Source organism: Sciurus vulgaris (genome assembly GCF_902686455.1).
Source record: "Sciurus vulgaris genome assembly, chromosome: 5".
NCBI lineage: Eukaryota > Metazoa > Chordata > Mammalia > Rodentia > Sciuridae > Sciurus > Sciurus vulgaris.
The window spans coordinates 85,925,194-85,997,282 of record NC_136465.1 but is presented as its reverse complement, the minus strand read 5'-3'; the positions used below and the strand labels follow the sequence as shown (position 1 = coordinate 85,997,282).

General features: G+C 34.6%; 1 long non-coding RNA gene across 1 annotated transcript; it reads left to right on the top strand.

Annotated features, from left to right (window-relative positions):
- The first annotated feature begins 22,017 nt into the window (after positions 1 to 22,017).
- Positions 22,018 to 61,365, top strand: LOC306662031. Its single transcript, XR_013764042.1, has 4 exons — positions 22,018 to 22,300; positions 31,130 to 31,201; positions 49,847 to 49,895; positions 61,026 to 61,365. It is a non-coding gene; the product is annotated as an uncharacterized lncRNA (long non-coding RNA).
- Positions 61,366 to 72,089: the final 10,724 nt, after the last annotated feature.

Below are 72,089 nucleotides of genomic sequence, written 5' to 3'. Positions count from 1 at the left end.
GTGTGTGTCTAGGAATTTATCCATTTATTCTAGATTATCAATTTGTTGGCATGTACACATTCACAACAGTCTCATGCTTATTTATATTTTTGTTGTATCATTTATTATGTCTTTTTTCATTTGTAATTTTATTTATGAATCTTCTTTTTTCTTAGTATAGTTAAAGGTTTGTTGATCTTGTTTCTTTATGAAGATACAACTCATTTCATTGATCTTTTATATTACTTTCTATTCCCTATTTCATCTATTTTGTTTCCTTTCTTCCACTAATTTTGTGTTAAATTTGTTCATTTTTTTCTAGCTTCTTGAATTGCAATAATTGTTAATGTCCTTTCTGATGTAGAGATTTTGCTATGGTGTGAATATCCTCATGAAAAATCATGTTGGAATTTATTCCCTGTTGTGAGATATTAAGAGGATAGGAACTTAACCCTATTTGGAAGTGGGACCTTTGGAGGGTAATTAAGGGCAAATGCAGCCATAAGTGTGGAGCCCTAGTACAGACTGTAGATTTAAAAGAAGAGGAAGAGAGATCTGAGCAAGGATATCCATCTCATCATATGATGCTTTTTACAGCCTTGGGACTCTGCACATAGTCATCTCCCAGAAAGAAGGACCTCACCAGATGTAGCCACATGATCTTAAACTTCCCATTCTTCACTACCATGAGTTGAATAAACCTTTATAGTTTATAAGCCACTCAGTCTGTGGTATTTAGTCACAGTAGTAGAAACTGAACTAAGAAACATTTACTATGAAATTCCTTTTTGAAAATGTTATACTAATCTCCCAAAAGCATTTCAATAGATCTAATTTTTGTCCTAAACCAATACCATTCAAAATCTATCTCTCCTGCTCAGTTCTCTGGCACCACAAACTCCTCTGAAGAACATCACATGACCTAAATCTGAGCAGCCATTAATTTCTCTCCTTGTTAGTAAACTTTGTGATTTTTTTAAAAAATAGCTTTTGTAGTTAAATTATATTCTTCATAGAATCTACAACATACTAAAAATAAGTAGATTAACAATATTTCTCCTTGTCAGTAGTGAGACACACAGAAGGAGTAATATGGTATTTATGGAAATAATTTAGTGGTCGGAAAAAAATAACAACTTATGGTCCATCCATAAATGTTTTCTTTTTCCCATAAAAATTATTTTCCCATATGGACACTGATTATATACAAATAGTAGGCAAGATGGAGGTAGGAGAGAGAGAGAGAGAGGAAAAAAAAAAAAAACTCTGCTAACTTTTACTATAGTTACCCAAAGTGCCAGTGCTCAACAATGTCATAAAGTCTTACTACAAATGTAATGTCAGTAGAAATAGAGTATTTTTAACAAAACATTGTAGACAAGTAACATGTGGGATCCAGCAGTAAGAATATTTTATGCCAAACACTTCATTTAAAAGGGTCAGGAGGCACTGATTTAATGCATTTATTCTCAGACTCCAACAATAACTATCTTAAGTAGTATTATGGTAATTTTTATCAACATCTCATACATACTGTACAAAGATTGCATATCACTTCTATAATTCTAATGCAAAAATAATGTTTGGCATTTTTATCCTTAATCATTTCTCTATCACTGTTCTCAGTTTTAATATATTTCTATTTTACTCAAGGGCTTAAATAATTTTTAAGTACTATATAAAATGAGTTTTTATATAATTTTTTCTCATTGCACTATATTTGAATTAGGATGAGATCTAATACTGTCACATCTTCAAACATAATCCTGTGCGCTTATGAAAATTTGACTTTTTTTCATAATCATAAAATCCCACCATGCTTCAGGTCTGCAGCATGCATTCTATTATTTTATGGTAATATACGAGTTTTTGTCAGAAAGACACAAAATATTTTTTTCTTTATTCATTCTTTACAGTAAACAGTATATTTATTGATTGTTCATTTTTATCAAAAGATTGATAAGCATATTTCTCACTCATTGGATACAAAATCTTAACACATAAAATCTGCAGTTTAATATAAGTACTAGGAATAGGTTCTATTATACATGTGAAGAGTTGTAAATGTCTGTAGCATTTGTTAAATTTTATAGCTGATCTTGTCCAAAGTGGTCCCTCTGGTTGAAAATTTTGTGTCTAGATAATACCACTATTCATATCTAATTTCACACAGACATGCATATTAGTTTTGTGTAAAGATAGAACACATCCCTTTTTTCCCTCATTAAAAAATGACATAAATAATTTTTCAACTACATTAACTGCTTTTTGGTAGATGGAGGTGTTGATATAAATGTGAATTATAAATTTGACAATAACTTAGGTAACTAAGAATTTATCACAAATAAAATAGAAGCCTGCAGATTATAGCCACAAATTAACTGTTTATATATATCTCTCAGTTGAGGAAAATATTACACTAATATCACATTTTTTTAAAATACTAACTATACATATCTCCAAAAAATGTGGGAACCAAGAGAACAGGTATTTTATACCTATGTTCCACAAGGCATCCATGAATAATAGGTGACCACATTCACTTTCTAAAATTTTCCTAAAACATTTGACTGATTTTTTTATATTGCTCATCTACATATAGGAGTTTCATAGAAAAGGAAGTTAATCTTGAAGATATTAAGGTATTAATCTACTTCTTCTTTAATAATTAAAAATTGCCATTTGTTAACATACACACAGAATGCCAAGAAATTATAAATTGAAGTTAGTAATTTCTCAGTAATGCTGAAAAGAATGGAAATACTGAAAATTTTACATCATTTTATGACACTTTCCTTTAAATTAAACTCTGAGGAGGTGAGGATTATGAAATCTAACACTTAATTATCTGCATTCAATCTGCTCAGTTGTTTTCCAATGATCTTTTTAAAAGTTTTTGTAGGACTTCCACTTCTGAATATGATAGAGTAGCTAATAGCAGAACATGACCACCAAGTTCATAAAGAATAGATGCTGAATAAATCCACACACAAAAATATTTGAAGAACTATTGAATCAACAGCACTCCATGTCAGAGAATTGGAAAAGAGAAGCCACATTTGATATAAACTGAGAGTTTGAGTCACTCAATCCTGAGAGTATTTGCCATTATCATATTTCAAACATAAGCCTAAGAACCCAGACCTTGCCTGGGAAAAAGGCCAACACTTGAAGTTAGAAAGTCTGATAGAATAGGATGAAGATGAAGACATCTCACAGGGGGTTGCAGAACAGAACATCATGAATTTTGGTTGTCCCCTTAAAACTTTTACTAAATGCAGATGATTTTTTGGATGTAATCCAAAATGCAGAATCAGAATGATGAAAATGCCTAGGAAAGATGCCACGGTGAACAAAACAGGCCCCCAAAAGGAAAAATGGAAGAATCAGCTCCAGGTATGGCAAACTTTGCTCCTTCTCAATTCTGTAACTGGAATAAAGACCATTCCTTTTTTCATGCTTCTTCTCCTGCCATATGATGCTATATGTTCTATTATTATACAATCATAAAGTCCTGATTAGAGGCCAACAAAATGAAATCACCAGATCTTAGATTTTTAGCTTCCAAAAAATAAATAAATCTCATAACTTATTAAAGAACCCAGCATTATGTATTGTCTATATTACTTTTGTATTACAAAATAAAACAGATTAAAATAATTTTATTTTCAGATTTTAAATTCTATTTTTTATTAGGTGTCAAGTCTTTGATGAATACTTTCATCTTATCTATGTTGTTCATCATCTTTGTTGTTTTCTTGTAAATACCACTTACACTCATTTAAGGGAGTTTGCCTCCTTATTGTAAAATCTGGTTCAGCTATGTTTTCTTTTTCTTGTTTTTTGTTGTTTGCTTTGATTTTATGGCCTAACCTCATGAATTGTTAATACATTTTTTTGTATTTAAAAAATTTACATAAAAAGATGAACACTCCTATGAACATTTACCTCCCATTTGTCCCTGCCTCTTAAATGCCCCACCATATTTCAATACTATTAAATTGGGAAACAAGCTTCCAGTACATAAATTTTGGGGGGACTAACCACATTCATACCATAGCAATAATTTAAAAACAATAAATGGACTTGAACACAGACCAGTCAGAGAAGCCAGGATCAGTGAACCAAAGACAGGGCAGTAGAGATCATTTGCAAAGAAATGCAAAGGAAAAGGGAGAATATAGAAAAGCATGTAATAGCCATGTGGGGCAGAATTAAAATATATCACATGGTGAAAACTGGAGCACAAGAAGGAGAAAACAAGGAAACTGGAAAACAACCAATATTTGAAGTGATAACTTTTTTCCCCCAAATTTAAGAAAGTCATTAACGCATAGATTAGGTTCTGAATATTCTAATAATTATGAAAACAATATCTCAACATAATTTGGTCAAACTTCTAAAACCAAAGATAAAGAGAAAATCTTTAATTTGTCAATGGAAAATAAAACACTGTAATTTTAATGAGCAATAAAGAGATAGACAGCCAATGATCAAGAAAGCATGATGAAAGCTAGGAGACAGTGGAACAATAAACCTACTATACAATCTATCTGTGGTAAACAAAATGCATCTGCCAAATTAAAATTCTGCACTCAATAGGAAGGAAATCTTTCAAAGGTAAAGACAAAGAAGTTTCTATACCACAAAAACAGACTTTATCAATAGAAAACATGATAAAATGAACTGTTGATTTAAATATCACAAAGTATGATAAAAATAATGAAGGAAAATACCATTGATAGGTTACAGATGGATCATGTAACTAATCAAAACTCTCAGACTAAAATAAAAATAACATTTTGGAGGCATTCATCAAGAATTAATAATATTTCATATATATAAGCATCTACATGTGTGTATGTGTGTAAAGTGTTTTGTGTCTGTACCACTGTGATTTTTTTCAATGTCTAAAAGATAATATTTTTACACTACAAAAACTTTATAATCACAATTTTACTTTTGATATTTATAAAGCTTAGAATGTCTCCTTCCTCTACTTATGGAATTCAAAATGGCAAGCTCAAAGACTGTTTTCCATTAAGTTTTATATAAGTCAAAATTAATTTTCCTTTTGTTTATAAAACTGCATCAGTAATGGCTTCAACTACAAACTCTTTCTTGATAACTACCAAAGCTCTTGAACTAGACTCATTTCCAATTGCCCTTTGCAGACTTCTAGTTAATGTTTGGAACACTGGACTTTCTACCTGAATGAACAGTAGATATCTTAAACCTATACACTCCCAACAAAATACTATTTCCCACCAAACTTGCTGTTATTGTTGGAATGTCTCCCAAATTTCATGTATAAGAAACTTAATTTCCAGTGCAACAGTGATAGAAGGTAGGGTCTTTTGGGAGATGTTTAGATCATGAAGGCTCTGTTCTCAGGAATAGATTAATGGTATTGTAAAAGGGTTTGACAGAGAGGTTTCATCTCCCTTACCCTTCTACCCTCCATCATATAGGAGCACAGCAGAAGGCCCTCACCAGACACAAGATGTTAGAACTTTGATCTTAGATGTCCCAGCCTCCAGAGCTATGAGAAATAAACTTCTGCTCTTTAAAAATTACTCATTCTCAGGTAATCTGTTATCAAGTACAAATAAACTAAGAGACTTGTTATAATTATCTGGGATTCAGACAGTGAAGTCATCCACTCACAAGAATTAGAGATTTTAGTCATAGTTGGTTTGTCACTTTTCTCACATTCATTCAGGTACAGGATGTTGTCAATATTATTACTAGCATATCCCTCAAAATACTTCACCTTTTTTTCCATTGCAACTGTCTTAGATTATTTAGACTTTATTTAGTTATTTTCTTACAGTATTTGTAAGTTTTTTATGGAAATTGTTTGGTACCACTAATTTGATTTTAAGTTCCTGGAGGACAATAACCATATGCTTTTCATATCCCTCACTCAGCTCATGATGAATATTTAATCAATTTTTTAAGTCAAATGAGTAAATAAATGAATTATACCTTTTAAATGTAGAATAATGTCTATGTTTATGGATCATGTCTAAATTGAACTTTCATTTTGAGGTAAGGGTGTTAAAATACTCATACCTATTCCTTGTAGATATTATTGGTCTGTCTTAAACTGTTGCTGCATCCTAAAACATCTTTTACCTCTATAATTTGTGTGTAAATATTGCATACAAATTTGTGATGAGAAATTGACTTAATTTTACAAGCTGTATTTTCCTCAGAAATGGCTCAAATGACATTATATCTTTAACTCTATTTTATACACATAAATTCTTAGACTTGTGACTTAAGCCATTTCTTTTTAACAAAATTTTATGAAAGAATAACCTAACCAAGACATGAGGGCTATAATAAGTTGCTGATTCAGTTTCAAGAGAAGTAATTCCTGTTATTATTATTATGTTTAAATAAATAAGACCATTGACTTCAACATAGTCACTTAGAAGAGAGATTCAAGATCAACTGAAAATACATATCTTTCCTGTTTTCCATTTTATAAATGACCCTGAATTCCCAAAAGAAAGGCAAACATTCCAACTCTTTGTTTCCTTGCACCTCTAGTTTTAAGAGAATATTGCCAGCTTAGGTGCATAACATGCAGTGGGTAATTCAATTAGCTTTAATAGAAGAAAGTGACAGCACACAGTCCACTCTATTGATGTGTATACTCTGTAGGAAATCAGAAAGGAGGCTTAATCTTCTGAAGTTTGTTTTTAAAACCTACTGTGTTTATAGCTTGGATAAGAGACTTGTCATTTTATTAATGATTGGTGACCACTTGTCACTGCACATGAAAAAAAAACAACAACAACAAGTGGCACATTAGGGGTAAACAGTCATGAGACAAAGCAAGTGTAAATACTTTTGTTTTTGAGAGATAATTAAAGCTCTTGAGATGGTAATTTCAAATAGCGAGCATGACAAGGTGAACGTTATATTGACAGAAAATATTCATATTGATAAAAATATATGTAAAATCTGCCTGTCACTTTTTGAAGGTCACATGTACTTATGAACTGTCTACAAATGTATGCTAAAATCATCTCCTTATCTTATTATAAGCAACATATGGTTAATTCTCTTAATATAATAAAAACTATTTTCAATGTGAGTGCATTCTCTGTTGAATATTTTAGATCAAGAAAAAACTTGTGGATTATTTTATCTTTGGTTTCAACAAGACATCACAAAAGTGCTAATACCTGAAATACATAAAAGAGAATGAGCTAAAATAATTTAAACACTTCTTCAAGCTTTTGCTGTAAAATTTACTCTTATTAAATAACGAACTTTGAAATTTTAATAAGTTTTTGGAATGCTATACTTTAGGGAAACAAAAGAAGAGTAAGAACTGTTTCAATATCTAGCTAGAATGAGCCCTTATGGCAGGTTATAGTACCATTTAGTATGATTTAAAAGGCATGATCTTGGCTAACATTGAACAAAAACATAAACTTTATTTGGAGATCTGCTTTCATTTTGTTGCTCTTTTCTAAAATTTTCCTTAGTGAATATTTCTTCTGTATCATACTGTGGCACACATATGACTTCCTATCTATTGCTATTCAGATATTAATTTGAAATCAAGGTATCAACTTACATAGAATAAGGCAAAACACTGTAATGACAAAAATCGAGATTAACATTACTAGAAAGAATGGTGACAATTTGGGTAATTTGCCTGATCATTGTTATAAACAGGAGAAAAGCATCAGATAAAATCAAAAGGGTCACAGACTGGCATAATAGGAAAGAAAATCAACTTTCTTACTACATTATCTTAATGATTTATTGTTTCTGCTGCTTTTAGCAAATGACACATTCCACTGTATTAACCTGATATCCTAACTTTACCTGTGCTGACAAGCAATGCCAGATCGTTTATATCCTGTTGATTTTCAGACACTGCCAATTCAACAAAACACAATTACATATGGAGTGTGTGTGTGTGTGTGTCTGTGTTTCTGTCTGTCTCTATGTGTGTGTCTGAAGAGAGATGAGGAATAGTTAGAAGACTAAACAAATATAAAATTAGAGAAACTATTAATTTCTACATTTATTGATCTGTTTCCGTTTCTCTTCTGTCTCTCTCTCCACCTTACACACACCTTCTCACATGTGCACAGGGAAAGGAACAAATATTGAAGGCCAGAGGTCCTATTCCATTGCAATTGCAAAATGACCTGCAGTACTTCTTAAACATACATATCCTCAGGGCTCACTCTACAAAAAAAAAAAATTAATCAATATATGTGGGATCATGCCTAGTTACCTTTGATTATCTAGGGTTCTTTTATTTTAACTTCCACTTTTTTTTTTTTTTTTTTTTTTCCTCAGAAATGGTGGTGTACGTGTTCAGAGTACAAACTACTATATGATTACTTTCTGGAAAGCAAAGAAGCCTTCACTTTATAAAAGGTTGACTATAAAGTTCCTTTAAAGGTCATATCATCAGGTGAATTCTAATTGATTCAATTGGGGGAAAAAATCTTGATTTACCGAGAATTAAAAAAAAAAAAAAAATTAGGTAAAGATACAAATTACACCTTTATACCTTTTTTGTATAAGATAGTTTCATATTTTGACTCCAGTCTTTTTTTTTTTTTGTACTGCAAATTGAACCCAGGGGCACTTTATCACTGAGCTACATCCCCAGCTCTTTTTATTTTTTCATTCTGAGTGTCTTGCTAAGCTACTGAGGCTGGTTTTGAACTTGTAGTTTTCCTGTCTCAGCCTCCCAAGTTGCTGAGATAACTAACATGTGCCACCATACTTAGCTTAACTCCATTTTTGACTCTGTTCTGATGAAATATAAATTTTAATTTGTCAGACCATGTTTCTTCTGTGCTCAGAACTTTGCAATGGCTGTAAATTGAACAAGAGTAAAAAGTCAAGTTTATTGGCCCAATTATCTCTGACTTTGCTACCAAAACCCACCACACTCATTATACTCTACCACACTTGCCCCTGGTCATAGAACTCATCAGACACACTCCTGCCTCAAGTTCTGTGTCCTAATTTTTTCATTGCCAGCTTTACCCCAAACATCTAATTAACTGGAACCTCTCTCTTTTAAGTTTGCTCAACTTTGTTTTCTCAGACAATTATCCACCATTCCATTTCACATCTCAGCCTGCCCTCTCAATTCTAACACTCTCTAAACCTCACACTCTGCTTTATTCTATTAGTCCACCCAATTTCTCTTTTCCTACGTAACTTACCTATTTAGAAACTTAAGGTTCACTGTTTATCTCTCTATTCTAAAGTATAAGTCCCACAAAGAAAGTGATTTTTGCCAGGAATATTTGACAGTGTGTGTCAAAGGCCTGTAGCAGTGTGTGGCAAAGAAAATAAATTAATTGTTGATTTAAAACATTTATTTAAATAAACTTTATTTCTATATCTTAAAATGTAAACATTTACTTTTACAAATATAAAATAAATAAATTACAGAAGCTTACAACAAATACTTTCTACGGAACACTGTTACCTATTAGCTCTTCATTACATCTCATCTATAGAATTAGCATAAAGCTGAGTTGACTCCATCATGCCACATGGGCTCTTACAACCTTGGACTTCCCAATCTTTGTGATACCTTTCCTAAAACTTTCAATAAGCAGTTGGCATATGTCTGTCTTTTTAAGTCACAAGATCAGAAAAATGACAGTTGATCATGAATCATATTCAAAATGAGAAGAACATGAAAAAGAATACTTCCAGGAACAATAAAATTTCTTTTCTTGGAGGACACTAAAATTTACCAATGTTGGATTAAGGAAATGACAAGAATGTGATTTTGCCATTGTCTTTCTATACTCATCAAAAAATGAATAACATACAATAAAATGCAACTCAAAATTTGTTTATAAAATTAAGGGGGGAATACAGTCATGGAATAAAAAATTAAATGTAATAATAACTTGATTGCCATACGTCCCAGAGTGATTAAAGAAAAAAACACAAACAGTAGTGTATAATACCTCAGACCTCCAGAAACTCCATTTATCTTTATCCCTTCTTAGCACAAACCCTGCCATCTACAGAATGGGGAGGTATGTATGGCTACAAAGAAATAACTCAGGAACTGACTGCATCCATGCTTTAACTGAGTGTAATATCTGGAGTAATGATAAGGAGAATGATATACATATAATCTGGTTATAATCCAAATGCAGAAGCATCAGAAGAGAGGAAGGTAAGATCACGCATAAGGGGAGAGAATGGAATGGAAATGTGGGAAACAGACTAAGAATAGACCTCTGGCTACTATCTCTTTAAAAACTGGCGACCACTTCATTGCTTTCATCTACAGAAATAATGCAAAGAAAAGCTGCTGTTAAAATTTAAAATTTGAGGGCTGGGGAGATAGCTCAGTTGGTGGGTGCTTGCCTCACAAGCACAAGGCTCTGGGTTCAATCCCCAGCACCGCAAAAAAAATAAATAAATAAATAAAAATTTGCATTAAATTACACACAATACAAAAGAAATATACAAAGTTCAGTCAATTCTTGTGAACCTGAAGTCTCAGGTTTTTTACAGTCTCTTTTTGGCAAGAAATTAGCTCCTTTTTAAAATTTTGCTAACCCTACACAGGTGTTGCAAAAGACAAAATTCAGCAAATGTATGTGGGAAGGAGAGAAATTTTAAAAGCAAAAGAAGCATACTTAATAGAAGATAAATGTTAAAGCAGTACAACATGGAAATTATTGTATTGCTCCTCTTAGAGGTGAAAACCATTTACCACTGACCACGTAATTTTTGATGCATAATCATACTTTCCCTTGTTCTTTTAAATTCAAAAATAATTATCCACTGTGTTTGTTATAGTAATAAAGATAATAATAATTTCCTCTTATAGAGTATTTTTCCTCCTAAGAGTTTAAGCACTTCAGAGCAAACTATTCCACTCATCTTCATAAGAGCCCTGAAAAATAGGTATATAGAGACAAATGGCCATAAAAAGATGAATAAAGGAAAATGTTTTAACCTGGAGAGTTGAATTCTTATTCATCTTGATTGTCTGAGCTAGAGAAATGGAGTTGCATCAGGAATATAGGCTTGAACTTCTTCCAAGATTCCAAATATTTTTCCCTTGATCTCTGAGGTAAATGGTGACCATTTTTATTGCCTGAATTTCATCCTGACTTAAAGTGAGATATATTACCAAATTTTCTGCCTACTGGTGTTTTACCAAATGAATAAAAATACATTTTTTTCCGAAGGATTTGGCACAGCTAGTTGTGGTACCCATTCTTAAAAAACACAGGTTTACTTAAGACATGCATTTCCCAATATTGTAAGTTTCATGTGTTAATTATGGTCAGGAATTAAATGGTATTTTTAGGCTAATGATTTTTAGGAACACTGCATTTAAACATTGCTAATTATATTAATTATATTATTTATTTATATTATATATATCATATAATATAATTAATATAATTATATTATTTATATATATTTATTAATTATAATAAAATATTTCATGGGCAATATCATGCCAACTCTTAGAAACAGCAAATAAAAAAAGGGTCCATCCTTGTCTTTCTAAAAGAAAAATTGAGGATTAATCCTCTTGACCCTCAAATGTGAGTTTGAACACTCCACTTTGATGTGGAAATAAACTAAATTTTAAAGTTTCAAACAGATTAGTTATAAATTAAAAACATTGAGGAATATGTTCAAATATAAGAAAAATCCAAGATATATTTGAATCTGCTAAATCCTCTTATTTTATCTTGTGAGATACAATAAATCCTATTGTGTTCTCCCTATAAATGAAAAGTAATTCAGTCATCTAGCTAATTTATACTTGAGAATGTTGAAAATGGTCATTTAAGAATGTGTCATTTATTGCCAATAAAGTTAAATTTTATCTCTTTATTTCACTACTTAAGCCAGTATATTATTTAGGCTGTAACATTTTATATCATCATCATCATAATCCATTATGATGCAAATTATTTTAAGAATATCGGGATTAAGTATTTATTCCACATATATGTTTAGTTATTCTGACTTCATAAAACATAAATGTAAAAATTAAGGTTATTTCCACATTGGCAAAATGCAATGTACATTTTGTAAAATGCAATACACTGTTTTGCATATTTGACACTGTTATAGCTCTTTTACAAAATGGCATTCATTATACCCACTCTGCCAACTCTATCAATTCTATTTGATGGTTAAAACAAACCCAAGGCATCTCATGATGATATGGAAATGGGTATGACCATATTCTAAACTGCCTCAAACAAACAAATTAGCTAGCTAAAGCAACTGGAAAGTATACTAACAGAAAAGGGTTACGTTAATGTGTGTGTGTGTGTGCAGTTGACTGACCCTATATTGACTACCTTTACATTTTAATAGCTTACTTGCTTTTGTCTCTTCCTTATTTTTTATTTATTTATTTATTTTTTATTTTTCACTATATTTTAGGTATTGACAACATATTTCTAATTCCACATGGTAACATCAGGAAAATAGGTAGATGCATTCATGACAGATAAATAGATCAACAGATGGATGAATGGATGGATATTCATACAGAGTAGGGAGTGGTGGGCAGGAGATAGACGTTGGGGAGAGGAAAACAGCATGAAATTGAACCTAAGGAAACACAGTGAAAAATGTGCTATTATCTTTATTTCATAAATTAGGAAACTGAAACTTAGAAGTATCAAGCACCTTGCCCAACATCACAGAGCTAAGATACAACAGACTAAAGTAAAGACTGCATGCAGATCTGGAAAGCAAATGAAGACTAATCAACAGATTCATGCTTGGATTGTGGCTCATACTGAATATAAAGAGAAATGACTAAGCATGCTCGTGTTAGAGACCAACTGCATATTACCCACATACTTCTAAGTCACATAAAAATAAAGCAATATCAGAAAATGAGAATTTCTAAATGAATTTAATGAATACAACAAACAATGTAACTTTCAAAACTTTTCAACAGTGTATTTTTGTGAACAAATTTTTTAAAAATTATATTTTCTGTTTCATGTGGGTGTAAAGTTGCTTATTTGCCATCCAATCAAATTAACTGGAAAGATATCATGTTTTTCAGCAGTTCTTGCTTTCAGCACCTGGAAATTCCATTTTAGGCTTTTATAATCCCTTTCTTCACCAGTGAGTCTAATTAATTGATACCTTCTCTCTTATTGTTAATTTAAACAAACCGAGATCACATGGATCATACAGTCCCTTGAGGCTGTAAGCCCCTCAACTGTCATATGAGCTCTGTTTCCTTTTCATCCTAAGACAGTGAATATTAAGGCTTGTAAGTGGGGAGCTTCAAGTTAGTATAGGGGGCAAAATCCTAGATTTCTGAACGAGACCAATCACTAAATGAGGTATAATAGTTATTCCTGTTCTTCCTCATGCAGTAAGAAATCTATCCAACTAAGGGTGTCAGCATATGTAGATTTTACAAACAATGAAAATGGATGAAAATTGGTTTCAAGTCAGAAAAAGTGCAAAGAAAACAATTTGTCTGGTGATACTGTAGCTTTTATGCTCCTAAGAATTTGTTTCTAAGTTGAACTATTCTAAAATTATAAATGCAATGCTTCTATTTCCAAACCTTCGAGTAATTTGTTTTATTTGTTTTAGATACTAAAATTATTAATTACATTCAATTTCAAAATAATGAGATAACCTGGATTTTATATTCTATGGACACAAAGAAGTTCAGTCATGATAGGAAAATGCTAGACTTAGTTATCCTATATGTAGTCACTCTTTCTGAGTGAAAAACACATTCCAAAATTACCAACCATTCACAAAGTTATTTATCTGCAAAGATCAAATTCAGCATCTGTCTGGAGTGGTGAATTCTATAATCTAACCATTATGATAAATAGATATTATTTAATCATAAATGATTTCTGCATTATTAAACAAACAGTATAACAATATAAAAATTTGTCTTAAATGACAACAACAACAAAAAAGACTCTAGTTTCACACCAAAGAGAAAATTGTAGTCTTGACTTTAAAAATTCTGATGCCAAAGACTCAGTTCCATGAAGGTTTGATTTTAAATTATGTGAAAGAAGCACAAATATAAAAAACTGAATTTACTCCAGCTAAGTCAAAGTTCTCGTTCAACTCTAGGCTTCATGAAGTTTGTTCTGTGTTTATGGACAAAGCTTCTGGTAAGTGAGATGCCCAGTAAATGGTAAATATGATGTTCTTTGTAGAAAGCCTTACTATCGTTGACCAACTATATAAAGAGTTTATGTGCTCATCACATTGTGGCACTGATGAAAATCAACATTTCAAAGAGCCAGAGTCATTGTCCTCTAAAGTTGCACTGTTCGGACCATCATCATTCAAGCAAGAGAAATGAAGCAGATTAAGGGGTTCAGCAATTTTCAACATCAGAGTCTATTCCAAAGATGGTGTCTGCTCTAACAAAGATTTGGATAGCGTTTTAGCCAGTGCATTGATTATACTCGAAAGAGCCACAATGCTGCCCTGGGCTGTGGCTACAAGATAAGAATTCCGGGTAATAAGAACAGTTCTAGGACAGGCACAAATGAGATTACAGGATGCAGGCCCAGGTTGTGCCAAATCTCAGGCTGACGTTTTTGTCTTCAGCTGTCACAGATGGGATGGCTTAAAACATGCATACCACATCATCTTTTAAAAAAAGAAAATTGTGAGGAAAAATAAAACGGGTTTTCAAGGACAAAATGTTTTAAAATGACAGGGAATTTGGACTTAGAGAAAAAGACCAGAGCACTAAACCTATTACAAAACTGGCACATTACAGTCCAGAATTTTGGCAGGACATATTTATAACAGATTTTGTGCAGAGGATCCAATCCAAAAACTACTCCTCCCCTAATTATGAACTGAATTTGCCCCTCTTTGAAAAAAAAAAAAAAAAGAGGAAGAAATAAAAATAACTTTATTTTTGGATTATATGGAAATTTGAAAGGAATCAGCCCAGCAGGATAGATTACCAACTGAAAAATTTGGAAGGAATGTAAGGTCTGGGATTTCAGGCTCCAAGCTGGTGGACTCTGAATTTGTCACAGAGGTCGATTCTGTCTCCAAAGGGGAGCCAGCCATCCTGTACAGGAGTCCCCCTGTTGGTTGGTTAGTCAGAATATTTGCCCTGCCTGCTGTGGCAGCTGCTCATTTAAACTTCTAAACGTAAAAATTTACTGAAAGAAAAGCAAGAAATATTTGAGAGAGGGGTCAGGGAAGAGGGAGGATGCAGGAAAGATACTGTGAGGAGGAAATGTAGGGGTGGGATTTTTCTTTCACTTATTTGCTAAGATTGAAAAAAATCAAAAGAGAGTAGGGAAAAATGGAGGGACCACACCGTGACTATCTTCCACCTGAAGACATTAAATCATTGCTATACCCATGTGTTCCACACTGTGCCTTTTGTTAGCATAATTCTACCCTTAAATCATCACAGTGCAAGCCAAACTATCATCCTTTTCCTAACCCCTCTTCCCACATGATTTCCAAATGATTCAGAGGCCACAGAATTTATTATTGGGCCAAAAAGATAAATTATTTTATTTCTCTAATTGATGAAAAAAGGATCTTGAAAAATTTCTGACTCTTCCCAACAGTCAATCAATGCTGGAAATAAGCTGAAAATGAAAAGAATTCTAAGATAAGCCTAGCTATCTATTTAAAGGATGACTGTGACCACAAGGTAATTTATTGTACTTTACATCATATACTGTTACTTTTGGTCAGTTTGAAGCTGAGTTAGATGCACAATGAAGACCTGGAAGGAAAAAAAAAAAAAAAAAAAAACACAAAAACAAAAATACTTGGAAAGTACTCCAGGGTATATGCTTACTGATGTCCTCTGAAGCTAGCGCTACTGTTTTAGTTTTTAGCAGTAACATGCAATTGTAATGAGAATAATTCTATCATGAGAAATTTAAACAGTGCTGTGCTGAGGTGGAATATTAGCAAATGGGAGTAGAGTCTGACTCAGATTTGTTGTAATCTTTACAGCAAGGATACACTGGGGTTCTAAAAGGTTAATGAACCACTTGTGGTAGACCTTTCCTTCACATTTTAACTCTGTTTTATTCCTGATAGAACCATTAACTTCTACACTAACCTTTCTACTTGTTACTATTACACACATTCTACCCACTAAAGCTTTCTATTGATTTTTGCCAGTAAGGTTTTATAAAATGTAGCTTTAAATACATGGTTTCTGCATTTGTGTTAGCATCAGCCAGGATATGTGAAGACAAAGATTAATTCTCCAGTTTTAATTATTTTTTATTCTGTCATTCAAGTATTCTTTTTGTCATGACTATTTTTCATGAGAAACCTTCTCCAAAGCTCTTACATTGTGCTTTTAAAATTGTACAGCAAATGCATTTTGTTTTTTATTTCATAGTTTTCTATAATGCTTAACCTAAATATGCTAGGAGGTATAAAACTTTATTTTTCTATTTTCAGTATAAGTTTCTCAATAAATTTAATTATTGATTGTGTTTATGTATGTAAATGTTTTGGAATGATACTAACAACAGATAAAAACAATGTAGATAAATAGACATAAATATTTCTGCTACATGAATTCTCATTTAGAAAGCTATATAATTTACTAAAATAAGTGCATAAAATTTTTAAATAAAATATTTAAATAAAAATATGAAAGACTAAGTTTGGGTTTGTGGAAATTATGTCAAAAATACAAATTTAGTGTATCTTAAGAAGATTACACAGAAGAGTAGCCCTGCCATTTTAGTATGAGTTGCCTTCATTGTTTGGGGAAATTTTTCATTGATTTCATTATTTTTCTAACTTTAAATATCATTTTTGAAAAATAATATGCTTTCCTAAAAATTCTTCCAATCTCTTATTTATTCAATTAGAAGATAATAGCTTCTAATTTAAAGAACTAGTAACATCAGAGTTGCAGGTAAGAAGAAAAATAAATATTAATCCACATTTTCCTACTTCTGTATCAAACAATAAACTTTTTGCAAGCATTTTATTAATTCAAAGTAAGGAAAATAAAATGTCTCCTACAATTAAGTATCCCATGGTCACAATACAGGACAGAGAACTACTTGATAAATAGGTGGCAGCATAGCAGCTATAAAAAAAATTAAAGTTTTATTTAACAATTGGGAATATTTCATATTATTTTTGGAAGCTAAGGAGAATTGGGTAAGAAAACCAAACTCTTAAATAAATAGAATTTTATTGGAATGAAATATTTTGGTTATTGGGAATAATCTGTTTTTTAAAATTTTGTTTAGTTTCAATATTTACTATTGAAAATCATTTTGAAATATTAACAGAATACTTTCATGACTGAAAAACAGCAACAGTAGGACCATTCAGCATATACATTTTAAAAGAACTGAGGATACTTTAGTTCTCAAACTAATAATTCTGTACAATTCTCTTTTTACAAATTTTTAAATGAACAGTTGGGATATAAAATAGAATATAGCATGTATATTTCTTCTACTAAATATAGTAGCATACTTGGTTGTTGTTTTTCCTTCTTAAATTCTACTAACTATGATATAATTGTCTTATATAGAATATGCATGTATTTAATACATAAGTATGCATAAAAATTTTAAAATACTAAAGTAGGTGTAAACATAAATAAGTAGAAGTGAATTATATATCAGTCTTCTTGGTTATACTATAAAGTTCATCACAGACAGCCTCCAAATTAACCCAGTTCCTGCAATATTTTCTTAAACTCCCCTTATACCTTGATATGTATACTTTTCTATTATAACAAATACTTCCATGTGAACCTTCTCAAAGCACCTCAAATATAACACATTTCTCAAATACGTCCCCAAATTGTGTTTTTCACGTCTGATAAGAACACCATTAAACACTGTAAGGCCTTAAATTCCAGCTATTTTAAAGTCTTTTTTTGTACTAATTATTAACCCAGTACTATGATCCTAATTCCAATGTGTTTCTCTCTTCTTCCCCATACTGTATTTCCTGCAGGCCCTTTGTAATCTCTTGCAACAGTCAGCTATCCTGATCTGCTGCTGACAGTATTCACAAATTCCATGTTCAGTTCTGAGCAAGCCTTCGCAAAGTTCTTCCGCAAGTCTGCATTACGGAGGGAAAAGAGACGAAACATCCTCCTATCATTTCTCTTTAAACACTGTAAACTTAGCCAACTAAACTGCTACTGAATATTATTTACAAATACCTTTCTGCCTAAATGCCCTCATGACTTAAATACCCCGGTGGCCTCCCTTTACTTTTACAACGCAGGACCAGAAGACTCTCCAAGTGCACTACCATCACATGAGCCGGGAGCCTCTCAGAGTGCCCAGTGGGTTTTTAGGGATGTGTCCTCCTGCCAATTGGCCTTAGCACATGCTCTCTTCTCTCAGTCCACTCCCCACTCCCCACACAGCCATGTTGGTTACTATCTACTCCTTTTTAGCATCAGTTTAATCATCAGTTTCTCCTTTGTTGGCTTCCCCAAAAGTGTTTATCCAAATATCTGTTATTCTTACTATATCATATACTATTTCTTCATAACATTTACTCTAGATGTAATTCTTTATTTACATGATATAGTGATATAGTTAAAGTCTTTTTTCCCATTGTATAGTAAAAGCTCAAAAGACAGCCAGGGTCACGCATGGGTGGTTTATCATTACATCTAATGTAAATGAAATATTAATTACATAAATTTTTAGAATTTATATTAATTTAAAGTCAATGCTAATACTAGGGCTGGTGACCAGTGCTATTTAATTTATAATGATAATGTGCCCAATAATTTGCACTATTTTATTAACCTTAACTTTGGGGTAAGTCAATTTGTAAGTGTTTAATGTTTTTGTTTTGTTCATAGTTTCTTTTCCATGTCCCTCTGTTTTAGACTCTATGTCCATATATGTGATCCAATACAGTGTTTATCCTCAGAAATTTACTCCAATATTTGGTGTCTTAGATTAAACCCTATAGTCCTAAAAATTGAGGAGGAGGTGAAGTAGAAGGGATAAGAAAAACAACATGAAGAATGATATCGCTAAGTGGAGGATGACACATAATGGGGGGGAGGGAAGGGTTAGTGTTAGGGTTAGAGTTAGGGTTAGGGAGGGGGGCAAGTATGGAGGAAGAAAGTACTGTATAGAGGGTAAAGAGGGGTGGGAGGGGTGGGGGGAAGGGGAAAAAATAACAGAATGAATCAAACAACATTATTGTATGTGGATTTATGATTACACAAATGGTATGCCTTTGCGCCATGTACAAACAGAGAGGCAACATGTATCCCATTTGTTTACAATAAAAAAAAAAAAAGAATAGATGACTATGCTACCCAGTAAATTAAAAAATATATATCAGAATTTTATGTCTATAAATTGATAGTATGAAAGAGAAAAAGGGAAAAAGACAAAGAGGGAGAAAGAGGAAGGGGGAGACATGGGAAACAGGGATCGGGAAGGGGGAGATCAAAGGAAAAGAGGAAGAAACTACATATATCCTAGTAAGATAATAATTTAGAATCTGTGCACATCACAATAAACAACCCATTTGAAATGAGTAAAGACACCCAATAAGAAAAATAAGTATTATTCTAGTACTGTTTTTATGTTTATTTACACATACAATTAGAATCTTGGTAGAACATTGAGTATCTCCAACCTAAATTATGAGTCTAAAGGTGATAAATATTCTAAATCCATCTAAAATTTCACATCCTTACTAAAAACTTCAGTATTTTATTCTTAGATCCCCAATATTAGGACAGTTGCTTGATGATTAAAACTGTTAAATCAATCATAAAAATTAATGGAAATGACTATCCAGGCATTGTTCTTTTGGGGCAGCAAATGTATTTTAACAGTGCTATTAGTGTGTGTTAAATAATAACAATGTATGTGCATGCACATGTGCTATTGTTTGAACATGGTGTTTGTGTTCCCCAAATTTAAGTGTTGAAATTTAGTCCCCACTGTGAGTTATTAAGAAGGTGGAAAGTTAATCTAACTATGGTGTTTAGACCTGTAATTAGGCAGTAATTAGGATTAGATAGTCATTAAAGTAGAAACCCCAATATTCAGTAACAGTGGTTTCATACGACAGTGAGAAAGACCAGACAGGCACAAATGCATGTGTGCAATTCCTATTTCTTGCCATGTGACCCTTTGCAACCCCTAGACTCCACCATCAAGATGGCCATCACCATAAGGAAAAGCTGATATAAATAGTGAAGTATTATTCAGACTTAAAGAAGAGTTAAAGAAGATCTAGATTTGCCACAAAATCTAGATCTTGTATTTCCAGAACTATGAGTCAAAACAAACCACTTTTCCTTATGAAGTAGACTATCTCAGGTATCTTGTCAAAATAATGAAAACTGGACTAACAGTGTGTAATTTCTTAATTTGGAAGAAATGATTATCAAAAGCCTAGAAAAATGCACATCTATCTTTCCATTAGCCATACTATGAAGAAAACCCAATTTTTGAATCAAAATCTGAAATATCTATTGCCACCAAATTATGCTGAACTAACAGATGAAATATATATTTGGTTTTTTGGAATTTGTTCTATTTTAATACATTTCAGTTTTAAGACACTAACACCATGCAGATGTTAACTTAAGCTCCTTAAAAAAAGAAAATTTCACAATGGGACACTGGATTCTAAGTTATCAGTAATTGTTTTACTCCTAGGTTATCAAATAATATAATATAGATGGACATTGATAATTATTAGAGATCATTTCTTTGAAATTGTGAACCAGCAGAAAATTTCAAAGCTTTGGGATTTAGAAGGATAACTTTGATAAGCGCACTTATGTCAGGTCACCAGTCAGAAACTCTGATTCACCTGAGATGAAAAAAAGTTTAAGAAAGAAACAAAGAAAGAGGCCAATTGATAAGCTGTACTTTGTTGAATTCAGAAAGTAAGGTAGGTGATAGCAAGCAGAAACTCTAGCAAAGGAAGCATTAATATCACTTGGACTGAATGCTTGTGCCCTCTAAAATTCATACACTGAAGTCCTAATTCCTAATGTGATGGTGTTAGTAGTTGGGCCTTGGGGAGGTAATAACATTTAGATAAATCCATGAGGGTTCAGTCCTTGTGATGGGATTAAAACCCTTGTAAAACAAAGAAACTCAGAGTATCCTTGGCTTGTCATGTAAAGATATGGAGAGGTGACCATCTGCAAGCCAGAAAAATCCACACCTGGTTCATGGACTTTCCAACTTCCGGAACTGTGAGAAATAAATGAGTATTGTTTAAGCTACTCAGCCCATGGCATTTTATTATAGCAGCCAAAGCCAACTGAGAAAAATATCAAAGCAGATTTCTGTGTGTCTTTAATTTTTTTAAAGTACATGAATTATCTGGAATATCCATTGCATTTGATCCATCCTCCTGGTATGTGAGAAAATGAATAACAACCCTAGAAAAGATCATAAGGAAATTAATGACTTTTGGAGAAAGTCAAGATTTAGGCAAGACAAGGAGGTACAGGAAAATTTCAAAGGAGTATTTGAATCCTGTGACATCTTTTAATGCATGATGTTATCAGGAACCTGTGTGGGCAGAAGAAGAGAGAAGGAAAAATAAAATAAAGGCAAAGATAGATGTCCAGAGCTGTGAGTGGCTTTTTGTGCATCAGATCTGTTTGTAGGTTTGAGTTTACTGAACATATCTCAAGTGCTATCTGAAAAGTGGCTCAACTATAAAGATGTTTGGACACCATTGCCCAACCCCCTTCATTCATTATTTATTTGTGGCACTGGGTATCAAAACCAGGATGTCCATACACTAGGCAATTGCTCTAAAACTGACCACTTCCCCATTCCTAGCATCTCTAGGAATTTAAAAGAGAATCCACAAACATCATGGTGTTGTAATGGTTAATTTGAACTATCAATGATTATAATAAGAGATGCCGAAGATTAACAGGCTTCTGGGTGTGTCAATGAGAGCATGTCTAGGAAAGATTGGAATGTGGGAGAGTGAACTGAAGTGGAGATCTTCCAAAAGTATGGACAGTACTGCCCAACAGGATGGAATAAAAGAAGAAAAAGGAAGCAGATGCAGGTGCAAGCTCGGCTCTTCTTGAATGGGTTCTTGATGACTGCTTCGAACATTTGAGGATGTCTTCACTCTTCCAAAGTGGACTCTGCCAGTGAGTCCAGGTAGTTTCCAGAAACCTTGGTCTTGGACTAGGGTAGCACTATTGATCCTTCTTGTTCTGGGGCTTCCGCCTCTTGGGCTATGCAGCTGCTGGTTCTTCCAGCTCTCTATCCTGCAGATGGCCATTGTGGACTATCCAACATCTGATCGTGTAAGCCAATCCAATAAATCCCCTTCTTATAATCATACTTTCTGTTGATTCTGTTCCTCTAGAGAACCTTAGACTAATACAGGTGCAAAGGGTGTGGCTGTGAGGGTCAGAATAGAGCCATTAGACTTGAGTATATCTTAATTGCTTGAGGGAATCGATGGGCATTTCTCCTAAGAACAGTGTTTAATCTCTGTGCACTGGTTCTCTGCTTGTTTAGGGGCCCATATTGTCACTGCTCTCTTCCTGATACAGTCAGACACCTGATGTCATGCAGTAGTCACACATGCTTTCTAATGCTATTTGGGCAGGCAACTGTTCTATCACCAGTATTGCTGCTAAGCTTTCAGTTCCTCTTTCTTGGTAATATGTGAATCGGTGCCTTCACCTTGAAGGTCTATTTTTCTTATAGGACCAGATCACTTGAACTCAGTCCTCCAAATGATCATAGGGTCTGTACATGTGACTCAATCATTAGTACTATAAAATAACGAAGATAACTAAATGGATCATACCATTTTACTAAAAATTTAATCTGTACTTAATAAAAAATGTTTATCTGTCCTTGGAAGTAGAAAAAAAATGTGTATGCTCTTATATAATCTTTTATCTCTGACTCCATGTCAAGTAATTAAGAAAAAAAAAAAAAAGAAAGATGAGCCACTAACAGTGTGTCCCTTCAAAAGACTTTGATGTCTAGTTGAGGTAACCGAATTTTAATATGGGATGACATATTGTGCGACAGTGTTAGTACAAGATACAGGAAGAGCACATAGGACTAGACATATTCTAGTCTTGAAGGAGTCTTGAGGGCGCTTATTAAAATACTGTGTTGTTACAGTTTGTATCATAAATGTCCCCCAAAGACCAACATGATAAAGGCTTGGCCTCTAGATTGTAGTGCCACTGGGAGGTGGTAGTTAGTGGAACTTAGGTCACTGGGGGTGTGCCCTAGGAGATATTCAGATCGCGGACCATTCCTTTCTCTTTTCACTGCCTGGCTGCCATCAAGTGAACAGGCCTTCTGCACCACTTGCTCCCACCATAATGCCATAGGCTCCAAGCACCTAGTAACATCTACATCACTTAGTATTATGGGTTCACAGGTGAGAAGATGGCATTCCTAGAACAGCAAAAGTGGAAAGCAGGCACTTGATATGAGAAGGTCATGAGCAGCTTCCAAGTGCGATCTATTAGTAGTGGCTAGAAAAAATTTTTAAAGTCATAGATATTACAATTTTTCTCAAGCAGAAATGAATGAGAAAGGACTAATGAGCTTCCTCCCACTCCCCAACATATTCTGCTATTGCTTAAACATAGATGTAATCTTAGGGAAGTTGTAAGAAGCCTATCTATAGTGGAAATTAAATTTCCACTGTTTTGGTAAAATAGTGTTTCACTATAATTAAGTTAATGTTTTAAACAAATAAAAGGTTGACTTCTTTTTTCCAAAGATAAGAGTATATGTTCATGTTGTATAGAGTCAGTAGTTGTATAGTAGAACATAGCATTTGCAACTATTATGCCCAGAGAGCTGAAATTAGAAATACAGGAGGACTGGGTATTAGTATTTAAATCTGTATCGTATAGACATTTTAAAAGCAGCTTGAAGTTTTCACAGTAGCTTTCCCAAAAATATTGACTAACAGGCCATCCATTATCTTAACTACATGAAGTTCCGACCAAATGTGTTTTCTGAACTCACCTTCCCCTAAAGATGATTTGTCAAGGCATTTTTCCTTAGTGTTTACCTTAATTAAGTTGAGAACTTAATGAATCCATGAAAATAGAACCAACCATCCCACATGGCTAGGACCAACAGAAAATAAGTAAAGGTCCAATGGAAATCAGTTAGATTTCCCTTTCCTAAGTTTTCATGACAACCTGTCTTTTTTGTTTTGTTTTCTTTTTTTATTTGCAGTAATGGGGATTGAACTCATGGCCTCCTACTTGCTAAGTAAGTACACTACCACTGAGCTAATCCAAACCCACCTCCCCTTTTATCTTTTATTATGAAATAGGGTCTCCCTAAATTGTTCAGGCTGGCTTCGAACCTGTGATTATCCTGCTTCAGCCTCCCATGTAGCTGGGATTATAGGCATCCTCTGGCAAGCACAGCATGACAAACTATGTCTGTAACCCAAATCTGAGAATATTGACTATCGGCTCCTGCTTGTCATTTATTTAGTAACACAAAATATACTAAAGATGGTAGGAATGATTAAGATGGTTAACTACCTATACTGATATTTCTGCACAACTTAATTATATTTTTACTAGATATTTTTGGTAGATCAAAGAAATTTGAAAATATTTAGCAAAATTGTTTGATAAAAATGCCCAGAGCATAGGTTATAATACCCTCATACAATGATTTTGTTTTCTGCTGAGAATAACAGTATCTAAGTCCTTAATGATGATCCAAGAGAAGAATAATCTAGAACTGTAATCCAATGATAATGCCCAGATATTCAGATATTATTTAAATAGAATTTGAAGAGGGAGAAATGGGAAATATGAATCAATAAAAATCTAGTTAAGAGCATTTCATGGATAAAGACTATCCAAATTATAATCCAAAAAACTGATTAAGAACCAGCTACATTTCAGATGTTATATGAACTGCTGGTAATATGTATATTATATATATATAAATTCCTCCTAGAATATTGACTTGAGAAAAACACTGTCCCTCCCCAAACAAAAATAAGTACTAAAACACAGCTAGTATAAGCTAAATTATAAAAATATAATGTAAAATGTCATTAAATCTCCATTTTCATCAAACTGACTATAACAGGAGATAGGAAGATTAATTTTATGAATTTAGAGAATAAGAGGAATGAATTATAGCACATTTGAGACTATTAGGCTAATTCAACAATTTTATCATTGTCCCTATCAATAAAAAATAAGAAAAAGAAATGCAGCAAAATATAGGCTAAATAGAATTTTCTGAATATACTCTTCAAAGTTTTCCCATGAGGTGCTTGCAGTTTTGTAAGTACTTTTAGTATACTTAAGGCATATTACCTTTTCATGAGGAATCATCTATATGCCAGTAATTGTCGCTGAGATGTCTACTTTACAATTCTTGTCATCTTGAATATATTTTAAATGAAATATCTTGAAGAAATATTTTATTGTCATTTTATGAAACTATTCTGCATAGGTCCATTTGGGAAAATGATCAAATTTAGTAAATGTTTAGCATTGTATTTACCCCCAAATCCCATGACTAAGAACTATACTCTTTTCTAGATAGAACTATGCTTATTGGTGGTTCTCATTTATATAATCCATTTTTCTCCTCATTTTACCCAGCTGGAATGTCAAAAATACTTCAGTAATGTTTCCCTTGATAACAGTGTCTTTCTGTAAGATGCCACAATGAAAGGATTGGATTTTTTTTTTTTTTTTTTTTTTTTTTTTTTTTGGGGCAATGTTGGCATTAGATAAATATATACTTGGGGAAAATTAAAGCAAGCTACTTTTTTTGTATCATTTTCCTTCAGCCTTTGACCATCTGGGAGCAGGGTTCTGCAGAATTGGTTTTGATACCATACATCAAAATCCGCTTTGGCTAGAATAGAACAGTGTCAAGGCATAGGATCCTAATATTTACCTATTGAATGACAAGGAAAATAACTGAAATTTCTTTAACAATTAATCCAAAGTACTAATTAGTGTCTTTTTCATGAGTCTGAAGCATGAATAAAAAGAAAATTCATTGGTAAGAGAAAACAATTAAATGTAAAATGGAAATGACCATAAGTTAAAGAATGTAACAGGAAGCAGATATGAAAAGGATAACTTATAGATGACTGAATTCAGACTTCAAATTACCTGCTTTTTAAAAGATCAGTGATAAGTATAAATTTTTTACTTAAGATGAAAATAACTAGTGAGCAAGTACATGATATAGGAATATCTGGACTAATAGGAAATTACACAAAATAGAACTAGTGTTTTAGGATCCACACATTCAATATAAACCCAGTGTAATGTAGCTGTTAAAAAATTTTCATGTAAGAGGCTGAAATGATAACTCAAGAAGGAAGTGAGAACAGAATTAGTATACTTCCTGTCCAGAGAGGTCATGCACTATAGACAATAAGTGGCTTTCAACTGAACTTGCCCTACCATATGTAGTTGGATGGAATGAGCCCCAAAGACATAACTGTTACCTCCACTTGATGTCATCCATTAGTGGTACTCCTCTCCTCTATGACTGTAGTATTGGGTCAGGTAGAAATCTGGATCAAATATACCATGACCTAGTCCTCAAATCCTTAAACCCAACATTTATGCTATGTATAATGACCTTAATCTAATGAAGTCCAGGTCAAAAAAATGTCTAAAACTAAACAACTTTAAGAAGCTGGAGGAAAAGAGGACAAGAGAGAAGGAGAGGGTGAGGGGAGGAGAGAGGGAGAGAGAGAATAAAGGGAAAAGCAAGAAAATAAAGAAATTTCTGGAAGCGCTATAGGTAAGATAGTGAAAAAGGATCAAAGAATTAGCTCTAAGTTCATTGACTCTAATAGGGCATATAGGACCTAGGAATTAGTAAGTCAGAATGTAAGATGTAATGTATAGAAGTTAGATCCCTGTCTCTCAGCCTGCACAAAACTCAACTCAAAGTGGATCAAGAACCTAGGCATTAGACCAGCAATCCTATACCTACTAGAATAAAGTAGACCCAATCTTCACCATGTTAGCTTAGGAAATGAATTCCTCAATAAGACTCCTAAAGCATAAGAAGTAAAATCAAGCACCAATAAATGGGATGGTATCAAACTAAAAATCAAAGGAAACAATCAAGAACATGAAGAGAGAGCCTATAGAATGGGAGAAAATCTTTGTCACCTGCATCTCAGATGGAGTATAAATCTCCAGGATATATAAAGACCCCATAAAACACCACCAAAAAATAAATAAATAAATAAATAACCCAATCAATAAATGGCAAAGGAACTGAACAGATACTTCACAGAAGAAGAAATATGAATGGACAACAAATATTTGAAAAATGCTCAACATCACTAGCAATTAGAGAAATGCAAATTTAAAATTACATTGAGATTTCATCTCACTACAGTCAGAATGGAAATTATCAAGAATACAAGTAACATAAATGTTGGCAAGGATGTGGGGGAAAAGAATACACTCGTATATTGCTGGTGGGACTGCAAATTGGTGCAGCCACTCTAAAAAGCATTATTCAGAAAACTTGAAATAGAACGACCATTTGAGCCAGTTATCCCATTCCTTGGCATATACCCAAAGGACTTAAAATCAACATACTATTTTACATATATATATATAACATGCCACATCAATATTTATAGCAGCTCAATTCACAATAGTCAAGGTTGGTACTCTTCAATAAATGAATGGATAAAGACAATATGGCACATAAAACAATGCAATATTACTCAGTCATAAACAAGAATGCAATTGTGGCATTTGCTGATAAATGGATGAAACTGGAGACTCTCATGCTAAGTGAAAAAAGCTAATCCCCCCAAAACAAAGGTCAAATGTTCTCTTTGATATGCAGATGCTGACTCACAACAGACAGTGGAGAGGGAGGAGTGGAAGCTCACAGATTGGACAGGGGGGAGTGGGGGAAACAGTGGGGGTAGGAATGAGAAAGATAGTAGAATGAATCTTGGACATAACTTTCCTTGTTCAAATATGAATATACAACCACTGTAACTCCACATCATGTACAACCACAAGAATGAGAAGTCATACTCCATGTATGATTAACATGTCAAAATACATTCTACTATCATGTATAACTAAAAAGAACACATTTTAAAAATTTTAAGAAAGATGTAATACATAAGAGAATTTACTAAAAATACAGGGGAAGTTTGGAGATTTAGAACAGCAAACTAAAAGAAGAGGCTTTGAAGGTTCTAGAAGATGACAATATATGATAAATTAGTTATGATTGCTTTAGAAAATAAAATTTCATCCATTGGTTAGAAGACAGAGAAAGGATTCCCATTAAAACTACTCATCAATGAAGCAATTTCTCTCATGTTGTAAAGAATTTTTCACTCTCAGAATTGTTCAAGCAGAACCAGGAAGGCCACCTCTCATTGACCTTATAGAGAATCTTTATTTTTTCTCAAACCACAAGCTGTAGGTTCTATGAAGCTCTTTTAAAAAATCAGTGATGTGAAAAAAATACCAAATGAATATAAGAATGCATTTCTTCACTTTTAAGTTCCTAGAACTCTAGAATTTGTATAGATCTCTTTGTGAAGGGCCAAGCATAGCACAATGATTACTTTGTAATTATTTTTCTAACAACATTCATTACTGTGACTTTTTTAAAAAAATGCTGTGCTTTATTAGTTTACTCTTACAAAGATAAAAAATTATATGATATGACTATTTTAATTTAGTGCTTAACACAATATTCATTGTACTTATAAAGGTTCCAATGAAAATACTTTTTCTAGTTAGTACACAGCATGTTCCATAAGTTAGATATTTTTAAAATTCTAAAATGTTGCTCTTCTCCACCAGCAACAAGGGAAGGGAGCACTCCCCAACAAGGTCAGACCAGAATAGGTAGGGCCAACTGACCACCCGCTCCCAGCCCTCGGGGGGAGGACAATCAGACGTGTCAGGGAGACCAGTCACAGCAGGTACTCATTTATTGAGGAAGTCACACAGCTTTTATGTAGGGTGGGGGCTAGGCAGGAACCAATCAGCTTAAAGGTCAGCAAGGCACGGAGTATTCACGCAGGTGAGAGTCCCATAGGACAATATGGCAAGCACGAGCTGATCACGTTCACGGAACTGTTGTTAATCAATCCTTGATGGTGGTCCGATTTATCGTCATTAACCTTTGAAACCGCCTTTGAGGCCTTGATCTTGCTCACTTGCCAGGGAGTAAGGAGTCAGCCTGAGTTAGTTAACGTGTCATTAGTCCCAACACATCCCCCTTTTATGTTTTATATTAAGGGTGTGTCTGTCTTAGGTTGCCCCTTCAGGGTCTTACCCATCATGGAATGTCACCCTAGCAGTTTTGGGTCCGCCTTACTAGAAGGTGTGCCTGTCTTAGGTTGTCCTCTTCTGAGGATCTTACCTGTCATTGACTACCACCTTAGCACTTCAGATGGGACCCTCAGGAGGAGCAGGGCTTAAGGGAGAGAAAGGTAATAATACAGACTTTTCCCGGCAGGAAGAAGGGGGCCATGGCTGATGTTCTAAAGTCCCAAGAAGTGAGCGCACCCTACATCTTTTATAGGTTAAAGTCTCTTTTGTTCTCCAGTTCTCCCCCCTTAAATCTCCTTCCTGCCTACGTGACTAGGCCTGGTTTAGCATAAAGTGAGAAGCCATGGGCAGGAGGAGGGCCCAGGGGCATTAATTAGCAGCTCCATGCTTGCAGTCCTTGATAAAGGCAGGTAAATTTGGTAATCAATGGGCTCCGGAGATCCTTGACATTCCATTCTTCCAGGGGCAGTCTCCAATTTCCAGAGGCAGATGGCTTCATGGCTTCATTTCCTCAATTTGACCCGATCCCCTATTTCTACACTAACTACCTGTCCTTAATTCTGGCTTCATTCCCCCCTTTTGCTTTAGGAACTCCTAACTGCTGTAACGAAAAGGGGGCTGTTTCAAAGCTGGAAGGGGGCAGCGAGGGGCAAGCGGTTTGGAGTTCCTTTTTAAAAATCGGGTCAATCGAGGGGTCCAAGGTAGAAGTCTGGTTGGGGAAGAGTGTGTTGTAAAGTCATCTGGGGGTGGGTGCTTCTATGAGAGAACAAAAAGACATGAATACTGAAATGAGATTAGTACAGAGTAAATGTTGCAGCATCTGGAACATGCCAATGAATATCATAAAGATGACAGAAGTCAATAATTCCTCACCAGGGGGTGGAAGAACTGAGAAGTTGTTCCCATAACAAGGCCTAGCAAAGGCTGAAGAGAACAAGGCCTTTATTTGGGAACTTTAACATTGTCCAGGTTATCAGGAATGTAAACCCAACATTTAGTAGAGATCTCTATACTTCTGTCACTTAGGGCTAGATAATCATATTAGCAAACATAGATTAAGTCTACCTGTGTCTGTAGACCTTAAACTGACTAAAAACTTCTGACTCTGACAATTTCTCTTGATGGTTATCAGGCACATTTGCCCAAGAATCTTTCATTTGTAGCTTCCAGTCTTTATTCTAGTGGGTTAACACAAGTGTATATCTTAAGTTATATTTATTATTTCTTTTAAATGCCCAAGAATGGCTATATTTTGGTTTTAACTGTTTTGCTGGGTGTCTATGATCAAGCTGGTCAAACTGACCTGTTCCTGTCTTGTTAAAGAGTCAGCTGAGTTCCCTCAGGGGTCACTTGTAGAGAACTTTAGAGCAGTTTCTTAGCTCCACCAGTGCCATGGGCTAGGCAGGGTCTCCTCGATAAGGTGGCTTCTTTGGAAGCATCAGGGGTGTCTCCCTTTTCCATGACCCTCCTCTGCAGCAGGTGCACTGACTTTTCATCCTCTAGTGGTCTCATTAATATCCTTGATCAGGAGGTTGTGTGGCCCAGAGTTGCAAAGCTCCTTAGAGAAGTCCTCTTATTCCCTGGGTTCAGGCTGACTTTGAGGGCAAGATACTGTTTTTTCTTGGCCTCTATATTTAATCTCAATCTCTAGGTTTGATCTTAACCATCAAGCAAGTCAGTCTCACCAGTCACAAAGTAAGAGTACTGGGCTTTAACTTCAAAGTCTATGACTTTACAGTTATTTACCCCCTTTTATCTAATTGGGGTTTACATGATCTGTATTAGTACTGGAAGTTACCACTATCTGTTCTATAGGTGATGGCTTATTATCACAAGTTACCTAGGTTGTGTGTCCTGGAAGTAGCTACTTCTGCAAAACATTAACAGGTAACAGTTTTACAAAATGAAATTAGCAAGAGTAAAACTATATATTCAGCTTGTATAATAGTTATCTTAAATTTAGGCTGATCTATACATTATATCCCCTGTTTGAGATCACAGTAATTTAACAACAAAAAACAATTTTTTGACTATAACTTTAAATAAGCTGAAGTCTGACTTACTTTGGAGCCATTCTAATATGCAGTAAGGTGAGAGGCAGAGCCTAATCTCAGGTAAGGAGTGGCTCTTTACAAATCTTAAGTGTTCTAATTCTGATGTTGATCTTTGCTTCTTTCTTAAATGTCATTTTAAGAAGTTTACATATATCGATTCCTGAGTCTATATGAACACTAGTTAACACAATTTAACATTATATCTAAAACATGAATTAAAGAAAGGCTGAGAGAGCTTTTAACTTTCCTTTTGTGTGACAAAGTGGCAAAATGCTTTTATGTTTCACAATATTAACCTTTAAACAAATCAGGCTCTAATGTTTAGAAATACATTTACATTTAAAATTCTTTATCTCAGTGTAAAAAGTAACAAATTTTACATATACCCTATTGATAACAGGTCCTATAATAGAACATCAAATGATAGAAATAAATCCCCAATAAAATTTACTCTTTATAAATTTAAAATTATCATTACAGACAATTTGTAGAATAGCAGTTTGATAAATTTCCTGTTTTAAAAACTTGTATACCTGGAAAATATGAACACATTTAATATACAAAGAGTGACCATTTCACAATTTCCTTGACACTTATCTTACCAAATTTAGTTTTTAAAGAAAAATTTAGACTCTGTAACATAGTGCAATACTTTAACAGTTGTTTAACTGTAATTGTATACCCCAATTTTTGAGACTAATTGTTCTAAAGAATAAAACTTAATAGACACAAAGTTAAGAGTAAATTAGTGTTTCTAAGAAATCCTTGTCATTTTACCATATAGATTAAACTTTGGTTTATATTAGAACATTAGTATTTCACCTTAGGAAAAACCTTAAATAGCTTTAACTATTTCACATACGTACAACCAACTTAGTTACATGCAAACTTGTTGAAATTTGCCCTTTACTTTTGTAGACTTTCTTAGCACTTACTTAGACCCTCATGTATTTCATCACACAAGCACTTTCTTACCCAGAAACATTTCCTTTTCCCTTTTACTAAATATATTTCCATACCCCGAACCTTTTGTTTTCTCTTTCCTATCTGTTGACCCTTTTTTGTTCACATTCTGAAACAACGCTTATGAATTTTCTGATTAGATGTTACCCTATTTTAATAAGATTAAATATTTTGTTATTTATAGTACTCTAATTGAAACACAGTTGAAACTTTTGGGACCCTTTGTATATAGAATTGTATTTGTTAGGACATAACTCTTAGTAAACTTGTTTTTAGTTTAGTGAGGACACAAAGTAATTGTAAACCCTTTCTATTTACCAACCTATGAAAACAATAATGTTTAAGTATTTTACCCAATGGAATTTAAGGAGTTAAAAGTACTTGATGTTATTTAACAATTAGCATTTTAACTTTGTAAATTAATCAGATGTCTCTACAAACATTTGAGTAATCCCATACATGTCAACTCTAATTCACTTATTTTGTAAAAACCAAGTTATCAGACAAGTGTCCTGAACAGTATTTGCCATCTCTTTCCTGTTGAAGAAAAGTCCTAGAAACAAAATTGATATTAGACATTTTATTAACATCAATATTTTATTAGTTTGACCACCTAGAGATTTGCAAATTATTTTTGAAGGCATTTTACTTTTATTACTTTACCCAATTTAAATTGAACCTTTTAAAATCACATGAATTAAAAGTATCTGGATCCATTTTTAAATTTTAATTTTAGATGCACTCAGTTTTGATACAGACAAAACATGATATCAGACAGCACGACATATAAATAACACAAAATCAAAGGCCTTGTAACTTTATAGGTGAATCTCCATTGCAATGTAACAGGTGTTCAAAAACTCTAGTTGAATAAAAAAATAGAACTGATCAAAAAAGTCATGAGCTCAAAAAAAAATGTAGAATTCAAAAAAAAACAAGAGTCCTGGAAAAATAATATGGCTGTTAATTACTTAAGTAAAGCATCATAAAATTTACTTTTGCTGGAGTTCAGGTAAGTCTCTTTTTACTCTCCCTTTTTTTAATTTATTTTTCCCCTTTGGGTTTGAGACTGGTCTCCTACTGAGTCTTCAGGTTTCCTCTATTTACATTTCAATGTAAACCTTGACGGAGCTGACAGGTTTTAGCAGAAACTGGAAGCCTAGGGCATTTTAACCCTTATTCCTGGTTAGTAATCAACTCAGGTTTGGATGCAGAAAATTGTTAAACATTATCTCCCACTACTTGTGGGGACTGGGGCTACTATATCATACTCCTTACTAGGATATGCCACTGATGGTTGGGCTGGTTACTCCCTCCACACCAGCATATGTGGGACCTCATGGCAGGAGGACTAGGTGGGCTGGACTGGGGAATGGAGGCAGAAATAGCTGAGTTGAAGTTGGAGGAGGAGGAGGGATTAATAGGGGGAGAAGAAGGAAGCGTTGGAATTTGCAGGAAGAGCATAGAAGCGCAAGAAAGAAGAGACTTGAAGATAAGGAATCCTTTTCCATCTGCCCACTCATTTACGGAAGCTGTGTGCCAATATCTTTGGTAGCCACAATCCACCTTCCCATGGAGCGATCTTTCATCCCTGCACAGGCCAATTTGTGATAGGTAGTCATTCCTTTCCAAACTAACATTTTAGCATTTACCGGGAAGGCCATACAGGGACGGGGGAGGTTAGAGTCAGTGAGTTCTTGCCCAGTATCATAAAATGGCCTCCGGGAAGATTTCCTACCAACCGGAGGCAGCGGCTCTTTGTGGGGAAACTTGGATCCCCCTTTGGGAGGTCCTGGAGAGAAGCAGGCCTTAATGGCGGATAATGTAGGGCAGACTCCCAATGGGGGACCCTCCCCTAAATTGATTTCCCTCTTCCTAAAAAGTTGTTCTACATGATCCCATGTGGACCAGTCAAAAAGATTAGCGGCAGGAAGCCAAGGGGCCACCAGAGTAAAGGTGTCCCAGGCTTTTTCCACCTGTGTATGAGACCACTCAAAGCCCCTACTCTTCAGCATGAGTCTAAGAGCTGAGAGCGCAGGGTCACCATGTGTGGTGTGTGTTTGCCCATCTTTTCAGCGATGCCTTACCCCGAAACTCACTTGGCCTGATCTGCCGGTACTTTCGGTTTCGAAGCTGCCTCTTCGCTTTGGCTGTGGATCAGCCTTGAGGGGCCTGACGTTGGGCGCCAGATGTCGGGTCTTAAGCCCCCCTGCCCTCCTCCACCAGCGGCAAGGGAAGGGGACACTCCCCAACAAGGTCAGACCGGGATAGGTAGGGCTGACTGACCGCCTGCTCCCAGCCCTCCGAGTATCAGGGAGACCAGTCACAGCAGGAACTCATTTATTGAGGAAGTCACACAGCTTTTATGTAGGGTGGGGGCTAGGCGGGAACCAATCAGCTTAAAGGTCAGCAAGGCACGGAGGACTCACACAGGTGAGAGTCCCATAGGACTATATGGCAAGCACGAGCTGATCACTTTCACAGAACTGTTGTTAACCAATCCCTGACGGTGGTCCGATTTATCGTCATTAACCTTTGAAACTGCCTTTGAGGCCTTGATCTTGCTCACTCACCAGGGAGTAAGGAGTCAGCCTGAGTTAGTTAACATGTCATTAGTCCCAACACTAAAATATAAGAATTTTAAAAGAGAAGCACGTCTATATGTATGACTCATTATTATCAATGTGTTTTGTAGAGGTAGAAAAAGATAAAATTACTTTAAAATGGTTTCAGTGTTTATTTACTTTGAATTTAGGAATAGAATAGTAAATCAGGTTGTACCTTTTTAATACTTTCATTAACAAATATTTAGATTTTTCTACTTACATGCTATACTCACTGTATTAGAATTGAAATACTTTCAGCAGTTTAATCTCTACCTATACTTGCAATCACTTTCTTTAACATTCCTTACATGATTTTGAATATGACTTACATGATTATGAAATTTATTTTGCATTTTTTTTACCCATGGAGTACACCATGATTTAACTTTGGGGAAAAAAGTATCACCATTACACAATATCATGGTTAGGAAAGGAATTTCTGGCTTTATTTTCCTAAGTACGATGGGAAGTTATTTGCTGTTTTAGAGCAAAACACACATGTACATTCTTACAGACTTCTATTATGTTGGGAAACTCACAGGGTGATTACAAAATAACCTTAAATTGGTAAATGAGTCAAGTGGGTGGCATTATCAGTTAGTGCATATTGTCAAATTGCAACGTGTTGGACTTTTACAATTGCACTTTAATTCTGCTTAAAGGAATTTTTTTTCTCCCAATTTGTAAACCCATGGTCTCCTTGAAAAATAAAACTGCACTTGACATTTCCAGATTCCCCTTATCCCATTTCCATTAAAGACAAGTCTGACTTTGGGAGCACTAAGAATTTGAGAGAATTGAATTCCAGAGAGAAACTCCTGCTGGAATAAAGTCTGCCTATCCAAGAACACAGAGGACAGCTTTTTCTCACCCCTGCTAATGAAGAGCTAGACTAATGTCCCCTCTTGGGGTTTGCAGTAATACTCTCCTGGAACATTCATTTGCCAAAGCTGTTGAGTTAACTCCAAAGTCCCCCTTTCCCACAGCAAGTTGTCTACAAAGACAGTAAATTTAAGGGGTCATGATAATGGTGTCTCCCAAGACACCGAGTAAAATGTTGCAAGTTCTCACACCCCATTTCAAACTCTCCTATGGATTGTTGATGGCAAGATGTGCTCATCTTGAAGAGGTCACCTCCAAGAAGTTTCTGCAGAGTAGTTAATGTACAGACTAGATGGTTAAAAATTAAGCACTTTTCTGAGATTTTCCTTTTTTGGTACAGTTAAAATAGATGTTTTAACCACACATTGCAATATAGAATCAAGGGTATAAGACCTCATGTTAAAGGTGAAGACTAATGAAGAGCTCGTACTAATGGTTTCATTTAACCCATTAAGTCTCATTGTCCTATACAGAGTGAAAAACTTGGCACTTAACTGGAAAGAAATTTAGCTTTCCTTAATATAATAGGGCCTCTCATGAAAGAAGGAAGGAAGCAAGTGAGAGAGGAAAAAGGGAGGGAGAAAGAAAGGAAGGAAGGGCTACATTGCAGGCAATGCAATAAAAAAAAATATACAAAATGTTTTAGGCTTTATTTATGTGTATTAGGCTTTATTTTCAGTTATTTGTGAATTTTCCTGAATTTTCTCCTAATAAATGTACCATGGGGCTAAACTGTAAAGCCAGAACCTGCATATGAGAGGAAATTGAACTGAAGCAATCTCTATTGTTTGCTGTGAAGGGTTTTTTGTTATTTTTTTGTTTCCTTCCCCAACTGAGTGCTCTGTCATCAGCAGGAGGTCAATTTACCATCTCTTTAAGATGAATAAATCCAATAGTTTTTCTTTCTTTCTGTTATATTTTTTAAACCTGCCTTAGAATAGTGAGAACAAACTTAATATATGGACTTCAAGAATGATTTTCTCTAAAGAGGATGCTTTATGCCCAGAAGTGGATCTCTCACTGATATTCATTTACTGGGGACTAGTTTGTGACTCTAAGTAACACTAGCTCTTTTAATAGCCACAGGAAGAATTAGTTAAAAATTGACTTTGAATGTAATTCATTTGCTACAAAGTGGTCTTTCACCCCCTGCTCACAGTCACATTTTCGTTTCTAGTCCTTTGTTAAAAAATGAACTGCACAGCAAAAGCATGTGAGGATAAGGCTTTCTGAATACCATCAGGCGCTCCATGGTGTTCCCTGCACTTAGCCATTAATGCAGTACTGCTGTCCTGTGCTAGATGAGGGATGAGAGTGAGTTAAGAGGAACAGCTACTAAGGAAGGTCCGGGGATGAGCTCCCACAGCCACTCACCTTTCAGCATGACCAGTCTCAGCTCTCAGCAACATACACACAACTCCCTGGGATGGGTCTTGGTGCAGGCTGTGGCACTGACTTATGCCTCATCCACAAGCATGTAAAATTGAGAGAAAATGCTTTTCTTATTGATTTGCTCAAAGTAGAAATAGTTTGAAACAAATACATTTGCAGAGCTAAGTATGAGCAAGCATTTATACTGGGCCTCACTCCGTTTAACAAGTGAAAAATCTTGACAGCTTAACTACTTCTTAAAGTCTCCACCTCTTAAGATAATTAGCAACACCTGAATTTGGGCACAGACACATTCACACCATAGCATTCTACCCTTGGTCCCCAAACTCTATATCCTTCTCACACATAATGTATTCCATCCCATATCCCCAAAAGTCAACTTGATTCAGTGTCAACTTTTAAGTCTAACTCCAAAGTCTCATCTAAACATCATATGGGTGAGACTCAAGACAGAGTTCATCCTATGGCAAATTCCCCATCAGCCATGACCCTGATGTCAAACAAGTTATGCGCTTCCAAAACACAGTGCTGGAATAGGAATAGTATAGACATCCCCATTCCAGAAAGGAGGTACAGGAGAAAATGAAGAAGAAACAGGTCCCGTGCAATTCCAAAACAAACCCAACAAGGTGAACAAGCCAAATATTGGGAGTCTAAGAATCATCCTCCACTAATTCCATGTCCCAATTCCTGGGGCAGGGGTTGATCTGTCAAGACCTCAGGGAAATTTGCCCCCATGACTTTGCTGAGCAAAACCCACACACCTCAACTTTCACAGATTAAAGTCCTGTGGCTCTCCTAGGCTGGCATTCCTTGTTGATGACACTAGAGATGTAGTGTGTTAGGGGTAGCTCTGCCTTCAATGGTTTCTGAAAGCATTGTCCTTGTCAGGGCCCTCTGGGGTGGCCTTCTCCTGCAGCAAGTCTTGTCTGGGTACACAGGCTGTCCTAGATATTCTTGAATCTAGGTGGAAGTAGCCTCCTCAGCTCTTACACTCTTTCAGCCTACAGAAATATCACTAAGCAGATGCTGTGAAGGTTTATAGTAGGTGCGTTCCACAGTACAGTCCAAGCATCACCTGAGCCACAACTGGTGGCCCAGGTGGGCCCAGGCGATGCTTGGACTATACTGTGGAAGGCATCTGCTGTAACAGAGTGCCACACAAGAATGTGAGGAGAGACCTGAGGCAAATTTGAGTGGTTCTCTATCGCCCTATGTCCACAGGGGTGAGGGAAAAGGTTCATATAGAAGGGATGGGCTGGCTGTGAAATAAAAGCAGGGGCATGACTGAGTCCTCCACAAGAGTCTGGCTCTAACAAAGAAAGAAAACTGTGCTTGGTTATTTATAGCGGTGCAGATCAAAAGGGACTGGCAGGAGCTTCTTCCATGAAAAACAGGATAAGGGGTGCAGTTTAGCAAGCTATTTGAATCCAGGACCTGATTTGAATCCCCAGGGTGAACTAACACAGGATAATACTTGACTCAGGCAGTCTCCATCAGTTATGATAACTGAGAGTTCCTAAGACCAGATTTTCCTGGTTAATGGTTCAGCTACACTCAATTCACATACAGGCCATGGGCGGCTTCCCACAATTCTTCTTCACCTTCCCTGGGAACTGGTAGAAGCTCAAGACTGTGGAACTCTGAAACTGTGATGGGCGTTCAGTCTCAAAGATCTGAGATGCCTCTGCAGTCGTTCTCCCATTGTCTGGATAAATAGCACCTTGCTTTTCTTCTCCAGTCTAATCTCTTTATCTAAAGATTGCTTGGCCACACCTTTGGTTTCTCTCTTAAACATGCTTATTTTTTTAAGTGATCGGCTTAAAAATTTTCCAAGTTTCATTTCTTGCTTCCCTTTTAAATTACAAATTCCATCTTTATATCATTTCTGTGTTCTCAAGAAACCATGTAGCACCCTGAAAACTATGCTGCTTAGAGATTTCTTTGGTTTAATCACTCTTAAGTTCTGTCTCCCACAACTTCTGGAAAATACGTACAGAGTTCAGGCAAGCTCTTTGCCATTTTATATCAAGGATGACTTTTCTTCCAGTTTCCAACACCTTACAACTCATTTCTAATAAGAGACCTCATCAGAAGGGTTTCACTGTCCATATTTCTACCAGTTCATGATCATTAAAATAATTTCTAAGAAGAATGAAGGTTTCCCACAGCTCTCCTTCTTCTGAGCCCTCTCCAGAGTTGCTCTTAATGTTCCACCACAGCAGTATAAAGTTTTTCTAGCATACTCTTCAAACTCTTCCTGCCTCTGTCCATTACCCATTTCCAAAACTATTTTTAAGTATTTGTTAATGCAACACCACTATATCTCCTGTTCTAGTTCTTTTGTGCTGCTATAACACAATACCACCTACTAGGTGATTTATTTCTCTCAGTTTGAAGACTGGGAAATCTAGATCCAGATGATGGCAGGTTTGTTTGTTGGGCAAAGACATCTCTCAAGATAACATCTTATTGCTGCATCTTCAGAGGGAAGGGACACCATGTCCTCAACTGGCAGAAGCTTAGAAGGGTAAATCAGTGAATGGGCCTTAATCATACTTATAAGAGTGGTCTATTCACTTCTTAAAGGTCTCACCTCTTAATATTATCATATTAGTAACAAATTTTGGAACAGACATGTTCAGACTATTGCACTTAGTGAAAGAATTTTTATTGAGGAAAGAAATTGTAATTCATGTTTCTGATATTTACTTAAATACGAATGTGAAATATCGTCACTGTATGTACATGTATGATTACATGAATGGTATGAATCTACATTGTGTACAACCATAGAAACAAAATGATGTATCCCATTTTTGTACAATGAATCAAAATGCAGTCTTTAAAAAGTTAAAAGCTAAATAAAAATAATAATAAAAAAAGAAAAAAATCAATAAAAGCAAAATTCTAGTAATAACCAATTTAAAAGCATGGAAATTATTTTGTATGATCTCAGTTTTGTATTTATGGAAACCTAAATTCTATTATTGACTTGTTAAAGTAGTATGCATGATTAACACCTTGTTTCATACAAAATAATCTCAAATATAACCCACCCTTCATCATGTATTAATTATCTTAATAGCTTTTAACCTACTACACGAACTCAGTAAATAAAATACATCCTTGAGCAAAAAAAGAAAACTTTAACACAGATTTTACCTGCAATAAGATTAATTTGCAGCTTTAGTCTCCTTATGGTTCTTCATATCTACATTTTAATTTTCTTCTGGGTTTCATAAATCAATATTCCATGTTATTCCTAACCAAAAAATGCATTCAGATAAAATTCAGCATTTTTTTTTCAAATTACCATTTTGGTTATTGTGATATGTTGAAAGATACAATATCACATTTATGGAATGTATTTCTGTATGTGTGTGTGTGTGTGTGTATGTGTGTGTGTAAACAGAGATAGAGTCTACTCTTTACATAGTCCTATTACTTTCTTTTATTTATTTATTTTTTGGTACTGGGGATTGAACCCAGAGGCGCTTTACTGCTGAGACACATCCTAATATCTTTTTTTTGAGACAAATTCTTGCTAAGTTGTTTAGGTCCTTGCTAAGTTGCTAAGGCTGACTTTGACCTTGAGATCCTACTACCTCAGCCTTCGAAACTGCTTAGATTACAGGTGTGTGCCACTGTGCCTGGCCTATACTGGCTTTTAAAACTTATACAGATCCTCAGATGGATGAGATCTGAAATGCTGGTGAATATTCAAAGTGCAATTGTTGGAATACAAGAGATGGAATGGCTAATGTTACTGCACAAACACTCAGTCTGCTTGCTATATAATGGAAACTACTTACTCAAGAGGTAAGGTGATGGTAGAGAAAGAATTTTATTATTATGAGCCAGGTGATCAGAAACTGGTCATACTGCGGTCCTAATGACCATGGTAGTCAAAAACTGCAAGCAAAGAGCTTATATAGGAAATTTAAGGAATTGTATTTTAGCCACAGGCATCTGGGCACTAGAATAAACATTAACCCTGTAGTGGTCCATTTATTTGATACACATTCTGATATTATTGAAGGTCATTAGATGTTTTGGGTTCTGTAACTCTAAAGAGAAACACCACCATTTGGGAGGTCTCTGATGTTTCTCTTGTTCCTTTCTCCTAGAATAGCTGACTCCAGTAGTTAATATCTTAATAAATAATTTAGGTGAAGTTTTCTTCCAAATTTAGAATGCCGGACAAAGGTAAAGAAAACAAAAGCAGGTTCACAAAGGACAATGTGTAAAGGACACGTTAATCCATTAGATGGCTTCACTAGGACCTCATCATTGGTTATGTCATTCGTAGTTTTTAGGTTACCAAACACGAAGATTAGAGAAAAAATCCTTAGGCAAGATTTTCAGGTCACCAAAGGAGGAGGAAGAAAGCTACAGAGACATGGTGAGAATGGTTACTTACACTCATAATACATGTAAGGAGTATAACACAAAATAAATTCTTAATAAATGTTAATCATTATTATTTGTATCATTATGTAAAACAACAGAATTTTTAAGAGAGAGGTTTTCTTAATATATTAATACTTTCTAAGATATGTTCCAAGCAACTGACATGTCAATCATAGCTAATAACTACAGAATGAGAAGTTACTATATGAAAGAACTTACATAATCAAACTTGTCACAAATGTCCTAAAGAAAATCACCACTTAAACAAATCACAGTTGGTATAATTGGCCACATCAAGAATTCTTTAAGAACGTGGAGGCCTTGATGCTTTATTTTAAAATGGCATCTGGTTGAAAAATTTTAAAAGACTAAATTTTGCTATCTATCAATGATACTTATTATGGCAATGTTGTAATTAGGGACAGGAACTCCTTCTGGAAAAATCTCTCAGAGAAGATTCACTGTCTGCTTTAGACGATTGAATGAACCTTCAAAATTATGCAAGTTAAAATTATGCCAATTAAAAAAGACAGAAATAAAGATTATTTGGATTGTAAGTCCATTTCTCTTTGGTAATTTTCCTGTCTTTTAACTTTGTCTATTTTTTAAACGGGCATCTGTTTACTATTCAGTGAAATAATGAAACTGCCTAAATAAGTAAAAGGAATATAGATACTATATGTAGGTAAGAATAGGCTTCAAAATGATGGAGTTAAATGAAAAAGGATTTCAAAATACTTTTTTTCAGAAAGTCTGGTCTGAGGATGTTCCTCAGTGATACAGCACCTGACAAGTATTCCTACACCCTTATGTTTAATCCACAGCATGGAAAAAGTTAACTTGAGCAACATTAGAATATAATGATAAACATGAAATACTAAAGTAAACTCAGTATTTTATGGGTATAATTAACAGAAACAAGGTAAAACTATTTTTTTCCAAATGATAGTTTTTGTTTTTTTTTTTTTTGTTTTTTTTTTTTTTAGCTGTTTAAGTAAGATAAAATAAGAGAGGTATGGATTTTATTTTTATTTCATGCCAAAAGTAAAATGAAAATTAATGGGTAAAATTTATAGAATGATAGATTTACCTTAACCAAAAAAAAAAAAAAAACAAAAACGTAAGTGATAATGTTTCAACATGGAATTTGAATGGTATCCAATTTATGAAGTAACAGATACTGAACATGCCATCCAGTTGTAATCAACTATAATGGAAAACTCTTGATACCACTATTTTAATTTATTGATTAGAATAAGTTGCAAAGGATAAAGGAGGCCTATGAATGCTGCAACTTTCTGCTTGTGATTACTAGGCCACTGGATTATCAATGTGTTGAGTGCTGGAAAAGGAAAGCTGGAGCCCTGACAAAAGAAGCAGCTGCTCGGAGAAAATGTTTGAAACATCTGCAAAATGGTCACCATGATTCTTTGCCTGAATGTTAAGTTGCATATATACAGAACAAGTCAAGAAAGCCAGGCGAAGAATAACTTTTGAGGAAATACAACTCTCACAATATATCCACTATAAAAAAGAAAACTTTCAGAACTCTCAAAGTGTTGGAGTTTAAGTTTAACCAGAGGGGACAGACTTCATGGAACACATGGGCAAGTCAGAGAGAATCCCAACACTCTAAAGGATCATAGCTAAACTAATAATAATGAAAAACTACTCAGACCTTACCAGGGATTCGTGGGGTCCTTTCATAATTGAGAGGGCAATTATTTGGCTGGGTAAAACAATGCTGAAAGTGTACACACTAGTACTATTAAGTTCATTATAATGCAACAATAAAGAACTACAAAAAATATATAGATCTACTCAGTGACAACTAATTATCATTGATTTCTGTGATTTTTCCCTCTTTTAGTACTTTATTCATAAGAGTACTGAAATAGAAATCAATAACAAGATATTTAGAAAAGACTTAATAAATAACTGAATAAAATAATTTTATACAATTTATGTACTGAAGGTGAAATGGCAAGTGAAATTAGAAAGTAGTTGAACTTCATAATTTTAAAAATGGGACATTTAATGGGATCCTAATTTGAATAATTATATTCCATGTATGTTTAATATGTCAAAAAACACTCTGCTGTCAGGTATATCTAAAAAGAACAAAATTTTAAATTGAGACATTAAAATCTGTGGATGTAAACCTAACAGTGTTTGTATGAAATGTATACTTCTAAATTGTCATATTAGAAAATAGAGTGGTCTATGATGTGTGACATAAGTTTTTACATTAAGAAGTTAGAATAAGGATGAATTAAACACAAAGTAAAAGAAATAAAAGTAAATATAACATTAGAAATCAGTGAAATGGAAAACAATTAAAATATAGAGAAACATCAATGCCCAAATGATTTTCTTTGAAAGAATCTCTCAAACTAATACAACACTAGCTAGAATGAAGGGAAAAGTAGACAAGAAAATTGTAGGGTACCTGTATCAGAATCGAAAACTAGAACATTTTAGCAGAGGTTACAGATGCTGAAATGACTATAAAGGACTATTCTGAAAAAAACAATTATTCCAACTAGTTCAATAACTTCAATGAAATGGTCATTTTAAAACCTTTAAAATTGACATAAGAGGAAATAGAAAACTTGTATTGCCTTATATGCAGCAAATGATATATAATTATAAAGTTTAAAACCTTGTCACAGACATAAATATAAGAATGAAAAGATAATCTCCAGGACCAAATTCCTTTACTAGTGAAGACTACTAATAATTTAATAAAGATACATTGCAACTCTTATTCAAGACTTTGGAACATACAGGAGTAGAGAATATTTCCAAATTTAGACAAATATATTACTAGAATAAAAACACCAATATTCTATATTAACACTGGTAAACCTAAACAAAATATCAGCAAATCAAACTAGCATCATATATAATTAAAATACATCATCAACACATCAGTTTTATCTCAGGTATGTGCGGTCACTTTAATACTCAAAAATCCATCAATATAATCCACTATAGACTGAATGTGCTTACATTCAACATTGCAATAGAAGTTCTTCTCAGTACCATTAACAGGGACGACAGAGATTCAAAGTATACATCAAAATTTTAAATGATCTGTGAATCATATTATTGTTAGTATAGTTTGAATTTGAAATGTCCCTGAAGGTTCATGTGTTAAAGGCTCGGTCCCAGCCTGTGGTATTATTGGGAGGCGATAGAATCTTTAAAAGGAAGTGCCTAGTTAGATGAGGTCAGGCCACAGGGGATGCACCATTGAAGGGGATATTAGGATTCTCTCCTCTTCCTCTATCTCTTTGCTTTCCAGCTGCCATGAGGTATGTAGCTTTATTCTATCATGTACACCCTGCCATGATGTTCTGCCTTACCATAGGCTCAAAAGCAAGAAGTCAACCAACCATGGACTGAAACTTCTGAAATCATAAGACAAAATAATAAGCCTGCCTTCCTTTAAGTTGTCTATCTTAGGTATTTTCTCACAACAACAGAAAGCTGACTAACAAAATTGTGTACGTTAAAAATCCTAAAATCTACCAAATATGTAGGAAATTAATAAGTGAAATAACAAGTTCAAATAATACAAGGTAAGCACCATACAAATAAATTTTATTTCCAAGCAAAATAATTTAAAACCTGGAAGAAAATTTAAAACCATTTTAAGACTTTGAGAATATTATATACTTAGATATGAATTTAATAAGGTATGTGCAAAGTTTACACATTGAAAACAACAAATTCTTACTGACAGATAAGAAAGAGAGTCTAAATGGGTGAAATTATATATGATGTTTACTCATGGGAAAAAAAAAAAACAAATTAATTAAGGTGCCAATTCTCCCTGAACTGATGGATAGAGGCAATGAAATCACAAATTCCCATCAGGGTTTTATACAGAAATTGACAAACTAATTCTTAAAAATTACATGACAATGTTAACAATCTAGTCTCGTCCAACTAATCTTGAAAGAAAAGAATATATGTGAAGGACTTATACTTTTCTGATTTCAAATATAAAACTACAGTAATTCAGAGAGTGTGGTTTAGGGCTAGGGTATAGTTCAGTGATACAACACTTGCCAAGCATTTACAAAGTCTCTGAGTTTGATTCCCAGCACCACCTCCACCCACCAACACACACACAAACTGTGTGGTTTTGACGTACAATATATGAAGATCAATGGAATACAAAATGGATTGGGCAGATATAATCACACACAGACATGACTGTTGTGTTTCAACAAATGAACAAAGAAAATTCAGTAAGAAAAGGATAACTCTTACAACAAATGATGCTGGAAGCATATGAATATCTGGTTGAAAAACAAGTAAAACTTATTCATAAAAATTACGATGGCTGATGTTCAAAATATAAGAGCTAAAAATATACTAATCCTATACAAAAACAGAGAATTAAAAAATCTGTACTTTGGGGTAGAAAAAGGTTTTGCATTGTGTATTCAATCAAAGGACCATGGCCAGATGACTAATAAACTTTCAATATTAGCAAAAGTCTTCTGGCATTGGAGGTGGGGCTTTAACCAAGCATTTCCATTTCTATAATAGTATTGATGATAGTTGTCTTTCTAGATAATGATCAGAAACCACTGTTCTGTCTGACCCAAGAGATCATTTCTGATTCCTCTAGGGTTCTCCACAGCATCAGGAGGACAGCAGCCTTGTCTCCCTCCTTCAGGACAACACATTTAGTCACTGTATATCCACCTGACCTCACATCACAAGGTTTGCGTTGAAAAACATGTTCTGTATTAGTTTTTCACTACTGCTATAACAAACTACCACAAATTCAGCTGCTTAAAATAGCACACATTTATTACCCATCAGTTCTGCAGTTGGGGAGTTTGTGTATAGCACAGTTCATCTGGCTTGTCTGCTTGGAATTTTACAAGGCAGAAGTGAGATGTCTTTAGGAACATACTTTCTTCTGGCCCATTCAGGTTGTTGGCAAAATCAGTTCCATGCTGTTATAGGACTAAGAACCCCACTTTCTGTTGGATGTCAGCTGGGTGTTGTTCTCTACTAGAAACTCTGGGTTGCTCCTCACTTTGTAGATCCGTTCATGTCCACCAATGGCAAGTTTTCTCTGGCGTCACCTTCTGCCTCATGTCTTCTGCCACAATCTCTAATACTCTTCTTACTTTTGCTTCTAAGGGATCACGTAAATACGCTGGGCACACTCGACCTTGGGTAAGCTCACTCATTTAAAGTTAGGCGATTAGTAACTTAATTCCATCTATAAAGACTGTCATGGAAGTACCTAGATTAGTGTTATGCTGAACAATCTAACAGAGGAGTCAATTTTAGAATGTTACCTTCTGTATTTGGGTTCATGATTTTTAAACCAGTTTCAAGTGCTCTCTGATCAGTAATCATCAACATTAACAAACATTTTTTTCTCACTGTTTTTGCTGATAATTTTTAAGTTTTTTATTTGTTCTAATTTGTTGTATTTGACAGTAGAATATATTTATACATTTTGATAGAGCATACATAAATGGAGTGTAATTTCTCATTTTTCTGATTACATATATTGTAGGATCATATTGGTCATACATTTGACCTCAAATTTTTCCTGAAATTCTTTTAGTAGACAGTAATTACTTAAAAAATATATATATATAAAACTACTACAATGTAAGTTCATAATCTAAAATCTGCCCTAAGGGTATGAACAGAAAGAGGAAATAGAGTGTATTATTTTTCGTCTTAACCACTCTTAGTTCTCGACACTCACACCTTTACCCATTTTTTATGTCATAAAGTCAATTCTGTGTATGAGAGAAAAAAAAACAATAACTAAGTGCTCTGTTTGAGTGCAATTTAATGTATAAGGCTATATTCATTAGGGATACATTACATTTTCTTTTAGTTTTCTAAGATCTTCAATAACTTCTTGCCACCAGTCCCACTAAGCCTTTTTTTTTTTTTTAACACAGAAAAATAATGGTTCAAAACAGTATGAAAAAGTGTCAAGTTTAAAAAGTTTTTAAGGCAAAAGTTTACCAAGTATTATGTGGCTGCCACACAGATATTAATAGGGGTGGGAGGACAGTTCTCTATGGGGAAATGGGGATCTAGCAGGGTTGAGCTCAGTCAGAGCTATATTATGGCAGGTCTCCCCCCTTAGCATTCACAGGTGAAAGGCACCAGATCCAAACCAAATGCAACAACATCAAAAGAAGTTTCTTATTTCTCATATCCCTGCCCATTACCATTCAAACCATATGAGAAAGGAAAAGAAAAAAATAAAGAAGTAGATGAATAAAAGGAAGAAAGTAAAAAAATCTCAGTACAGATGGGGCATCTCAGTACAAATTGGTCTTCATCGTTTACAATCCAATTTCACTATATCCTAATGGTACAGATATTGCTTTTTATGTCACTCGATATACTATTTCTCCTTTATTACCATAAGCTGTATATTTATGTAACATGTTAAAGATCATGCCAATTATAGCATGTCCCATTGAAGTGTTCATGACTCACCTTATAGGAAAAGCTTTAATGGTTTCCTCAAATTATTAGATATAAACATAAACTGCAAAGAAATCAGTATTTACTGGTCATCTTTAAAGTGAACTCATAATTTACTTATGTATAAATATAATAAAGCTATTTTTCAATAACTAGTTATGTGACTAGATTATATCTATGTACATGAATTCAGCATATGCATTTTCTTATGTTTTCAAAGACTACAGACTATCTCCTTATCATGCTCAGCATCAAGTATCTAATAGAATACAATGCCTAAAGATGTGTTCCACAAAGTTAAAAATGATGTCCTGTGGCATGACATTCAAAACTCCTATTAATCCTAAAAAAGTTTGGCATAATGAACTAAGAACTTGAATTTTAAAGTTAGATGATCCTAGTCCTAATTCTATTACTCTTTAACCTTAAGATAAAGGGGTTTCGTTTTGTGTGTGTGTGTATCTGCATAAAGTAATTTTCCAAGGACAAGTTAATAAAATATAATGATTCTCAGTCCAACATAAAGGAGTGCAGATATGTGAAACCAACTTGAGGTAGCACAATGGGGTATCCTGATAAAGTAATTCTTAAAATTTAATTGTTCATTCAAGCACTTTTTTTTTTTTTTTGAAACTTCAGAACGATAAAAAATGATCATAACTGGACAAAATATATAGATGAAACAAAATTAGAAATGTCTGGAGTAGAGTTAGGTACTTGTAAAACATCTACATAAATTGCATTTGTACTCAAAATACTCTTGTATAAATTATTGACGTTTAAAAATAAAATGTAAGTTAAAGTTAACTTCTTTTCAATATTATTTCAATTGTTACTAAGTTTCTCTCAGTCAGAAACTGTAGGCAGCTGAGACACCAGTGCGTACTCTAAAAAACCCTTTAGAATAAAACTGCTTTGTAACATGTAAAATATTATCATTCATTTTCACCATTTGGCTTGGGATTACCTATCATTTTTGAATTGTCTTTCTTGCTTCCCAAAATCTCTCTGCTTCTGACAATAAGAATGTGTGATCCCCTGGGTAAAATTCAGACAGATCATGTGGCTTGACAATGTGAACCTGCTCTTTGCCTTTCAACTTCTCCTTCCACCTCTCTCTTTTTCCTAAAATCCCCAGGGATGCACAAATTTCACCTTCAGTATGTAAAGATGTGTTTGGGGAAAAGAGGAAAAAGTACTTTTCACATACACTTGAACATGACCAAATTATACCAGTGGAACCAGATGAGAAATGTTTTTTAAAAAAAAGTTAAGAGATAAATCTTACCGTTTTATCTGTAAAAAAAATATATAGGGCTATAGATACAGTATGAAGCTTCCTACTATTTATCTGAGATTATTTTAGCAGCCTTAAAAATTAGTGTAGTTGTTGCAGAGGCTGAAATATCACTGTGCAAGAAAGTATTTCTCATCATCACTTGACTAGTATTCATCCCCTTTTTCATTAGAAGCAAAATATAGTTGGAGTATCAGGGTTAATATTTCTTTCTGGCTCAAAATAAGAGTCAGAGAATATTTATCACATAAGGTAAATAATGGAGTAATTCTCTAAGGCCTAGTTTGGGACTTGAACCTACAGCAGTTGTCTGTAAGCAAGAAAAAATATGATGAAGTAGGTTTTATTATTTATCGCCATGATCATCACCACCATCATCATCATCATCACCATCGCCATCTGAGCACAGTTTAACACATTCTTTTCATTCCAGGTGCTGTTTCCAGTGGTCTGCATCTATTCCTTCATCTCAACATTACAATGTAAGCTTCTATGTGCTTGCTGACAGTCCCATCTTTTGTTCTCTTCTTTTGGCTTTATCACACAGCCCATGGATAAACTCATGATTTCCATAAACTTTTAGATTGTGTGTTTTAAATTCTAGCCCAGATGATGTTTATGAATTGGAATATTTTTACAAACTACCAACAAACTCTATGATTCTAAATTTTCTAACAACCCTGTCCAAGGCACCTACAATTCATAATATTTCCCCTCCCTTGTTTTTGGTGTCCTGATCGCCTGGAGAGTATATATCAAGTCACCCAAACAGGGTTTATTTTTTAGTCATTCTGCATGCCTCTTTTTACATTTAATTTGAATCATTCTTTAAGAATTGTCAGTGTATCTATAATCCCAGAGGCTTAAGAGGCTGAGACAGGAGGATTGAGAGTTCAAAACCAGCCTCAGCAAGGAGGAGGCACAAATCAGTAAGACCCTGTCTCCAAACAAAAAGTATAAAATAGGGCTGGGATGTGGCTCAGTGGCTGAGGGCCCCTGAGTTCAATCCCCAGTAACCCTCCCCACAAAAAAAGGAATTCAAATTAACAGTTCAAATTAACAGTATCTCTTGTTCATCCTTGTATTTCCATTCCCATTGGAAGTTTGTAATCAAATACTATCTTTATTCGCCCTAGGAGCAACATTAAGAGTTCAAACGCTAGCTTCAAGTATATAAGGTCCAAGTCTCATTTTCACTGTTTTCTAGCTGTATAAACTTGAACAAATGCCTAACTCTCCAAACAGGGGTAGAATAAGATGAAGGAAAAACAAGAGAATTACTTGATAATAAACAAGAATGAGAACATTTTTAAAAACATAGAAAATTAAATGTATTTATAAAAATGCAGAGATTATGAGACTATATTTTAAAATATCCATTTATATGTTACTTATAGGAAACATACCTAGAACAAAGTGAGACAAAATAATGTGAAAAATTAAATGAACCATGAAATGTCAACCATAGGAATATATCAATGTAGATACCATTATAGAATCCTAAATCCTAAGTAGAATTTAAAGCTTTATCTTTCCTTAGTTTTTATATTATAAATTCTGTAGCAGTCTGTAGATATTTAATTGAAAATATTTTGTACAAAAGTCGTTGGCATATATGCTGGAAATTTCAGTCAGAGATTTGGCTTGGAAATGACTATATTCAGGGGATTAAATGCTGGGGTCGTTTTCTCCATCTTTTGGCTATAGTATCCTCTTCATGTTGCTTTAATTCAGCAGATAGATTATCTCCACATGGCAGAAAGGATATCCACTGTCAGACCCATTTGCAATCTGCCAGCTTACCAATTGTAACAGGTATAAAGGCAAGGAGACTTCTCTCTTCCCATGCCCACACAACAACCTTGGGACAAACTCTGTTAGGACTTGCCAAGGGGAAGTCTATGGATTATTTCTGCCTGGGACACATGCCCAACTGTTTGACCATAAGGAGACGAAGCACTGTGACTGAGAACCACTTGGATTATGTGCTTTGTGTAGGTGGAGCTGTTCTCCAAAAATGAGGAGTACTAAGCCAGAAAAAATAACTATACTATACCACTTTTTATTGACTACAGTTTTAGTAGGGCAATAACAATAAATGTCAATCCTAGAGTGTAAGTGAGTGAAGTTCAGTAAGAAGTTCTTTTTCAAAAATATGCCACAGGTCTGTGGAATAAAAAAGTACTCCTGTGCCATACCTAGGTCCAACCGTTAGATGTGAAATTTTAATTCATTTAGTATATGTTTTAGGCAGCTTTTTTTGCTGCTGTGACTAAATGATCTAACCAGCACAATTATAGAAGAGAAGTTTATTTGAGGGCTCATGGTTTCAGAGGTCTTAGTCCATACAAGGCCAGCTCCATTCCATGGGGCTCAAGGTGAGGCTGAACATCATGGTGGAAGAGTGTGGCAGAGAGAGGCAGCTTGCAAAATCAGGAAACAGAGAGAGGCTGCGCTCACCTGATACAAAATATATACTCCGAAACCACACCCCAATTCCAATCTCCTCCAGCCACGCCCTATCACTTCAACTAATCCCACCAGGGATTAATTCACTGATTGGGTTAAGACTCTTACAACCCAATCATTTCTCCTCTGAACCTTCCTGCATTTGTCTCACATGTGAGCTTTTGGGGGACTTCTCACATCCAAACCATAACAGCTTATCACTTCTGTAAGAAGTTTTTAGAATGCTGTAACAACAGTAGAGAGCTGACCTCTATCTTCTTGCTATCTTCTGTAAGGATTAGTGAATAAAACATATTTATTTGAAAATGCAAAAAGTGTGAATTAATGATGTTTTAAATTATTTTTTTTCTGGCTTACAGACATTTTTCAGTATCATACAATAAGTCTTAAAACAGTATGCCACTTTTTTAAAGATTTTTTGAAGTGAGTTGGTGTGACTCTCTCCTTTTCTTTCTTTCTTTTTTTCTTTAACATTTCCCCCACACAATGACATTTATGGGCAAATGAAATTAGTCTTCAATGCCTTAGGTTCCAGTGATCAGATTACAGGGTATTTATTAATGCTGCATTTTTATTGACTCGGGTAAACCCTTTAGGCAAAGGTCACAAAGTTCTATAACTCTTAAGTGTAACAAAGGAAGCCAAAGGATACCTACAGATTACAGTAAAAAATGCTAGTATTCAGGGAAAGAAAAGTGAACATGGCAGAAATTGAAAGCATGGGGATGAAGCACAAGAATTTATAATTTGTCATACTAAATGAATAATGTGTTCTGAGGATTACTGCCGCTCCCAGCCCGGGTTGCTCCAAGCGGCTCCCCGCCGCTTCTTGCTCTTACAGCCGTACCAGCGGGACAAAAGACAGGTACTCTTCAGAAGTTCATGAAGCAGCTTCCTGTTTATTCAGATAACACCCTCAATATATAAGCAGTCTCATGCATAAGCAATTGTAACCAGGTATGTCCATCCAATCCTGTTAAAGTAAAGCGATCACGAGCTCAAGCATACATGTAAAGTATATCTGTCCACGCGCTAGGCAGCTGAACTGATTATCAATACAGCCAATTGTAAACACTTCCTGCCTTTCTCCAGGCATAATCAGGATGCCATTTGCTCTCTGCCAGTCGCCATCTTTAGATGCACGTGGCGTAACCCTGGGCCCGGGTCTCCCCCGCCACAGTGTTCTGATGGGAAAAAATCTAAATACTTTAAGATTCTAAAAGATATTGACATCCCTAAGATGGTTTAATTATTCTTAAATATCATCATACATTGGCTATGCTCATTTATTCTACATTTTTTAAACTTTTTAAAGCAGGTTGCATAGTAATAGAAACTTCCAAATAAAGTGGAAATTAATAGTATAAACTTCTAAGTGATTGATTTACTTGAGATTTTTTGTATTCATTCTAATTAGTCCTCAGACACAGTGACCACCATGACCTTTGCTAGTGAAATGATAGTCTCCAAGCTGTGCTCACAAGAACACTAGAGTTCAGTAAGAGGTGATTCAGGATTTCCCTCACATGCAGACTTTAAAATATATCTGGAAAATGGCATAACATTAAGGAATCTTAGTGTATATAAACCAAGCAACAGTAATTAAAACCCCAACAGTAAAGAAAATTTGCATCACATTAAAAAATAAATAAAACGGTAATAGGAAATTTTGATCCCAGTCTATTGAATACTTAGTACAGGACTAGCCCTTGTGCCACAACACAAAGCAAAACAAAATAAAGAAGAAAAACTCCAGGGAATTAAACCATATTGTCAAACTCTCTTCACAGATACTGAACAGACAGAACAGGGCTGAAATCACTGAAAGAAAGAAAACAAGTGGAGCATGTGCTACAAATGTCAGGCTTTCTTAGTGCAGGCACTTTCTAGACCAAAGTGCAGAGAAGGGATTCCAGAAGAAAATCTTTCTGAGATAAGGAAGGCTGAGATGGTTAGAGTTTTCAGGATAAATTGTCCAAGACAAAAGTGACTACAGAGAAGATATATCTAGAACTCTTAAAAGAGGAGAATCCCTTTTAAGCTCTGACTGAATAATGAGATAAATATGCAAGCTCATTCCTATGGAGACATGTTTGAGGTCCCAAGGGTTGAAAAACACCACATTGAATATCCAGGAAATTCAATGAATATTTCAGAAATGCCATGCTTTTGAACAAGGACTAAACTAACACTCCAGATGTACTACAAAAGCATAAAAACAAGTTTCAAAACGATTAAGGTGATTGGCAAGTAAATTACTGATCTGAAGAGCAAGGCCAAATACTACAGGAAGGCAGCAGGATACATACACTGAACAATATACAAAATGTTCAGGAACCAATTAGTAAATACTAAATAGGCAAAACAGCAAAAAAAAAAAAAAAAAAAAAAAAAAAGACATAATCAGGAGAAAATTCAGGTAACAGAAACAGAATCAGAAATGATAGGGATAATTCAATTAGCAAAGACTTTAAAAGAGCTAAATCAAAATGTCTAAGTATTTTATTATTATTATTATTTAAGACCTTTATTAACAGGTGCTTGCAGTTTGTTGACTTTTGTTGAAACAAATGAGTTGTAAACTTTTATTACAAAGTAAAAATGAAGTTCTTAAAAATCTCAACTTGACCAGATATGAAACAATTTAAAAACCTTTGATGGTGTATTGAGAGAAACCCGACTTTTTTAAAAAACACATTTGTCATTAACAAAAAGAGACGTCTTTAGGTAAAGATAATAAAAACCCCACGCTGCAGAGATAATGCAGAGAGTTCTAGTAATCTGGTCAATGGGCAAAAAGCAAGCACCTAAGGTCTTCAGCTCCAATCTTTTGTTCATTTCTCATTGTTGGAATTAAAAATATGGAACGCTTCATCCTTGTGCAGGGGTCATGCTAATTTTCTCTGTATCAATAGTATATGCGCTGTCGAATTGAGTACTGTTTTAAGTATTTAAACAAGAGCATGACATGGAAATGAAAGAAATGTAAATTAGAAAGACTCAAATGGACCTTATAAACTTGATCTATCTGACATGGACAGACTTTGCAGGGCATCAGTTTTTCTCAAAGACATATAACCTCAAAACATGGCAACAGAAATTATACAAAGAAAAAAATAAGGAGAAAAAATTAAAAGACTGAAAAAAAATTAGCAGTCTCAATGAGCTCTGCATAAGATTGAGGAACCTACAACATATTGATAAGTTGAATCTTCTAAAGATGGGAAGGAGACAGATAAATATTTGAGGAAGAAATAGGTGAAAATTGTCCAATAAAAATATCAATCATGAAACACAAAAAAGTTAATGAAACTCCAATATCATTACACAAAGATACCTCATAATCAAACTGCTGAAAGTCATCAGTAAAGGAAAGATAACAAAGGGGGAGGGGAACATTACCTATAGGGAATAAATTTATATGACCACTGATAGGTAGAATTTAAGCCAGAGGCAATAAAAGGAAATTTTTAATTTACTGGAAAGATGCCTTATAAGAATTCTATACATCATGGATACCTTTGAAAATCTTTGTCAAAATGATGTTATATAAAAATATACCAAGGTTTGAATGTTTTTTCCATAAGCAAAAACTAGACCAAAATTAGGAAAAAGTAAAAAGGGGATTCCCATGAAAACAGAAGAGAGATCAGTAGAGGAAAAGATTGAGGGGATGGCAGGAGGGATAAAAAATGGATGAAGAGTGGAACAGAATTGAACAAACTATCCTATGCACATAGATGAATATACTACAGTGAATGCCATTGTTTCACATATCTATAAACCACTAAATTAAAAAAAATCTATAAATAAATAGAAAACTAGTAGAGTGAAGGAAAGGGAACAGGGAGAGGAAGGAGAGGAGGGGAAAACAAAATAATGGTGACTGGGTAGAACAAATTGTGTTACATGCTTATATACTTGTGTCAAAATGAACCCCAATATTATATATGACCACAGCATAAGGGTATGTGACAGGTAGAACATGTGCTTAGTGTGTACAAGGCTCTCATTTCAATTTCCAGCACCAAAAGAAAAAAAAGAAACAAACAAAAGTTGAAAGTACATAGTGATAGCTTCACTGAGATGAAGAAAATTTTATGTTATACAAACTAGGAAGATTTCATTAGATATGCAAATAAAAATATTTTCAACCAAAAATAGATTTAATATATTCACTGGTATTTATCATATGTAGAAGTATAATAAATAGAAGTAGTAACACAAAAGTGAAGAAAAGAAAAATATGTAATATACTGCTATGTATGTAAATGATACAATATTTGAAAACTGTAGTAAATTCAAAATATATATTTTCAACACTGCAGTAATGAAACATACAGTAAAAAAATGATTTAACAAAAACATCAATAGAGAAGATAAAATGAAATAATAAAGATTTTCAAGTAATCCCAAAGAGAAAGGAAAGATTAAAATCAAAACAAGATAGATAGGACAAATAGAAAAGAAATAGCAAGGGCAAGATATAGAATGAAAAACAATATCAATAATTAAATTAAATGTGAATGGAGTAAACATTCAAACCAAAAGGGAGAAATTATCATATTTCATTAAAAAATAAAATTCAATTATTTACCACTCACCAAAAAAGCATTTAAATATAAAAGCATTCAGCAATAAAAAGGCACAATCTACTGACACATGCAACAACTTGAATGAAGCTCAGAGGTATTTTTTAATGAAATATCCATATACAACTGAGAGCATACTGTATATTTTCACTGAAATGAAATTTCAGAATAAGGAAAACCCATCAGATCAGTAACTGGCTGTGGCAAATATAAAGTATGGAATTTACTGCAAAGGAGTTTGTGGAAACATTTTACATGACAAAAATGGATACCTGGATTCAATGGTGCTTGCTGTGGAACATATAAACACATCAAAATGTACACTTAAAATGGGTGTATTTCATTTTATGTAAATTTTATTTTGATGAAGCCCATGAATAAAAAGAAAAAAATTAACAACTATAAAAACTGCTCTACAGCAAGTAAACAATTTAACTACTGAATTATTTCTCAAATTCATCAAGACAGTTAATTTGGAAATCAAAATAATTTCCAAAGTGATTTGTGGCAACTGACCTAATATCCAATGTGTTGAGATTTAAAGTAATGAGAATTGGAAACTATTTTAATGACAAGAACTAATAGTTTACTCCATGGCTAAAATGCAAGTAAGACATGTCTACTAGTCATTTATGGATTCCACACAGTCCATGTTCTTCATTATATATAGCTTCATTTCCGAATGCCAGCAAGCATGCATTTTAATGCATGGCTCTCTGATTTCTCTGCAGCTGTTGTCTTCCAGTAATTATGAAACAAGAGATTTATTGTGTAAAGTTGTGTTCATGCCAAAGCAAAAGTTTCCATTGATTTCACATTCCTAGAGGCTGAAGAGCTTTAAGTAAGAAAGGTGATTTAAAATTGTAAAAATCTACAGTTGCTTAATTTCCAAGGTCCTGTGTTTTATAACAACCAATGAAATGTCTGTTTATTTAGTCCTTCATTGCAATTCATAAAATTTTAACTGAGGAAGAACTGTCACATTTACACCAGTATGTTTTGCCTAATAGGGATGTGAAGAGTGAAAATCTATAAACATGATCTAAGACAGTTGATATTTTTCTGCACAGAATTAATTTTAAGGCTTAAAAAGCTATATCATAAAAAAGATGAAATAATCAACTTTCATAGAATATTTTAAATCTTATTACAAGAATGAAAATTATTAACAAGTAGAAAAAATAATGTAACACATATGAATTAGGAAAGAATGTGCAAAAAATCCACAATGAAACCAAAAGAACATAAAGAAGTAAAAATTAAAGAGAAAAATGTAGCAAAGAAGTTTTTAAAGTTCAAATAGAATTAAGAATAAGGCCTATATAGATATTTAAAGAAACCCTATGAATATAGGAAATATAAGACAGAATTGTCTGATTAATTAATGTGGGGGAAAACAGTAGTTTACAAAATGCACCAACATATATATTGACAATTAAATATTTTACAGTTCAACTCAGTGGAATAATGATAATTTTATAAGATCTTGAGTGGTATGCAAATATTAAGGCACTATTCCAATATCCCAAATAAAAACTCCGGGTCCTTTTGAAGCAAAAGACAAAGGATTTATTCTGGCCAGGGCCAGGGAAGCAAAAAGCAGAGTAGTTCTGCAGTCTCCCACATCTGCATGGGGTTCTACAGCCCCTTAAAAGCTGGAAAACCACAAAGAAAGGGGAAGAGAAAGGGTGGCAGTTACATAAAACATATTTTCTCAGAAATCATGAGTACATGTTCAGAAGGGCAAGCTTACATCCTACAAGTCAAGGATATTGTGGTCAGGGTGCAAGTGGGTGAGGGTGGAGGTGTTAGCTTCTATGTGAGTGGGCTCATGAGGAAAAGGGGGGCTCATTTCACACAGGGTGAAATGTCTGAACAAAATGGGGTCACCTTGGCTTAATTTTTAAACCAGCCCATAACACAAACTATGCATGCATGGACTAACATTCCTTTGCAAATGAAATTTTCTGAAAAAACACCTATATTCATTCATCATTCATTTATATATTGTCTGTGGTCACTTTTGCACCTCAAGGATAGAGTTAATAAGAGTTACAGCAGAGATCATAAGGCCTGCAAATCTAAAATTTACTATCTGACCAATTAAAAAGAAATCTTGCTAACCCATGGTATAGAAAGCAAAATAGATATAACGAGAAGCATTTATTCAACAATGACAATATTAAGTAGTTCTGTTAGAATTGTGGTTGCTTTCCGTGGTAGGATTAACTTACCTTTAATTTCTGCTGTTAGTGAAAAAGTAAGCAAGCTATAAAATATTCTTTGCTAGTGTTGGGAGGGTGAGGAAGAGAAGAAAAAAGCCAGGGAAAAAGAATCCGAGAAAGAAATTCTATTATTACTAATATAAACATCGACAAAGTTGTACTACTTGTTATTAATACATGAAATCTGGAGAGTTGTATATTTCTAGAATACTCTTTGACTTCCAGCTTTAACTTTTTATTTTTATTTGAAGACCATTGGATCATCCAGTGAATCTTTGGGAACTTTCCCTGAGAAAATGCACATAATCATATACAAATTTTGTTTCCGATTTGGTTCAGTATATGAACCCTACACCACTACTTCAGGAACCCTCCTACTGATGACATGTCAAGAATTCCCGAACTAAATTAAAGCATATTCATAATCCCAGTTCATCATGGGATGAAATATATTTCAGTCTTAATTCCTTCTTCTTTTGCATATCACAAATAAAGATGTTTCTTTAAAACCACAAGTAATTGTATATTGCTAAATAAAATTAAAGGAAGAGGTGATAGATTTTTAAGAATGATTAGTGTACTTAAAATAATCAATTATTAATTATCTAAAATAATTAAATATTTCATTTAAAATTAAAATTCTTGGGCTATATCCATCTTTGAGCTTGCAAAAAATATTTGCTGTTAGCACATAACTTTCATTTTAACCAAAACTTTCCTAAATATAGTATATTATCCAGGTTATCCAGAGAAACAGAATCAAGAGGTATGTGTACTGTGTGTTTGTGTCTGTGTTTGTGTGTAGACCTAGAGAGAGAGAGAGAGAGAGAGAGAGAGAGAGAGAGAGAGAGAGAGAAAGATAGAGATTGATTTTAAAGAATTGTTCAATGAGATCGTAAAGGCTGGCAGGTCGGAAATCTACAGAGCAGATATATAGGATAGAGAACCAGGAAAGAGTTGATGTTGCAGCTGTGTCCAAAAGTAGTCAGAATTCCTGGCAGAATTCCCTCTTCTTGAGAAGTCAATCTTTTTTCTATTAAGACCTTCAACTGATTAAATAAGTCCCTTCATTCTAACTTCCAAGATTAATACTCTCCTCACATGAACAATAGACTAGGTGGTTAAATTGTTGATTCTTAAGACTGTGATTCCTTGGAGAATCTTATTTACTACATCTAAAATAGGGTTCTGGGTATTTCTTTGAAATCCCTGGGTGCTTCACATGTTCAGTCAGAATCAAGAACCATGGGGTTAAGTAAAGTTTTATGACAAAACACTTTACATACTTTGAATTGCTAAAATGCATTTTGATACAGGCTCATAAGAGGATGTGTTTCATTTGCTGAATTTGTCAAATACATTTTATCAGTGAACCTTTCTTCTTGAACAGTCTTTTACCATTTAGGGAATCAATGTTTCTTGCAGTGGATTGGGATCTGCTGCTCTAATCCAACACTCATTTACCGAAGAGAAAATGAAAGGTCAAGTGTGTTAAGGCATTGCTCAGGTCACACATTTTAATATTAGCAGAAGCCAATCGAAAACAAAATCCTCAGTTTTTCTGATGCTCTTTGACTTCTTTAAGAAATAACTTAATATTATTCCTTATAACTCTCCATTCAAGTTTCAGCTATACCCAGATCATTGCAATCAAAACCATTGTGAATTTAGTTGGAGAATTCTTCATTGCTGTGGTGGATAGGTACGGAGTTTACTTGGAATGCACTGTGACAGGGGATAATTTATCCATCTCATAACCATCCCTCTAAAATATCACTTTAGTTGCCTGAATGTCGGCTTCCTAGTCAATGTTGACTGCTGAGGCTCTGACAGAATGACAGTCCTTAACTGGTTAATCAGAGGGTGTAAATGATGTAAAGGTGACAGTCACTACTCTATTAGCGGTCCCACAAGAAAGCTAAGAACATCTACCCATAGTTTTTGAAAGAGATTTATAAGAACTAGGACAATCTTCATCATGATTTCAGAATGAAGAATTTAAATAATTTGAAAATGCTGACTCTTCGTGACCTAAATGTTCTCCTCATAGCTGCTCAAAGATACCAATTCTCATGTGAGGTATGACAACATGATTGTTGTGCTTCTTTATGGGGTATTCAAAATAAGTTTCTAATAACATTTACATTGCCAGACTTTTCAAATAAATTACTTAAAAATAAATTTCATGTGATTCAAGTGTATTACAAAATTAATTATCCCTTTTTAATATTCCATTTTGAATTACAATCATGAATTATAATAACCTGATGCAGGCTAACTTGGTAAAGAATAGAGTTACTTAGCTCTTGGTTTTGGAGGTTCGCAGGCAGGCGCTGGACTTTGGCTCAGCTCTGGTGAAGACCCCTTGGCTGCACCTCATCATGGTAGCAGTGGATGGGTGAGGAAGAGAACATTGCCAGGTGTCCTACAATCCTTTCCACGGATGTGTCCCCAACAGACCGAAGGTAGAAGAGAAGGCCCCATGCTCCTCAAGAGGTACTTTTAAAAATCTTTCTTTCTTTCTTATGCCTTTGATAGCTACAGTTACCCAAAAATCTCATGCCTGCTTGAAGACATCTGCTTTGGCTGCAGTGGTACATCCTGGATATCTGAGTCCCGCAGCAAGACCCCCTACCAATGACTAAGCATAAAGTCAGTAGTTCTCTGGCAGGACGCAACATTACACATACGTGAGCTCGCCTCTTTTCTCTCTCCGGGTTTTTTTTTTTGTTGTTGTTGTTGTTTTTATAAACAGCTTGCTTTCTTCTACCCTTATTGGCAAAGTCTGAGTATTGTTTTCCTCTCGTGTTATAGCACAGGTCTACTAAAATTTCTTTCCAATGGTCTTAATTTTGCCCATGCATGGTCTCTATCTCAAGGAGAGCAGGCTGAGCTGCTTACACTTAGAGCTGGGAACACTAAGGCTGCTGGCACTGAGAATGGCCTGCAGCTATAGCTGGTGACACTGAAAGCAGCCAGAGAATTGTGGGAAGCAGGAGAGAGTTGCCTAAGCCGCTATTCCTGGCTGCTAGAAGAGTTTCCACTTGCAGGAGAACCGCAGAGGGCCTGAGTAAGAGCAAAAGGCCGTGGACATTCGAAGCTCTGAACTGCTAACAGTCAGGAAGCTTCACTAGGCCTATTCGTGATTTCTATCCAAACGGAACAAAAGAATCTTCAGTCAGTGGTCACATAAAGACCTCCCGCTAGGCCCCACCGCTTAAAGGTTCCACACCATCTTCTACTGCCACTTGGGATACCAAGCTTCCAACACATAAACTCTTGGGAGACATTCAAATTACATCCAAACCATAGCATTCCACTGTTGACCTCCCAAAGGTCACATCTGTCTCAGAGTACAAAATGCATTCATTCCATCCTCAAGAGTCTCAGTCTTAAAAGTTTCAGCATCATCTAAAAGTTCAGTCAAAAGTCTCCTATAAAACACAGCAAAGTATTTCAGTTGTGAGTCTCCATAAAATTAATAAATAAATTAATAACACACTTCCAAAATGCATTGATGGAACAGGGATATGATAAATATTCTGAGTTCCAAAGGGAAAATGGGGAAGTAGAAAGTAATAGAGCAAGGACCAAACCAAGATTGAAAAAGCAAAACCAAAACCAGCAGGGAAGACACTGAATCCTAAAAACTCCAAGTCCAGCATCTTGTCCTTATTGCTAAAGAGATGGGCCCACAAGGTCCAAGGCAGCTCTTCCCCTACTGAAGCTACCTAAAAGGTTAAACTTGTCCTTTGCAAATTTGCTTTTTTTTCCCGCCTCATCTTTACGTGGCATTCTAAATTCAAAAGGAAAGCTGCACCTACAGAAACAAACAAAACATCAGTAACCACCTAATCTTTCCTTAGCTTACAGAACCAGGATCATCTGGTGTCCTTCAGAGAACATCAGAATGTTTGTCAAAGTAATGTACCACAGCAGGATTAATGAGTATTCTAGCACTCATTAATTGACTTCCTTAAATTTCCATATAAACTCTTCACTTGTGGTTGTTAGCTAAGATGGTCCAGTCAGCTAAGTTATTGTAATGAAGTTCTTATTCTACCACTGCCTTGGCTCTCAAGTAATTGACTTTCCTCATGTGCAGGCAAAGGGAACTTTTTTGCCCTAACACTATGGATTTGCTGGCCTATGGGTCCTCTCATTGGCTGACATGACATGCAGTTTTTTTTTTTGTTTGTTTTGTTTTTCCTGTTTGTTTGTTTTTAGATATGCATGACAGTAGGGTGTATTTTGACATATTATACATGCAAGGGGCACAACCCATAGATGAGTCATCATGTCCCTGTTTATGGTAAATTCCATTACTATGACAACAACTGCCACTGAGGACTTATTGCCATGGCAACTCCTACCACAGGTTCTGTATTCTAATTAGGTAAAAATAAAGTAATCAATGGGTCATCAATTAGGTCAATGGGAAGAGGAATGAAGTACACACAGCTCTGCATATAAGACATCAGCACTGAAGACATTTTCTTCAGACATGGAACCATGGACTGGTGTCTGTCTGTCTCTGTCTCTCTCTCTCTAATGGCCTATTCTGCTCTACTTTACAGAGGGATATTTTCACTCTCAATACCTTTTTTTTTTTCTTTTTTGCGGTGCTGGGGATTGAACCCAGGGCCTTATGCTTGACAAGCAAGCCCTCTATGAGCTGAGCTATATCCACAGCCCCACTCTCAATACGTTTATACTCTGCCTATTACTCTGTATGTCTTGCTCAATTCTTTGGGACACCAAGTGTAAGAACCCAGAAACCACTCTGGATACAAGAACTCACGTAACAGAATTTATTAAGTGGACAGAGTGTCTCCCTGCAGGGTGAGAAAGAGAGTGTGTGTAAGAGAGAAAGAGTGAAAGCCAGGAGAAGAGAGAGAGCAAATGGCAGGGGAGCTATTCTTAAGCAGTGGAATTTCGTGGGCTAATAACAATCGACCAACGGTTGGCGAGGTGGTTCGTGGGCTAACAATTTGGACCAATTACTGCTAGGAAGTCGCAGGCTAATGATCTGGATTGTAAAGTAGTGTGGGGAGCAGAATAATGGCGGCGGCAAAATAGCAGATCTGATGCCAATACCAAGAACCTGGACACCATGGACACCCCACCAATATCACTCTCACTCACACTCAGTTCGCTTCCTTGAAAGAAAGAGATAAGAGCGGAGGTACAGTCATTTTCCAGGTAAGTACATAAGAGTTTTTTACACATGTGATTATCATTTTCTATGTGTACCTCTGGCAAAAGATGAAGAACTGGTGCAGAAAGGAGGTTCTAACATTTTCTTTCATTACACATTTTTTAACTATATTTACTTGTGAATTTTTACCTATATACACAGGCCACATAATCTAAAACTATAAATTGCCACCAGAATTTCTTCATCTCTGAAATATTTGAAATGCTACCCCCACATCTCCCCTTTGGCATAGTTTGTTTGTTTGTTTTAATGCTGAATAAATCCACAAAGAAATTGAGATGACCAAAAAAGTATCCTGGATAAAAATCTCTCTCTCTTTCTCTCCATATATACATTTATATATATATATATATATACATATATATGTATATATATATATATATACACATTTACGATATGCTTTGCTGTATTTTCACTAAGAGTTTAAGAGCTCCCCAGTGGGAAAATGGTTTGGGAGATGATGCTTTAAATTCTGATTTGGAACCAAGTTTATTGTTAAAGAGAAGTTCTGTTTTTCTTTCCTTAATTTAAAATATACATATTCTTTAATCTTGACTTAAGGGAAATTAAGGTCTGAAAAAGCCTGAATTGTTCCCTCATCATATGATTTTAAGGTCATAATTAAATTTAATGTAACCCATACAATGAAGTTTCGTCACCTTCCTAAGGATCTTCATCCTAAATATTGTTGAAGTCAGAAGCTTGTAGTTTCAAAGTCAGCTTATGTCTACAAAGGTGTTGATCTAAATCAGTTTGGTTTGATATTATCTTTCTTATGACATGGTTTAACTTTTTACCATAACAGATTTGCTCCAATCTGGAATATAGCCTATGTTCATATGTTTGAAAGGAGAAAATACTGAAGAAACTACTTGCACCTACAGGCAACACCTACACATAAAACTGACTGCACAGTCAGCTTGGGTGAAATTAGAGAGAAAACTGACCAAGCATGTCAAATGTTTAAGCTTTAAGACCCTGGGAGGAATGAAACAAAAGAGGACTGGATCCAGGGGTGCTTTAGCATAATCCAGCTGGCTCATGTCGCTGAAGGCACAGCTGGGATGGAGAGCTCACTGCTGTGAGGGAACTTGTAATTGTATTCCCATCCCACAGTCACCAGTGGACACATGTAGGGTGTGTGCTCTGTGTGTGTGTGTGTGTGTGTGTGTGTGTGTGTTTTAAATTTCCCTGATATAAAAGCATAGAAAGAACAATACTATAGAGAGGAGGCTGTTTCTCATTCCTTTCTTATAAATGTGCAGTATCTTTAGTGTCTCTCTGTTCCTCACCTCCTCAGTTTCACTTTCAACAATGATACATAAGTGCATGATGCCCAGCACTTTAACATCCTTTTATTCAATGAGAAATTCTATCAGAATGTGCCAAAAGTGTACTGGTATATAGTAATAAGATACATGAAATATATTAGTTTTTATGCAGTAGACACATGAACAGTAAAAATTTTTGTTTATGTTTAGTGTCTTCAGTAGTAGAAAGAAATATCATCTGGAAATACAATGCACTAGATTTAAGCCCAGGCATTAAGAAATCATCATCCCTATCTGTTTCCCTACATTCCATGCCTCTACTGTCATGGATTTTTAGTATGTTTCCATTTGTCAATTCAGTCATTTGATAAATTGACTGATGGTGAAGTCAGACCCATGAAACTAGGGACGGATGGTGCTTTCTAGAAATGAAACCTATTAATGTTATTCAATACCCAGTAAGTGATACATCACATATCTGTTTACCAGATACATTTATTTCTATTGCAGGGACAGAATCTAGAGCTGAATAGGTAGAGGGGGCATAAAGTGTATTTTATGCCTCCTCTATTGTAGCTGAATAGGTAGAGGGGGCATAATGTGTATTTTCACTTAAAGGAAAATACACATTATCCTAACTTCCTTCTAAAATTAAGCACAAGTGGGAACTTAACAAAAAACAAACCAAATTCATGTGAATATTCCTGCGGAGTATCACTATGCTATTGGTTTACTCTAACACATTTCTAACAAAACAGTGAAACCTTTCTAACATTTGTGAAAGGAGGTTACTTCAACTACCAAAGTCAGTTAGTATGTATTAGCTACTTTAAACTATATTTATACAATTAGATGAGTACTTTTCTGTGATTTTTCTAGTACGTATCAGGGATATTCCATACTCCCCTAGACATACTGATATTTTGAGTCTTTGCCCAATGTCTGATATCTAATCATTACAACATTTATATAATTTCTAGTTTCCTTAAGGTTATTTTTATAACTTTCAAATAGCCAAGTTGCCCTTGACATTCTGCATGGAAGTCTTTGCACTGGAAAGATAGGTATAACATAAATATTTGTTTATATAATAATGCTGCATCTCTAGACATGGATTCATTCTACAAGTTTTATTATTATTAACTAGATATGAATTTAAAGTCTGATTCTAGGTTAAGTAGTTAGGAGAAGTTGGCAATTTTATTGAAACTTTCAGTATTTGAGTTTGGACATTAGTACATACTGCCTTCTTATTAAAGTCATCATTCATAATTGAAAAACTGCAAGCCAACAATGAAAGTGAAAGCTACTAGCACAAGTATCAACTTTGTTTATAGAAGTCATTTTTATTTAGTGCTATTATGACACTGTTATAATTATTATGAGATACCTATTCTTCCAAATAAGTATTTAATTGGTTATTTAACCTCTATTCCATAATGTTTTCAATATCTACAAAATGTCCAGGATCTGGTAACCAGATCAACCATACGTGTATATTATTTACTAACAGAGCAATACACGTAACTTTCCAATTGCCCCCAACTTTAAAAATTAGAATCTCAAGGATTTCTTCTGTGAAGTTTTGTATTAGATTGAATGAACTAACACTTGAGTTATTTCAACCCTTATGCATATTTAAAATCAATGAACCAGTTAATTATTATATTGCAGCCAAATCTACTAAGATTTTTTTCACATGACCAATTTAATGTTTGAATTTATTAATTAAAACATAATTAGAGAAGTATTTAGTTAAAATTAAAACCTCTCATATGCATTCAGATGCCCAAACCCAAAGCAGTAGAACCTGGGGATTGAACACACAGATTTTGATACCAAACAGACCTTGTTGAAATCACTACTCCATCACTTCTAAATTGGTGATTTTGAAAAAATTTTGTCATTTGGTTTCCTCTTCTGATAAGAGGGATAATGCATGTGACAACCTCATGAACTTTCTGTGAGAATTGCTTAGGTTTTCCTAGCTCATAATAACTATTCAATAAATATTGGTAATTGTTGCTATTGTTGCATGTGTGATACTATAACATGAAGTGTGGGTGCTAGGTGGGTTCTATACTACAAATTCAAAGAATGGAATCCATGGACACAAGGGTAAGAGCAAAGTAACAGGATCTATTAGAGTAATAAAAAGAAAGTAGAGCTTCCAAAGAGGGCGCAGTCCCAAGAGAGATGTTCATGGGTGTCTGTTGTCTAAGGGTTTTCATGGGCTTGATCTGTCTCTATAGGTGATTGATGGGATATAGGATTTAAAAAGGGACCAATCAATTATATTTTGTCTTCTTCAACAAATCTTGGGAGAGTAGTTTTCGAGCCTTTATTAACAAAAGGGTTGGGGTGAGAGTTTGTTGGTACAAGAGGTGCTCTAGAGAAAATTTTGTGGTTGACTATTCTAGGGGTGGGAGAAGGGGTAAAAGGATAAATAAAGAAGAGTCATTGTGGTTGAAGCTGTTAGGGGCATTGACAGGATGTTCCCCAGGCCCGATGTCTCTTTCTAGGATGGCCTGGTCCCATTCCCTCTTTCCCTTCTCTGATGCTATTATCCTATCTTCCTATGGGTGGTCTACCTTTTGCTTCATTCTCTCAATGTATCATCTACCTAAAGTTACATGAAAATGGAGGGATTACATTTGTAAGTTTGATTTCATAAATATATGTATATATTATATTTAAAGTTATTTTTATTTTGTTATTTTATATTTGCAAATTGGCATATAATATCCTAGGTATTTTATGAACAATATGTTTTAAATATTTAAACATCGTAGAATGATTTAACTGAATAACAAGTTTTCCTTATTTTACATAGTAATTAGTTTGTGGTGAGAACTTAATATCTACTTTTTGCATTCTTCAAGAATAAAATATTCCATCTTTAACTATACTTACCATTCTGTGTAGCAGATATATGGAATTTATTTCTTCTAATAAATGTAAATAAATATTCTTTAACCAATATCCCTCCATCTCTTCCTCCCTTTAACCAGTCCAACCTCTGGCAACCACTAAACTATTATCTACTTCTATGGAATCAGTGTTTTTAGGTTCTGTGTAAGAGTGAGATCATGCAATATTTTCTTTTTGTACACGGCTTATTTCACCGAACATAATGTCCTCTAATTCATTCACTGTGTTGAAAGTGACAGAACTTTCTCATTTTATGGCTAAATAGTATCCCATCAGGTCTTTATGCCACATTTTCTTTTCCCATTCATCCACTGATGAACAGAGTTGAGTTCATATTTGGTTATTGTGGATAGTGCTGCTTCACACCTGATAGGCAGAGGTTTCTTTAACAAGCTTCTTTAATGTCATCTGGTTATTTACTCAGTACTGGGACTGCTGGATCATATGCTTCTTCTATTTTTAATTCCTTGCCTAATTTCTCTGACAAGGATTTCCAGTACTATGTTGAATAGAAGGTTGAAAGTGAACATCCTTACCTTCTTTGAGATCTTACGGGAAAAGCTTTCACCATGTCCCCATTCAATATGATGTTAGCTATGGGTTTTTGTACATGGCATTTCTTGTGTTGAGATTTTTTTTTTTCTATGACAGTTTGTTGGGAATTTTGTTTATCATGAAATGATGCTGAATTTTTTATACAGTTTGCTTACATCTGTTGAAATATCATATGGTTTTTGCTCTTTCTTTCGTTAATGAGTTGTGTCACATTTATTGAGCCATCTTTGTATCCTTGAGATGAATCACACTTGATGAATCATACTTAAAACTTTTAATGTACTGGTGAATTCTGTTTGCTGGTAATTTATTTATTTATTTATTTTTTGGTGCTGAGGATTGAACCCAGGGCCTTGTGCATGCGAGGCAGGCTCTCTATCAACTGAGCTATATTCTCAGCCCTATTTGCTGGTAAGTTTTGAGGATTTTTTTGCATTGCATTCAATAGAAATGTGACTCATGGTTTTCATTTTTTGCTGTATTCTATCTTGGCTTTTATATTAGAGTAATGCTGACTTCATAGAATGAGTCTGAACGTATTCTTTCTCTTCAACTGTTTTTGAATAATTTGAGAAGAAATGTTTTGAGTTCTTCAGAACTTTGGTAGAATTTAGCCATGTAACTCTCAGACACCAGGGTTCTCTTTGACAGGAGACATTTTATTACTGATTCACTCTTGTTGTTCATTATTGCTCTGTTTCAGATTTTCTGTCTCTCATGGTTGAATTTTAGTAGATTGTATGTGTCCAGGAATTTTTTCCATTCCTTCTTGATTTTTCAATTTCTTGGTGTACAGCTATTTATAACAGTTTCATATAACTATTGGTTTTTGTGATTGAATATCTCTTTGCTCATCTATGATTTTATTTACTGCTTCTTAACTATTCTACCTATTTATTTATTTTGTTTATATTTTCAAAAACAATCTGTTTGTTTGATCTTTTTATTCTTTTTCTAGCCTCCTTTTCCTTTATTTCTCCTCTAATCTTTATTATTATTTTCCTCCTTCCACTAAAAGTGAGTTGAAATTTTTCTTGTTTTTCTAGTTTCTTGAGGTACAATGTTAGGTTGATTATTGGACATCTTTCTATTTTTTGGTTTTGGCATCTATTATGATAAGCTTCCTTCTTAGAAGTACTTTTGCTATATCCCATAAGTTTAAGTATATTGTGCTTCTATTTTTGTTTGTCTTATGAATTTTTAAAAATTTCAATGTATTCATAATTTGTGAAGCTTCTCTTGTTATAGGTTTCTAGTTTTTCAGCATCGTGATTAAAAAAAAAGATTTGATACCATAACTGATGTGATTTCAATCTTTTAAAATTTGCTAAGAGTTGCTTTATATTTAACGTGATATTTCCTAAAGAATGTCTCACGTGCAGTTGAAAAGAATATTTATTCCACTGCTAATGAATAGAATATTATGTAAATTTTTATTACATCCAGTATTGCACTGATATTTCTTTACTGGTTTTCTGTCTAAATGACCTGTTCATTGGTAAAAATGGGTCATTGAAGTTCCATAACATTATAGAATCAGGGTACGCCTCTATATAGATCTATTGGTTGTTCCATTGGTTTTTTTTTTTTATGTAAACAAATGGGATACATGTTGTTTCTCTGTTTGTACATGGAGTCAAGGCATACCATTTGTGTAATCATAAATTTACATAGGGTAATGTTGTTTGATTCATTCTTTTTTTTTCCTTCCCCCCCACCCCTCTCACCCCTCTTTCACTCTACACAGTCCTTCCTTCCTCCATTCTTACCCTGCTTATCCCTAACCCTAACACCTCCCACCCCCCATTGTATGTCTTCATCCACTTATCGGCGTGATCACTCATCCTTTAGTTTTTTGAGATTGGCTTATCTCACTTAGCATGATATTCTCCAATTTCATCCATTTGCCTGCAAATGCCATAAGTTTATCATTCTTTATGGCAGAGTAATATTCAATTATACATATATGCCACAGTTACTTTATCCATTCATCAACTGAAGGACATCTAGGTTGGTTCCACAATCTGGCTATGGTGCATTGAGCAGCTATGAACATTGATGTGGCTGTACCTCTGTAGTATGCTAATTTTAAGTCCTTTGAGTATAGGCCAAGGAGTGGGATAGCTGGGTCAAATGGTGGTTCCATTCCAAGCTTTCTGAGGAATCTCCGTACTGCCTTCCAGAGTGGCTGCACTAATTTGCAACCCCACCACCAATGTATGAGTGTACCTTTTTCCCCACATCCTCGCCAACACCTGTTGTTGCTTGTGTTCTTGATAATCATCATTCTAATTGGGGTGAGATGGAATCTTAGAGTAGTTTTGATTTGCATTTCTCTTATTACTAGAGATGTTGAACATTTTTTTCATATAGCTGTTGATTGCTTGTACATCTTCTTCTGTGAAGTGTCTGTTCATTTCCTTAGCCCATTTGTTGATTGGATTATTTGTATTCTTGGTGTAGAGTTTCTTGAGTTCTTTATAGATTCTGGAATTTAGCGCTCTATCTGAGGTATGAGTGGCAAAGATATTCTCCCACTCTGTAGGCTCTCTCTTCACATTACTGATAGATTACTTTGCTGATAGAAAGCTTTTTACTTTGAATCTATCCCAGTTGCTGATTCTTGCTTTTATTTCTTGTACTATGCGAGTCCTGTTAAGGAAGTCTGATTCTAAGCCAACAAGTTGAAGGTTTGGACCTACTTTTTCTTCTATAAGATGCAGGGTCTCTGGTCTGATTCCGAGGTCCTTGATCCATTTTGAGTTGAGTTCTGTGCAGCGTGAGAGATAGGGGTTTAATTTCATTCTGTTGCATATGGCTTCCCAGTTTTCCCAGCACCATTTGTTGAAGAGGCTATCTTTTCTCCATTGCATATTTTTGGCCCCTTTGTCTAGTACGAGAAAATTGTATTTATTTGGGTTTGTGTCCATGTCCTCTATTCTGTACCATTGATTTACCTGTCAATTTTGGTACCAATACCATGTGGTTTGTGTTACTATTGCTTTGTAATAGAGTTGAAGATCTGGTATTGCGATACCCCCAGCTTCGCTGTTTCTACTGAGGATTGCTTTAGCTATTCTGTGTTTTTTATTCTTCCAGATGAATTTCATAATTGCTTGCTCTATTTCTGTAAGGTACATCATTGGGAATTTAATTGGAATTTCATTGAATCTGTATAGCACTTTAGGTAGTATGGCCATTTTGACAATATTAATTCTGCCTATCCAAGAACATGGGAGATCTTTCCATCTTCTAAGGTTTTCTTTAACTTCTTTCTTTAGTGTCCTGTAATTCTCATTGTAGAGGTCTTTCACCTCTTTTGTGATATCAATTCCCAAGTATTTTATTTTATTTTTTTTGAGGCTATTGTGAATGGGGTAGTTCTCCTAACTTCTCTTTCTGAAGATTCATCACT